Source organism: Gouania willdenowi, unplaced genomic scaffold (assembly GCF_900634775.1).
Source record: "Gouania willdenowi unplaced genomic scaffold, fGouWil2.1 scaffold_63_arrow_ctg1, whole genome shotgun sequence".
In the NCBI taxonomy this organism is placed as follows: Eukaryota; Metazoa; Chordata; class Actinopteri; order Blenniiformes; family Gobiesocidae; genus Gouania; species Gouania willdenowi.
The window spans coordinates 232,748-294,513 of record NW_021145228.1 but is presented as its reverse complement, the minus strand read 5'-3'; the positions used below and the strand labels follow the sequence as shown (position 1 = coordinate 294,513).

Below are 61,766 nucleotides of genomic sequence, written 5' to 3'. Positions count from 1 at the left end.
CTAACTTCGTGATCAAACAGTTTAACGTTGGTTAAAGGTGATATTTATGTTTTATTTGGATGATGAACGGATGGTTTTTGGGGCATTTCTGTGGATATTCAACATATTTCATGCGGGGAATCGTCGGTTGTATCTGGCAACCAGCTAGAGTCAGGAACAAAGCAGTGAAATGGAGGACGGACAGAGCTGGATGATGACTACCATTAAACTAGAAGAAGAAGAAGAAATATTATGGAGGGAAGTGAAGCTGAGTGAGACGGACAGTGATGATGATGATGATGATGATGATGATGATGATGAAGGCTGAGCTACGTCATCACAACCACCTGTGAGATGGAATGTTTGCTCCAAACTTGGAGAAAAGTGGAGAAGAAGAAACGGAGGCGTGTCCGTCCAACCCAAGTATATAAATCAGCGCCACCCAGCGGCAAAACCTGTTGTTTTTCAAAATAAGTTAAAATATCTGTCAATAAAAAATAAAATGTAAATAATTCCTCAGGTTCAACCAAACATCACTGGATTTATTTAAACAGTGTTATTTACTATTTTTCACAAAGTCAGCATGTTACTATTTTATTTTGAAAAAGTTTGTAGATAAAGAAAAAGGCTTGAAAAATCTCTTTAGTTTTATAACTTGTAAACACTGGATAATCTACGTCAGTGATTCTCAACTGGTGGGTCCGGAGCTCAAAGTGGGTCTTGAACCTGAACTTGTTGGGTCGCAGACAGCTAGTCATAAATGAATAAATACCTAATGTCTCTCATTTTGACTTGTCTCTTAATTTGAAAGAAACATTTTTTGACAGACCTTCTGTGAAATGTATGTTGTACATAATATATATTTATATTTTAAAAAATAAATAAAAAATTGTATATGTGTGTTTTCAGCAGCTATTTTTGAAAAACTAAATTTGTTTGGTTGAATTCTAAAAAAAAAGTGTGTCACGATTTAATGACTGTGGTAAAATGTGGGTCCCAGGGTGAGAACCAGTTGAGAACCCCTGATCCAGGGTTGGGGTCAATTACATTTTTCAGTTCCAATTACATTTTCAATCACAATTCATTTACGATTACAGAGACCAGCAGTTTTTGTGATATAAAATATATTTTAAAAATTGTTTATTACAGATGTGTAGAACTGTACATAGAACTATAACATGGTTCCCCAGTTTTGCATTCAATTGTAATTGACAATTATAGAATTTTCATGCCAATTACAATTACAATGTCAATTATCTGAACCCAATTACAATTTGATTAGAATTACAACAGCAACAGATTTTTTTAAATTACCATTATAATTACACCATAATTGTAATTAATTATCAATCACATTACTACTGAAACATTTATGAATGTGTTCTTTAAAAAAAAAAAAAAATCTGATCATAGAAATAACAAACATTGCCAGTTGAAGGAGTGTGTTAAATTTTTAAATCAAATATAAATAACTCATATAAATATATTATTATTATTATTATTATTATTATTATTATTATTATTATTATTATTATTATTATTATTATTATTATTATTATTAGTATAATCATATTATTTTAGTATCTATAAGTATTTTCTTAACGTGTTATTTGCTGCTGGTATATGGATGAATCCATCTTGACAAGCATGTTACGAGTGTGAACGTTTAAATCAGGGTTTTTCTATGTTTTTTTGTAAGTAACAATTAAACACACCATAAAACAGTAAAACATTCACACATATATTATAACAATATTTTTTAAATGTCTTACGGTCGTTTACATTTAAAATATCACGGCAGAATATTATTAGTTGTTTTTTTTTTTTTTACAAGTGTAGGAAGTGACGTAGTCTCCGCGCATGCGTTGAACCGATCGTGTTTCCTCCTCCTCCATCTTTTACTATCTGTGAACACGGAGACATCACTTTTTGAGCACCGAAGCTGATTAAAGTTCACCTTCCGTCAGGACTGAAGGTAAAAACACTACTTTAATGGTTTAACTGATGGTTTTAGAGTAAAAACACTATTTTAATGGTTTTACTGAAAGCCTCTGATGGTTTTAATGTGCATTTAGGCTGATGTGGAGGTTTCATGAACACAGACAGGATGCTAACGTTAGCATCCTGTCTGTGTTCATCATGTTATTGTTTATAGACTTAGTGATGATGAAGATACAGTCATTGCTAAAGTTCCTGTAGTTTATCATACACAGCTGGAGCAGATCATCTTATTATTCACTGTTAAATATGGGTTAGAAACAGCGAGGCTACGTGGTTAGCTTTTAGCCCGTTAGCTAGCCGGTGTTATAGTTTGAGTGGTGACTGTGTTTAACTGGTGACTGAATTCCGTTAGCGTGGTTTGATAGACACCAGCTTGTTCAGTCTGTTCTCGTCCCGTGATTATTAAACCTAAATATCCTGAATGATTAAATCATCAGCTTGATCTGGTTTATTAATAGTAATCAGAAATAATTATCAACCATAACTTTATGTAATTCATTAGATATAAACTAAACTAGATTCAGCAGCAGTGGTTTATATTAAACAGTAAAAACACTAATGTAGTTATTTTTGCTTTTCATGTGCTTTTTATGTATTTTTTAGAAAATAATTTCATTATTAATAACAAAAAATAATATACAATTAAATTAATGGAATGAATCATATGCACAAACTTTTTAATGTGTAAATGTTATTACTGAAGCATATGACATATTCAGTTTTTTTGGTGTGTGTTTGTGAGGAACCTGTTTACACTAAGTTGGGAATTGTTTTATTTATTGTTTTTATTTGTCGTAATTTATCCCAAGCTAAATTTAAAAGATTGTGGTGTTATAGAACAAATAAATGTATGATTTGTCATCTGATTAGTCGATTAATCGTTTCAATAATCAATAACTAGTCGACTATTAAAATAGTGGTTAGTTGCAGACTTAGTCTGAACCAGTGAGATATTTTATATCAGGATTATTATTGTTTTTACACAGCGTAGCTCCACTGTTTTTATATCTTTTTAACCAACATACATCTTTTCATTAAAAAATAATAAATCCTAAGGCTCATCACTAAATGGAAATGTAAATAAAAACATGACAACACACGACAAAACGATAAATAAATAAAACACTTCCTAACTTAGTGTAAATAGGTTCCTTACAAACACGTCAGCCATGGCGACAGCGTAGTAACGTCATCCAATTCAGACGTTGATTTAACACGACTGTCTCCTGTGGTAGGTTAGCAGTGGCACTATCCACTCTCCATACCAGCGGTAGCTTCACTTAAATGTGTCCCGCCCACTCTGTCATGGTTCAGTGAGGAACATGCTGAAGGCTCTGCTATGAACTTAGGTGCACCACCCTCTCTCCTCCTGTCCTGGCTGCATTAAACTCATCTTAAACCACCACAAACAACCTCTAAAACAACGTAAATCATCACTGACTACTAACTACAGAACCTCTAGTGCTCGTTTAACTTTGCTGTGCCTGTGAAGCTCTGCACGTGCTTCGTGTAGTGCAGCGGCGCTCCGTGAAAACATGATCAGCTTTAATCATCTTCACCTGCTCAGTGTTTGAACTGTTATGTCTGGTTAACTAAGAATAACTCAGTCTGTACTGTAATTTAGTTATTTTATTCCAGCTTTTTGTCCGTGTCTCGTAGTTACACATTCACAGTCAGCTAGCTACCTCAAGTACACCTGTTTCAGTGGGAACTTCCAGTTTACAAAATAAAAGTCCATTGGAGCAACATAATTAGAATGTTACATTCTAACATCATCTCATCAGAGCTACAGTAAAATTCATGTTGATATAATAAATTAATAAAAAATGAACTAATGAAAACAAAGTTCATACTTCATTTATATATATATTAAATGTAATGTTTTTTTTTTATTTAGAGAGTGCATGGCTTATTAGCCAGAACATTGTTGTTTTGTTGTTTTCCTAAAAAAGATGTTTTATTTTCTTTAGTTTTTTAACTTCAGTGTATTGCATGGTGTTACTTAGTCCTGACTATGAGGGACAAAAGTAACAAAGTGCAACATCTTGTCAACATCAAATTCCACATTACACAGAAGATAGGATCATTTAAATTAGGTTAATTTAAACTAAGTTGATCAGAACTGACACTGACACTACAACATATATCTACCTTTTAATTGTATGTACTTTATTTTTGACTTACATTTTTGTTTAATTATGAGTTTTTTTATTTATTATTATTTATTTTGTTTCCTCACAGGAGTTAAAAACTAATATTTTCCTTAAAAAATTATAAATAATTCTAAAAAACGGAATAAAAAAAAATAAAACTGATTTCATAGAGCCCTACATGTTGTTAGAATTTAGGGACCGTCAATGAAATACTGTCTCTGTGAAAAGCATGGGTTAAAAAATAAAAAGTTTAAATCGTTAATATAATGCAAAAACACTTCTAATAAATGGAGATAGACTGAAAAAAATGTGCAGGTATATTTTATATAACATTTGAGCTTTTATTGTATTTCATGACAATTGTTTTTTCATATTTTTCAACACAAGTTCTTCAATTCCAACAGCAAGTTTTAAACTTTCAAAGCATCTTTTAACTGTTGTTCCGTGGGTCCACGTGTTGTGTTCTTTCCCTCTTTCTCTGCTTCTCTCTCAGTGCTGCGCTGAGTAGTTTTTAACTTTGAGAAGCAGTTTATGACTTGTTTGAATATTTATTCCAAATGTTAATGTTGATGTAATTTAGAACAGAAACTTAGACAGTTTGTTGCTTAATGCACATCTGACATCATGTTATTTTCCTCTGTTAATTTATGTTGTGGGGTTGTGTTGGAATGGACTATTAGTCATGGTTTCTTTTGTGTTTAATACTATAATTATATCTTTATACTCAATAATCTTGTTAATAAAATACATCTTCAGTCAGGCCAACTTTTGTCAAAGCTATTTTCAGGACAAGGACAAACAGTTCTTTCATAATATTTCATGAGATAACTCACTCTATTTTTTATTTGTTCTTCTTCTACATCACCTGTTTTTATTATTTGTTAAATATCTTTTACTTGGTGTCGTTCTACCTCACCTTTGTTAATTTCAATGAATGTTCCTTTTTATTTAATTGAGACTTGTACCATTTGTTATCATCATTGTGTAATTTTTATGATGTAAATTTAGGGAGCAAAAGTAGTATCGGCTCAAGAAAATCGGCAGTCTGTATCAGTCATCGGGTAAGGCTGATGGGGAAAAATCAGTATCGGCCCTAAAAATCGGTCAATCCCTAGTTAACAGTAGCATTACCAACTTATCATCTGCATTGTTTCACCCATGAATTAAATTCAGAGGGTCCAGCTTTGATAGTGGGGTCTCCTAATGATGGGGTCCATCATTTCTGGTCCCTTTATGATGATTGTGATGAGTTTCTCCTTTTTGGTGTGGAATCGTGTCTGCGCTGCGTGTGTATGCTCTCTTCATGCTGCTCAGCGCGCCCCCCATGCGCTCTGTTGCTCTGCGTGCCTGGTGTTCTGGTGACGCAGCAGCTGTGTGTGTTTGTCCCAGTGTCCATGAACGCAGCACGGACCGTGTCTCTCCCAGTGTTGGTGCAGCAGCATGTGTTTGGGGACACGGCAGCGCGTGTAGTGTCCATGTCAGACCCTGATTCAAAGGAGGAAGACTCAGAGGATGAGGAAGTTTCCTCCTTTTGGATTTTCAAAATAAGGTCTTCATACACACTCGCACAGATGCGACCGGTAAAAATTTTCAGTCACACACACTGAAAAAAGAAGTCTCATATGTGACCAATTTAGTCGCAGTCTCGAGCCCTGTGTATTGTTTTTTAATTGTTGGCACTGGCACTTATAAACACTAAATGGTTAAATTGCAATAAATGGGCTTAGTTTTGGAGCCAAATGTTGGAGTCGGAATAAATACCTCTGTTTTTGTTTTTTTTTAGAAATAAAAGCCAAGTGCTTGATCATTTTACAGCCACATCATTTTTGTTGGTTGTTAGGTTGTTTAAAAACATATCCGATTAATCGATCGATAAAGTGCTAGATTAATCGATTTTAAAAAGAATCAATTGCTGCAGCTCTAAAGAACATACACTTGTTTATTTTGTGTTTATTGGGACTTTGACCTAAAAATAGTGCAAACACTGTTTATGTGTCTGTTGTTGGTAGGAGTTCTCTTCATTGAATAAGTGGAGCTTAGGCCTGGGCCAATAAACAACTTTGCTGGACGATATATTGTAACACACATTTTTGCCGATAAACAATATTTTGTTGACGTTTTTTTTTTAGACCAAATTAACCACTAATGTAAGACATATCATAATCACCCTTTCAAATGCAGTCAACTTGTATTTTTCAACATTGTAATTGGAATTTTAAGAACTTTTAAACAAATAAAATAAAATGGACTCAGTTTCTGTTAGCAAAAAAATGCACTTTATTAATATCACAAACAAAAACAATAAAATAGACCCTGACTCTGTTAAGAAAAAAACACCTCAAATGCAAAACCACACACAACCAAAGCAATAAATAAAATGGTTTATCAAGTCTCTCTTAAAAACAAAATTGCACTTGAAATAAATATTAAACATTGAGGCACAGAGGTATATAGATGTACATTCCTTAACAGGTAACACTTCCAATCCTGTTAGAACCTTTGTAAACAAAATAGCTCGCGGCCCCGCCTCCCCCTGTTTCATTTTGTTCCGTTTTCATTCAGTCTTAAACCAAACAGAATGGACCAAATAGTTTCTAGTTTACTCCGTTCATTCTGCTATAGAACAAACATGCAGGTGCTGAGAGTGAACCCTCTTGACATTTAGTCTGTTTGTAGGTGAAAGACGAGGAAAGCAAAATACTTAGACTTAGCTTGGTTGCTAGCCCTGCTCGGCATCCCCGCTTCTGCTTCCGATCACACCGCATATGTCTCCTCCACTGGCGGACACCACTGGTACAAGGCTCTGCTGCTTCACAGGCCGCTGGGTGTAGCCTGCGTAGCAATCTGAAGCTAAGTAGTAGGTCCAGAGTTGTCCCATCGATCGGACTATAACTGTTTGATTTACCTAAACCTAAGATTACCTGGCGACAGCATTGTAATGCGTTACTGCCCCAACGTCACTTTTGACAGTAACTAGTACTGTAACGCAATGTTTTTCTAAAGAAATAACGCCGTTACCGTTGCAATATGGTGCGTTTGTCCTGCAGTGTACTTCCTGTTTACAGTGGCGCTACATATTTTTGCGGGACGCCGTGCCAAACACGGTAAAACAGTAGAAGAAGAAGCATTGTCAGCGTGTTTCTGTTTACATCACGTGCGCCAATCATGGCGAGTCAATGCGAGAGGAGGACATGCTTCTCAGAGTGGAAATACGTGTATTATTTTTGTCACCAAAAGGTGAAGCTAAGCTAACGCTGTGGCTGGATTTTAACAGACTGTGACTGTTATCCAGGGACAGATCAGCCAAACAATTGCACGGTATGTTGTTGTAAATAAGCAGTCTGTCACTGCTGCTGAGTCACTGCTAACAGCAGCTCGTTAGCCTGATATGTTTAGCATTGTGTAGCTGAGAAAAATGCTGTGAATTTGTTTTTCCACATTTATTTTTATAAGCATTTTCAACAGCAGAATGTGCCTCTGGAATATGCACAGCTCACTTTATATTACTGTGCTAAGGCTGAAAAATTAGTTTTAATTTTGGAGCAGCTGTTTTGTGCTTTATATGCACATTTTTTATGGTAGTTTTGTAGCAGTTGATCAACAGTGGATTTTTATTTATTTTATTTATTTATTCAGTTTATTTCCGACATGGTTACATTCAGGAGACGAGAGAAGCAGTTTGCTTATCCGGGTCCCGTCCCCTGTTTTACCATCGCAAATTTACATGGGTTTACATGTCTCTCTGGTCAAACATTCTTGAGTTGATGAACAGTCCTTTTTTGTGTATTCTCATCTGTGTTGTCCTCCTCCTCTCTATCGTTGTTCGTGTTGGCCTTGTTCCCTGCCAGACGTTGTTAGCATTCCTCCAGTTCAAGAACAGTTCCTCTTTCGAAGGTGTTTGGAAGGTTTTTTCCCTTTTCATCCATAATGTCACCACTCGGGAATGTCTCTTTTGGACACAAGTTTGCAGCTTGTTTTGTCTCTACATCAAGGCTAATTCAGCTGTTGTCAGCTCTATTGGCAGTGTTGTATTCTCCACTGTCAGATCCAACTTGTATAAACACATTATTATATCCTAGTTCACAAGCAAGGTAGTATTTTAATGTACAAGAAAATGTGTTTCTAACTGCACATATGACAATAAACACTTTGAATTTAAATTTAATGTAATCCTTAATCACCCCACCACCTAGCAATTGAAATGAATAAATGACAGACCTTTTTTACTCCACATTGAATTCAGTATCACAGTCTGAGTTTTGTTTCCAGTGTTTATATAGAGCTGGGTCCATATCCATGATTACCATCAGTAGTGTTGTTGTTTAGGTGGATCCTTCGTATTTTCCCAAGTCTTCCATCGTTTTGATGAGAAATGGTTTTCCGTCCTCTTCTTCCAGAATATAAATCCTGCAGTTTTTTGACCACGTCTTCACAATTTTCCCTCCTTTTTTTATTTGGCGTGCCTTCCATGCAATGCTTGCATTTTGTTTCGTCAGGTTTTCATTGATGTACACCTTCGTTCCCTTCAGTTTATTTCCTTGCCTCAGGAGTTGTCCTTTGAATTTCATATTTGTGAAGGTTATTTTTACAGCTCTGTTATCATTTTTCTTTGGCAGGAGATGGCAGGAGTTGATGTTGTCAGGGTTCAGGACAATGTCCTTCGACTTCAGGTAGTCAATGACCTGTTGTTCAATCGATTTTGTTTCTTCATCGCTCGCATAGCTCCTGGGTTTTATCTTTAGGCCTGTGATGATGACATCTTTCTCTCTTTCCTTTTGTTCCAGCTGTTCAACCCTCGCGTTCAACAATTTTATCTCTTCAGCATTTCTTTCATTCTTTTCTTTCAGTACCTTTGCTTCGCTTTGTAGTTTTTCCAGTGAGTTTTCCAGCGTCTTTTCCAACGACTTTATCTCGGCAGATAGGTTTCATAGACCCTCGCATATCATCTCCTTGACCTCTTCCAAACCCGAATTGGGTTCTGAAGGGCCTCCCTGCGGTTTTTTCACCATTTTCCTTCAGTCTTGGGCCCAATGTTTCAGGCTGTTCAGCTGTTCAGCTGTAGCCAGCTGTAGCCAAGGTCGTGTTATCGGAGCAAACGAAAACACGTCTGCTCTCTCCAAAGACCAGAGAAGTTTTATTACAGCACTGATATGAAGCTGTATGGACACAAATGACCCAAAATAAATAATACATTCTTTAATTCTAAGTAACTCAAAAGTTACTTTTTCCAGTAACGCATTACTTTTTGGTGTAAGTAATCAAAATAGTAACTGAGTTACTTTGTGAATGAAGTAAGTAGTAACGGTAATTAGTTACTTTTTTCAGTAACTACCATAACACTACCTGGCGGTTGTATACTATTTTAAGAGTAATTACGCTGCAAGTTCACTGATATATTATTAGAACTGACTGCTGTTTTATATTTGTTGCTCATGCTAGTTTGTGCAGCCGCAACCGACAGGCGCTCCACCATGAATATGGCAATATACCGAGGCCAGAAACCTCACCGAGTTAATTTTATTTACCGTCCGGTTAATTGATTTATCGATTATCGGCCCAGGCCTTGTCCAAATCTGCCTGTTTTTCATGGACTGATCAGAGTTAAGTTACAGGAAGATGTTTATTTGTTTTTTTAGTTTTCTACATTATAAAATGTTTGTGCAGTAGACAGAGAAGTCCATCTGCCTCCAATTTAACTCAAATGTCATTGTGTGCTTCTTTGCACTCGCGTCTCCACATTGAACGAGCGAAACGCTAATTTGAATAGGGCGGTCTCCATCACTTCTGCATGTACACTAATCATTGCTGCATTCTTAGTGAATTCCTTGCAGCAGGTGAGGAAACTGCGTCACTAAAGGATTTAGGGACACAACTGGTTTACCACCCTACATACAGCCTTCTACCACCTAAAGAACATCTCCAGAGTGAAAGGTTTAATGACTCAGAAAGATCAGGAGAAACTGGTCCATGCTTTTATCTCCAGCAGACTGGACTTTTGTAATGGTCTTCTGACAGGAATCCCCCAAAAGAGCGTCAAACAGCTACAGCTGGTTCAGAAAGCTGCAGCTTGGATCTGAACCAGAACAAAGAGGTCAGAGCACATTACTCCAGTTTTAAAGTTTTTACACTGGCTTCCAGTCAGCCTCAGAATAGACTTTAAAGTTCTGCTGCTGGTTTATAAATCTGTGAATGGGTTTGGTCCAGAATACATCAGTGACATGTTAGTCAGGTATGAACCCAGCAGGTCTCTCAGATCTATGGACACAGGTCATAGTGGAGCCCAGAGCTCACAGTAAAATGGTGATGCTGTGTTTAGTTGTTATGCTGCAAAGAAGTGGAACAAACTGCCAGCAGAGCTAAAGTCAGCATCTAATGTGAACATTTTTAAATCAAAGTTAAAGGCAATTTTTTTCTTTACTGCGTATGATTGAGAGAGATTTTCATGTTTCATGGTCATGTTGTTGATGTAATGTGTTTGTTGATGATTTTAATTGATTTTACTGATGATTTTAATTGATTTTACTAGGGATGTAACGATTAATCGTAAGGCAGTTAAAAATCGATTCATAGGTATCACGATTGACTAGGGATGTAACGATTTACTCAACTCCCGATACGATTCGATTCACGATACTGGGTTCACGATACAATTTTCTCACGATTTATTTTACAAAATGGGAATATTGACAAATGACTGAAAAATATTCCTTTATTTTTTTGGGGAAAATACTGTACTATTTTCCTTTTATTTTTCATTGTCAAAAGAATCCCTTGAGAAACAATGCAAAATGATGCAATTTAACTAAAAATAAATCTTGAATGAAATACATAAAGGAATAATACAAATGAAGAAGAAACCTATTAATTTAAATTCTGGTTCTATAGTAAACAATTCAAAACTGCATAATAGTTGTTTTTCTTTTTAAAAGTGCCACTGAAAATGTATTTTGTGCCTTAACAATTGGACTTAAAAAAAAAAAGTCATTTTACTGTATTTACGTCATATATTTGTTTAGACCAGCAGAGGGCGCTGGTAACCCAGTGGTCGGTTGGCATGCAGTTATTCCACCAGTGAAGAAGAGAAGCTATGCTAGCAGACAGAGTTAATAGAAAAACCTGACTTTTACAGATATTCACGTAATATTACAGATATTCTTTCGGTGCTAAAGGTGTAAAGAATCATTTATGAGCACGTTTAACAGTAAATGGCGGCCAGAAAGAAAATAGTGGCAGATTCCGCCCGTCACGTCCGCTTCTGGAGGGATTAATATATAGCGCCCTCTGCTGGTTAAAAAAAGTACTGCGATTTAATTTTCAGAGCATCGATGTGAACCGTGGTATCTATGAATCGATTTTTAACTGCCTTACGATTAATCGATACATCCCTACGATTGACCGATACTTTGAAAATTGAATCGCAGTACTTTTTTAAACAGCAGAGGGCGCTATATATTTATCCCTTCTCTTGTCCAGCAGTGTACCGGCGGGCAGAATCTGCTACTATTTTCTTTCTGGCCGCCTTCTACTCTTACATGTTAATGTTACATGTTAATGAATGATTCCTTACCCCTTTAGCACCGAACGAATATCTGTAATATTACGTGAATATCTGTAAAAGTCACGTTTTTCTATTAGCTCTGTCTGCTAGCATAGCATCTCTTCTTCACTGTTAGATTAGCTGCATGCCAACCGACCACTGGGTTACCAGCGCCCTCTGCTGGTCCAAACAAATATCTGACGCAAATCAGTGCAATGACGGTTTTTTGTTTTTTTTAAAGTCCAATTGTTAAGGCACAAAATACATTTTCAGTTGCACTTTTAAAAAGAAAAATAACTATTATACAGTTTTGTATTGTTTACTATAGAACCAGAATTTAAATTAATAAGCTTCTTCTTCATTTGTATTATTCCTTTATTTATTTCAAGATTTTTTAGTTAAATTGCATTGATTTGAATAGTTTATCAAGGGATTGTTTTGACAATAAAAAATAAAAGGAAGATAATACAGTATTTTCTAAAAAAATATTTTTCAGTCATCATTTGACTACAGTCCCATTTTGTAAAATAAATCGTGAGAGAATCGTATCGTGAACCCAGTATCGTGAATCGTATCGGGAGTTGAGTGAATCGTTACATCCCTAGATTTTACTGATGATTTTAAATGTTCTTATTGATTTTAAACAATTGAATATTTTATCATGTAAAGCACATTGAGTTGCCTTGTGTATGAAATGCGCTATACAAATAAAATTTGCCTCACCTTGCCATAGCCGCATAGGGCACCAAGGGGACGCTACAAGTCGCCCAGGCGCACCGATCAAGCGCGCCAGACAGCCCTAGTTATAGGTCTGTTTATTATTATTTAAAGGTCCAGTATCATATTATTTTTCTCACATCTCCATTTGTTCTAAGAACCTCAACAACATCGTTTATTTTCCCAAACTCACCTGTTTTCAAGAGTTTTGGCCCTCTGAAAAGAGTGTTAAACTGCTAAGTCACTTTCTTGTCATCCTCTCCTCTTCCAACTACACGAATAGTCCATTTAAAGTGATACTCATTTGTTTTGTCCAACCGCTGCGTCGCTTTGGGTCACAAACACGTCAGATCATGTCTCTGGTGATACAAGACAGTTTAACGGGTACTAAAAAATGAAACTAATTGTGAGCTCTCACACTGTGTTTTACATTAGCAATGTACTGGATAATGTATATACTGAACATAAATATATTATCTGTGGATAAAGGGACTAGTGGTTAAGGGAGAAGGCTTGTAATGGTAGTCTCAATGGTTCTAATCTCCCTGGTCCATCACTGTGGGATGTTGATCAGTCCCTTATATTAACCCTAACAGCTCCCTGGGTGCTACAGCGTGGCTGCCCACTGCTCCTCAAATACAGAGAACACATTTAGTGTCTGTAGCTTTACATACAGTATATGACAAAGTATAATGTATGTTCTGTTAAACCGCTGTGTTTGTTTTACCTGTGAGATAGTTTGAAAGGGAGGAGCTCCCATTTTTATAGGGTAGGAGGAGCCAGGATTGTCAGGAGGAGGAGTTTCCACCCATTTGGAACTGACTTTTTTTTTTTTTTGATAAAATGTAGAATAACAAGGGAGAGAGGGAACAGAACTTTTTCAACCTCTGAATGAAGCTACTGTATAGGAATATATATCACTCTAGAAAAATCATTAAGTGATTTATTTTTATAATACTGCCCCTTTATTGTATGAGTAGGGTCACCTTAAACATTTCATTTTTATTTTATATTTTGCATTGTTGGAATGCCAATGCTAACTGAAAAAGTTAATATTTTTTATTATTTTATTCTTTGAAGCATTGATATTAATTTATACAATTGCAATGTTTAAATCTGTTTGAGGTTAGTACACATTCAGGGCCATAAATGCAATGGGACTAATAATCAACATAATAGTTTATTTTGGTGTCTTGGTTACTGCCCAGAATTGTCCTTTTGGTACATTCATAATTCATTCCTGTTGTTTTTGAGAGGACCTGGGGTTCTACAGGTGGATGGTGTCGTACAAAATGGTCTACGGTCTGGTATTGATCCAGGATCTGTGGTGGGGAACCCTGACCTGACTTGTCTTTTGTTTTATTCACACAAATGATTCAGCAGAAACACATTTTATATAAAGGGGAGAACTATTATTCATAGTTTGTTGTTCAAAGATAGAAAAAACCTCTTCACAAGACATGAAAAAGGTGATTATAACAAATTGTTAAAAATTGCTTTACACTTTAAAATCAGGAATAAATGTATCAGTTTTTATTAGTTTTTTAAGGGGACATTTTTTGTGTATCATGTATTTATTTTGTATTCTCATGATAAATATAGTAATCCAGTAATTTTGTATTGTTTTATTTAATTTTTGATCACTCCATTATGCTTTATTTTTATCCAAATTGTCATAAAAACACTAATAAATGGACATGTTATAAACTGATTAATAACTGAATGATGAACCATTTCCATCTAAAACTGAAGAGGAACTAAGGTCATTAGCTACTGTAAAATCTTTTTTTTCCAAATTCCGTGTTTTTCACATTTTTTAAAAATTTCGTTTATTTAGAAATACATTACAAATATATTTAAACAAAAACTGTTTCTTTTTAATTATATGTCATTAATATCACCATATTTCCCCTCAGTGATCAATGGTTTACTGAATCTGATCAAGTTTATTGATTAAGTTTTGATCAACTTCATTTAAACTAATTAAAATCATCCTGATGACATCATTCCAGACTATAATGATTAAACAAACAAATGCATCAGTTATTTCACCACTAGAGGGCAGAATATTGTACAGTATTAGAAGCTATCACGTTATCATGAACCTATGATGTTTCAGACTCTACAATCCCTGTCATCGTTGGTCACGTCCACAACAACAGAACAACTGCAGCTCTTCACCAGAAATGGCCGTAGCTTCACAGACACATAAACGTTACGTGGGAACTGGTCTGCTCAGTATTTTGGTAGTTTAGACGTGTTTCAGGTGGACGCTTCAACATGTTGTTTAGCTCAGGACCAGGAGGGGTGCTGGGGTGCACCAAATGAACGGTCCCCTTTAACATTTCCCTTTACCTCACGATGACAGCGTTTCATTCACATTATGTCACTTTCTGCATTTAACAGTGGATTTTATTTTTATCGGTTTTTATTCCGTCTCTTCCATCCTTCAGGTGGAGCTGATTCCATGCTGATGGCGAATGGAGGTGTCTGAAGGAGGATTGTGGAACCACTCAGCTGTGACAGCAAACATGGACTCCTAAGAAAAGGTGAGAAATGAGTGGATTAAAGTCTTTCAGCAAATGTGAACAAAACCAGTGAATGTGGAACCAGTGAAGGATACCTTTTTTTTTTTTTTTTTTCACCTTGTTTGCACATGCTGTTGAAGGTTAACACTACAAGAAGTGCAATCTTTTAACAGCAATGCATATTTTATTATTGCAATTAAATAAATGAATTTATTTCATTGCATAATTGTGACCATCACCAGCCCTCCCTAGGGAAGGGTAAATACTTTATTAAAGGGAGGATGTAAAAGAGAGAGGGCAGTGTTACACCAGGGTGAGGGGGGTGGGGGGGGGAGTTAACAGGGAGGAGGGATACAAGATAGGAAAACGAATGGGTGGGGAATAATCAATAAGTTTCAAGTGATGTGATGTGAAATTGTGGTTGTGTATATTGTCTGGTGACCAGTGTGCGGCTTAGGAATAATGATGGTGGCTGTGAGCAGAGGAGGAAGTGAGTGGAAGTTACATAAAACAGGTATTTGGGAACAACGTGTCTATGGTTGAGCCCAGTATGAGTGTTATCCCACAGCCCGAGGCCAGTGCGTCCATGACAAATGTGATTCCAAGAGCCGCTACTGCAAAACCCATAAGCCGCCCCCGGGCCCGAAGAAGCAGTCGGGCCAGCAGAAAGAGCGAGAGATCTAGGGGCCCCCGGCGACCACCCCACGGCCAAGCAGCCCCCCGAACGCCCCCAAGGTCCCAAGCCGAGAGGCTGCCATTGCCCCCCCCATACACACCCGAAAAGCCCCCAAGGAGCCAAGGACCCAGCGCACCACACCACCGACTCCAACCCCCAACCCCCAGGCCCCCCAGCCCCCCCACCACCACCCACACCCCCGCGCCCAGCCCCCCGAGGGGAGGGCCCAGAGAGCCCCCCGCCCGAGACCCCAGCGGAGGAGCCAAAGCCCACGCCCAGCAGACGACCAGAGCCACGCCGAACGGGCAGCCGGCGGGCCCCCGCCGGTGAGCCCAGAGCCAGCAAGGACCCGACCCCAGGCCAGGAGGACCCGGAATGGATGCAGCACCAGGAGCAGCCCGCCCAGGGCGAACGACCACACCCCAAGCCGCATAAGGCACCAGGGGGCCGCTGGGAGTCCCCCCGCCGGTCCCCAGGCACCCCAACCTAGCCCCCCCGGGCGCCCCAGATGCTGATGCCGCCCGCGCCACGAGCTTCAGTTCTTTAAAGCCAGGGCCCCCTCCAGAGGCCAAGCCAGACCGCCCCGCCGGGATGTGGCCCCCTAATTTAACCCCGACATTCTGCCTCACGGGGGACTGCCCAAGCAGGGGCCGCACCAGAAGGTATGCAAGGGCGCGGCACGCGCCACCCGCCCCAGAAGACCCCCGCCAGGACCGGCCCGGCCAAGCACCCCGGGCCCCAGGAGCACCCCCAGGGACCAGGACCCCCCAAGGGCAAGCCCCCGGGCCAAGCCCCCCGGGACGCGCCCCCCACCCCAGCCCAGGTCCCGGCCACAGCCCAGCAGGACCGCACAGCCCCAGACGGCACAAGGCCAGCAGCCCAGGGCCCGACGCCCCCCGGACAGCGCAAGCCACAGGGCAGCGCCCCCCGCCGGCCCGCGAGCAACCGGCGACCCCCACCGCGGGGACGGAGGCACCCCAACGGCACACATCCAGCGCGGGACAGCAGCCCCCAGCCAAAGATGCCCCGGACCCACCCACCAGTCCGCAGATGGCAGGACATACCCACCAGGCGGCCGAAAGCAACCTCAACCATCGGAACAGCTAACGCCGCCCCCCCAGTAAACAGCATCATCCCGAGGCGCCAAACAACCCTGCCCCAACCCCGGTGAGGACACCAGCACCCCCCCAGCACCCTTACCCCCCAAACCGGCGAGGCAGGCCGCCCCGGGCCCGCACACCGCGGGGCCCGCCCCCAAGGCCACCAGGAGACAAAGCAAGCACCAAGCCACACCCAAGGGGGAGAGGCACCCCCGCGCCCCACCCGGCCGACACAGCCCGGAAAGACCCCGCAAGGAGAGACCCCGGCAAAGCCCCCCCGAGACCCACCGCCACGCCCGACCGCACCATCTTGATGTGCTTTTACTCTATGCAGTGGCCCAGCCACCAACAGAGGGGCCAGGCCCCCACCGGAGAGGCCCAAATATGTGTACCAACCCACCACCCTGTTATGGTGCCTCTCCATTCCCCAATGGAGAGGCACTTCCCGATCCCCTGTGTGAATGTGTGTGTTTGGTGAATGTATGGGGTGTAATTAAAAGAAGGGGGATGGAGGGGAGCGGTGCTCCCCCTCCAGCCTCTGTGGATTTATGTGTATGTGGTGTAATAGGCCGGAGGGTGTAAATGATGATACACCCTCCGGGGGGTGACATGTTGAGATGCGATTAAAATTGGAGGGATTAGTAGGGCAACTAGAGGTGGGAGGGCCGCCCCCATGTCACTACATAGTAACACAGGTGGCGGCCCCCTCCACCCCCAGCCCCACCATCCAGCCCCCCAAGGGTTGGGTATTGGTGTGTGGTGCATTTTCTGAGTGAGCCAGACCAGCTGGGAGTGGGGTGAAGTGAACATTTAGGAGGCCTGTCCAGTGTGAGCCGGGCCCGTCCGCGTGGCGGGCCACGCGAGAGGGTAGATGGCGCAGACGGGCAAGTGGCACTGCGGGCCCCGGAACAGCACAGCTGGAGACCCCCCCCCACGGCACCCCCCCAGACCGCGCCGGCCCCGCGGAGCACGGCGACACCCCCCACCCCCGGGCACAGCCAGGCACCAACAACATCCCCCGGCGCCCCACGGAGGCAATCCCCGACGACCCACGCACCGGCACGAGACACCCCCCCGACGCCAGCACACCCCGAACAACAGCGGGCCCAAGGCCACCAGCCCCGCCCCGCCCAAGGCTGCGCAGCGCCGCCACGAGCCACGGCCGGTCCCCGGGCAGATTGCCGGAGAGCACCTCCCCGGACACGTAGCCCAAGGATCCGCCCCCGGGGCACCCCCGCCCCGGAATCGCGCCCACGGCGCCCGGTGCACCCAGCCAGCAGACCAGCCAATCCCAACGCGGATCCACCGGGCGAGGAACCACGCGCCGCGCCCCCGCACACCCGCCCAATACGACCCCTGGGGAGGCCCCATAGTACCCCTCACCCCACCCCCTAGCCATAACGTCCACACCCCGGCCATTGCGGTCGTACAAAAAGCCCCCGAGGGGGCCCCGCCTGGCTCGTCGCGCAAGCGACATCCCTAGCAAAGGTGCGCCCCAGGGAGCCAAGCCAAGGACCCGCAAGGGCCGACGGAGCAACCCACAGCCACACCCCGCCACCCAGCAACCCAGGAGGCAATCGCCAACCCCGGGCAGCAGCCACCCCCAAAGCTACCCCCACCCCGGATCCCCCCGGACCGGAGCCAAGGACCCCACCACCCCAGGCCCCCCAACGAGACCACCCCCCAGCCAACCCACCCGGCACGGCACCGCCCGTCCCCCAGGCGGGAACCACAGCCCCCCCCACCAGTGCCCCAGGCCAACGGGAGCCCCCCAAACCCAACCCCACAGGATGGCGGGCGCAAGAGCAAAGGAGGAGGAGGGGGGGAGGACGAGACAGGGGGACAGGGAGCAAGGGGAAGGAGCGGCAGGGGAGCACGCAGGGCCCCAGCCCCAGAGACCAACCAGATGCGCATGCAAGGGGCAACGGCGCCAAATCAAACAGCCCCTGGACCCCGTGAACACCCAGAAGGAATGCACACCCGTGCTGAGGCAACAAGGCACCCCGGCAACCCACCCCAGCCATCCTGACCAAGACCACCCCAGAGGCCCAAGGCGGCCCCGGCCTACAGTTGGGCTAGTGCGTTAGTAAAGAGTGGTGCTGGCAGTCGCTTGCAGGCTAGATCATCAGGCTTTTAAAAATTTAGATTTAATGCAATTAAAAAAGGAGTCCAACGCTCCTCAAAGCACGTTATTTTTTTTTGTTTTCTGAGAGCAGACATCTTTTCCATGGAAATAAATTCTGTGAGGAGATTTTGCCATTGGTTTATGTTTAAGGATTTTTTGTCTTTCCAATTTAGTAATATTGTTTTTTTTGCTATGGCTAGTACCGCAAGGATTGATTGTGATTGGTTTGCTGGAGGTTGAAGCATTGTCAGGTCTCCAATCAAACAAAGATTTGGAGATAAAGGAATTCTGTAGTCCAAAATGGAGGACAGTTTTTCAGTGATTAGAATCCAAAAGTGTTGAACTGGGGAGCAAAGCCATAAGGCATGTAAATAGGAATCCGCTGTATTCTGGGTGCACTGAGAGCAGATGTCTGTTGCTGAGAAGCCCATTTTATGCATTTTCTGTTGGGTAATGTGGGATCTGTGGAGGACCTTGTATTGAATTAGCTGAAGGTTTGTGTTTTTTGTCATCTTAAAAGTATTACAACAAATTTCTGCCCAGAAATCAGTGCTCGGGGTGATTGAGAGTTCGGCCTCCCACTTCGCGATTGGTAAGTAATTACAGTTAGTGTTCGAAAGCGCTCTGTATATTTTTGAGAGTTTTTTTGATTTTGTTGAGATTTTTTTCATATATATAGCCAGTTCTGGAGGTTGTAACGTAGTTAAGTCTAGTGGAGTGGTTTTCTTTATTGTCTCTGTTACTTGTAAGTACTGTAGAAAGTTACTTTTATTTATATCGAATGCTTGGGTTAGATTGTTATATGACCTGATCTTGTCATTTTCAAAAAGGTCTTGGAGATGAGTGATTCCACTCTCTTCCCATGTCTTCAGATAGAGTGGTGTTTTTTTATTTTTAAAGTCGGGGTTGTGCCAGATTGGAGAGAGTATACTAGTTTTTAATTGGCCATTTGTGATGTCCAGGGCTTTCCACCATGCAGTCAGTGTGGAGGCAATTAGTGGGTTTTTAAAGCAGTTGTGATGTTTGAGGGTCGCAGTGATAAAAGGGAGATCAGAGAGTTTAATGTGTTTGCAGTCTAACTGTTCTATTTCTAGCCAGGTGTTGTAGTATTCTTTTGGATTTAGCCATTCTGTTAAATATAGTATTTGGTTTGCTAAGTAATAATGCATGAAATTAGGGGCTTCTAAACCACCCTCGTCTTTGTTTTTTTGAAGGGTAGAAAGGCTTATTTTAGGTTTTTTATTTCTAGTATAGAATTTTGTAGTTGTAAAATCTAATCTTTGAAACCATTGTTTTGGTGGTTTCAGTGGTATCATTGAGAACAAGTAGTTTATTTTTGGTAAGATTTTCATTTTAACTGAGGCTATCCTGCCAAGTAGTGAGATGGGGAGATTGTTCCATCTCCGCAGATCTTCTGTGACTTTGTCCAACATCGGATCATGATTTAGTTTAATTAATTCATTTAAGTTTGGTGATATATTTAAGCCTAGATATTTAATTGTATTTGTGGTGGAGGGGTGTTGTGGATTTTGGTGTGCAGGATTCCAAGAGTTTTTTGTCAAAGGGAGGATTGATGATTTTGTCCAGTTAATGGAATAGTCTGATAATTTAGAGAAGCTGTTTATTAGATTAAATACTTCCTCTAAAGAGGATTGCGGTTCTTCCAAATAGAGTAAAATGTCATCCGCGTAGAGATTAATTTTGTGTTCTGAGATGGATGAGTGGATTCCTTTAATAACAGAGTTCTGACGTACAGCTGCTGCGAGAGGTTCAACGAATATTGCAAAAAGCAAAGGTGAGAGTGGACAGCCTTGTCTGGTTCCCCTCTGCAGTGTGAAGCTTTGGGATGTTATTTTGTTTGTGGTTACTGAGGCCTTAGGTTTATTGTACAGGGTGGAGATCCATTGTATGAATGATTCTCCGAAGCCAAATTTGCCAAGGACAGTTAGGAGGAATGACCAGTTTACTCTATCAAATGCTTTTTCTGCATCGAGTGACAAGATTATTGTTTTCTTTTTAGAGTTCTGTGCCATGTTGATCACATTAAACAGTCTTCTCACATTGTCTGTGGAGTGTCTATTTTTAATAAAACCTGTCTGGTCTTGGTGTATAATTGACTGTACTACTTTCTCTAACCTAGATGTGAGTGCTTTGGAAATAATTTTTAAGTCTGTGTTAATAAGTGAGATGGGACGATAGCTTGAGGGTAATATGGGGTTTTTGTCTGGTTTAAGTAACAATTTAATGTTCGCTGTATTCATGTGACCTCCTACATGCCCTTTATTTTTGATCTCTGTTACTACTCTGAAAAATAGTGGAGCCAGCATTGACCAGAAATGTTTAAGGAATTCAGCAGGGAACCCATCTGGACCTGGTGCTTTGCCTGTTGACATGCTATCTAAAGCATTTTGTAATTCTTGTAAGGTTAATGGTGAGTCTAAGGTGGTTTTCTGATCTATAGTGAGCTGTGGTAGGTTTAGTTTATTAAGAAAGGTTTTAATATCTTCAGGGTCAGGGTTTAAATTTGATGAGTATAAGTTTTGATAATAATCATGAAAGATGTTATTAATGTCCTGAGGTAAGTTTAAAGTTTGACCTGCGTTATCAGAAATTGCTGCTATAAAGGAATTTTCTTTATTATGTTTGAGCTGATTTGCTAAATATTTGCCTGATTTATTATTGTAGTCAAAGTTTTTGTATCGTAATTGTTGCAAAATGAAGTCGGTTTTTTTAGATAAGATGATATTCAGATTAAGTTTTGTATTTTGGAGTTTTTCCCATAAAAGTTCAGAAGGGTTAGCTGCGTATTCTTCCGTAAGTTTTTTGATCTTTTCTTCAAGTGTTTTTTCTGCTATCTGTTCCTGTTTTTTCTTAAAAGAAGAGTATGATATAATCTTCCCTCTAATGACAGCCTTGCCAGTTTCCCAGAGTAAGGACGGTGATATTTCCGGGGAGTCGTTTGTCAATAGAAAGTCCTCCCATTCTTTTCTTATAATTTTTTCAAATTTACTGTCATTAAGTAATGAAGTGTTAAAGCGCCATAGAGAGGATACTTTCTGATTATAGTCACACTGCAGGGTGAGGGATATTGGGGCATGATCGCTAATAATTATAGGATGTATTTTAGAGGACATCTTATGTACGATGGAATTATTTGAAAGAAAAAAGTCAATTCGGGAGAAGGAATTATGCACAGGGGAGAAGAAGGTATATTCTTTTTTAGTTGGGTTATTCAGTCTCCATACATCTCCTATTCCAAGATCTTCCATGTAATCCATTAATACTTTAGCAGATCGAGATGGTTTTGTATTTGAGCACTTACTAGATCTGTCCAATGATGTGTTGAGCGCCAGATTGAAGTCACCTCCGATGATTAGAGACGAGTCTGCAGAAAGGTCTGAAGGATACCTTTAAAGCTGAACATCAGCTGGACTTCTGGTGGAACATGTGACCTCCAACTGCTCAATGACACAGACAGGAAGTACAACAACAGATCAGCCATAACATGATGAGCCCTGATAAGAAATGTCATCTTTTACACATATTCTTTAATAATGCAGTGTGTGAATAAGAAGATCCTCCAAGAATCACATGTTGTTGTTAGACTTTATTGTTTCCATTTGTGGCTCTAGAACCAGTTCAGATCAACTTGTTCTCACTGTGTGTGACATCACTGATCTGACTTTTTAGCAGCGTTAGCCTCTGTTACTGCCTTTAACTGAGCTTATCTCATACACAACACTAGTCTGACTCTTATTGTGAAAAGACTTATTTCTGAGCTCATAGTGCAGAGTTTATTTAGACATCAAATGAACAGCTACAGTTACAAGCAGCAACTAGCAACACAATCAGAAGGAGGTCATCAGTTAGACAGGTTACCATTTAAAGCACAACTTGTCTGTTTGCTCCTTTTCAACAAACCAATCTGAGCTTCTCATATTTTCTCCTCATTATTTAATAAGATGTAAATAAGCTTAATTTGATAAGAGACAAGTGCTAATGTCCATCCTGCCACTGAGCTGTGGAGGCAGTGATGCTTTGTTCAATGTTCTGCTGGTAAACTTTGGTTCCTGACGTCCATGTGGATGTTCTATTGAAGTTGATCTCCTACTGAAGCCTAATGCTATGTCTGATCCATCTTTAACAGCCACTGTTCTTTCTAGGAACACATTTAGAAACAAATGTTTGTTTGGTTCCTTCTCTGTGTTTAATCTCTAACTATTCTACAGGACTCTGGAAGCCAGAACAAAGTGACACCTCAACGCTCTCAGGACAACAAAGCTCAGCCACAACAAAGAAACAAATCTAAGAGAAAAACTTCAGAGCAAAGAGTTCAACAGCAGAGCCAAGCTGGAGTTAAAGCTAAACATACATGTGACCAGTGTGGGAAGGCCTTTAGCGTTAAATCATCCCTCACTAGACATCAAAGAATACATTCTGAATCAAAGCCATTCAGCTGTGATGAGTGTGGAAAGACTTTTACCAACAGTTTTACCTTAACAAGTCACCGAGTCGTTCATACTGGAGTTAAGAAGTTTGAATGTGACCAGTGTGGAAAAGATTTTGCTTTAAAGTGGAGCCTCAAACTCCATCAGGTAGTTCACAGTAGAGAGAAACCGCACCCGTGTGATGAATGTGGGAAGACTTTTAGTAAATTTGGAAATCTCAGTCGACATGTCCTCATTCATCGTGGAATCAAAGCTCACAGATGTGAACAGTGTGACAAGACTTTTGCACAAAAATCACATTTAACGCTGCACATGAAGACTCACTCCAGAGCAGAGTTGTATCGCTGTGACCACTGTGGGAAAATATATAAACACAAACAAACCCTCACTGAACACCTGAGATCTCACACTGGACATGAAGTGTGTCCCTGTGACCAGTGTGACAAAGTTTTTACAACATATCAACAGTTAAAATGTCACCAAATCAGCCACTCATCAGAAAGACCTCATAAATGTGACGCATGTGGAAAATCTTACAAGAGCAAATCTCACCTCAATCGACACCAACGAGTTCATGAGAAGAATGTTTTCAGATGTGATGAGTGTGGGAAGACCTTCAGCACTTCATCTGTTCTCCAATCTCATTACTGTGTGGATGGAGACATGGAGCAGGAATCATCTTCAGATCCCAGCGACACACGGATGGTGACGACACCTTCTGGTTCCAGTGTTGGACTGAAGAACCCAGAGATCAGGCTGCACAGGATTCCAACATAAACCTGCTGTCAGCTGGAAAATGGACACCAACAGTTCAGGAAATTGTTATTGTTTAGTTGTCTTTTCTATTGTGACCATAGTTTAATGTTTGATTTATGTTGCTGCTGCCTGTTGGTATGTTAGACTGTTTATTGTTACCAAAGTTTGTTGTTCAGTGTTTTAAATGAAATAAATGTGACACATTGATTCCAGTGCTCATTGTTTTTTTACACTGTGATTTTCTTCATTTTAATCATCACTGAAAGAGTACAAATATCAGGTAATTTAAAACGTTTATTTAATCAAAATCATAAAGATGAGACAATTAATTTATTAACAGCAGCAATGGTCTGATGACAGGATGCTGAAAATGTATTATTTGCTACTGTAATGTAGAAAAAGGGGTGAGGCTAATACATTTACACTTCCTACTCTCTTTCAAACACAAAAAGTATTAAAAAAGTGTATGCAGTAATATGTCTAATGGTTTGTTTTTCTGGAGGGAAGCTATCTGCACCAAATCTTTAGTTTATTGTAATATTGTTTCTTGTATTAATGCTTATTTTTTGTGTTTACTTTCTACAGGAGGAATAAACTGTAAGTTTTAAGAATTAAAAGGGTACAGGAAGAGAGAGAGGCCGAAATGAGTTTCCTTCGTAGGGCGGCTGGGCGCACCCTTCGAGATAGGATGAGGAGCTCGGAGTAGAGTAGCTGCTCCTTCATGTCGAACAGAGCCAGCTGAGTGGCTCGGGCATCTGTTGCGGATGCCTCCTGGTCGCCTCCCTCGGGAGGTGTTTCAGGCATGTCCTATTGGGAAGAGGCCTCGTGGAAGACCCCGGGCACGCTGGAGGGACCTATGTCTCTGAGCTGGCCTGGTGTCGCCTCGGGGTTCCACCAGAATGGCTGGATGAGGTGTGCGTGGATCGGAAGGTCTGGGCATCTCTGCTGAGACTGCTGCCTCCGCGACCCGGCCCCTGATTAAGCGGAAGAAAGTTGATGGATGGATGATCACAAAGGTCAGAGGTCATGATAACCACAAAGAACACAAACATCTTTTAGAAAGAAAAACACAGTAAAAAGGTTTTTCTAATAGATTATAAACAGTTCTTAGAATGTTCTGTAAGAAGATGATTTGACGATTAGAAGAAGAAGAATTCTCTTCAGAATCCACCAACATGTAGGAAAAGCTTGTCCATCAGGAAGAACAGTTTCACTGTGTTGACCAGCGTTCCTGGTTTACTCCTTCAAAGTAACTAAATACTCTTGTTCTGTTGAGCAGCTACACTCACCTACTTCATCAACTCCCAATCCTCTCAGTGAGAGGGGAATTAGCTCAAATGGTAGAGCGCTAGCTGCACAAAGGCAGGGGACAATTTTTACACTCCCTCACACAAAGGAAAAGATGCAAAAAGCAATAGTGAAATATCATAGACAGTGTCACCTGTACCTCTATATAGATATTTATGGTGTATTTTAACAGAGTCACCAGACGTGCTCCTTGCTGTGAGCTGGACTCAAACTCACAACCTGCTGCCAACACAAAGTCTGGGTCACACACACTCACACAGCAGGATAATAATAAGATTATTATACCTGTGTAAGTGAGAGGTGTCCACATCCTCTAACTGTGTTTTTCTCACTGTAACATATCAGAAAAATGTGTTTTTAATTTTACATTATAAACTACATTATAATTGTTATGTATTTGTTTAAGATGTGCTCTTGTATTAATTTGTATTTTAAGATTAAAAGTGACAGTTAATGTAGTCTACCATCAAGTATCTTTATTTGTTCTGTTTGCAAACTGGACATTTCAAAAGGGCAGAAAAAAATACAAATAAAAATAATAACAGAAGATACTTATGTAAGAACTTTTAGAAAATAAAAAACAGTAATATTGATTGAAATATGTTGATCAAAGTGTAATAAATGCAGCTTTTTTAAAAAGGGAAATAATTCACTATAATGTACATTATAGTGTTGTCATGTTTGTACTCACCTTCAAAAATTAGAAATAAAAAAACTAAACTTAGACTTTAGATAAACATATTAGAAAAAGACAATTTAAGAATTACATATTTTATTGTGTAATGTTTCTTCATGCACCATTATCTTTCGTCTTTCTCACTGTAGTGTGTACAGGACCATGTGTGTGTAAATATCTCCTATTGTTTATTACCCTGTTTATTTATCTACTGCTGCTGAAACACTGTTAATTTCCTTTTTGTGGAACAAATAAAGGTTATATTGTTTTATCTTAAATGTAACGCTTAATGATTCATGAAAAATAAACATGTACACAAATATAACAATTTACTTGTGCAAACAATGCAAAAAAATAATTTAAAAAAAAAACTGAATTTACACATCTTAACTAAAACTGTTAAATAGTTGTACAACTTCCAACTAAAGTTATATCTCTAAATCTCACCAGTAGATGTCCCCAGTGAGCTTGTGTTTATGTCTTGTTTTGTGCAGTAGTTGATGTTAGTTTGTCTTAAAACACTTAAAATCTATTGTTCTTATCTTTAATGAACTGAAAACAGTGTTTACCATGTAAATCATCTTTTTCTGTATTCAGTAGACATTATAAATGTATCAAACACTAGCCTACGAATTAATATTGTTGTCTTTATTATAATAAATAACTAGTTATTTTAACATAAGCACCACTGTTTGGCTCAGTGTAACACCCAATGTAATTTAGTTTTGCCTTAATTTATTCATCTTTAGCAATTGATTTGCTAATTGATTTACATATATATCTGACATATAATAAATATTAGAATAAAATAGTCTTCCAGAAATTTTAACATATAAGTAAAAAGTTTAAAATTTAGTTCTGACTAGTTTTAACAGGATTGTAAATATCTCAAATAACATCGTCACAGGTAATAATATTAACCAGAATCAGAAGTCCTTTATTTATCCCAGGGGGAAATTACTTACGTTACAGCCGCTCAACAAATATTACAAATAAAAAGGATAAATGTTGAACAAGAAGAAAGAAAGAATAAATGTTTTAAAAGTACATAATGAAGTAAAAGGCTGTTAAAAATAAGGATTAGATACAGACACATTACAGTAATAAAAAATAAATAAGATAAATAATGTGACAGTGAGGTATCAGCTACCCTGATAGCAGTGTGTAATCCCCACTAGTTCTATTTACTTGTAATATTACCAGTGAAAACACCACCCAATAGTGGAGAATAGGGACTTAAGGACACAACAACTCTGTGTTCCACAAAGAGGAAGACACTGTTCTACATTTACACATTTATTAGAGGAGTAATTACTAATGGTACAACTTCTGTTTTATTGATGGACAATGATATAATATGATGGAGAATTGTAGTCAGTAAAAAAAATAAAAAATAAATATGTTTTCCTTCATTTGTTCACTAAATTCCTGTAAACAATTGTTCTAATGCAGTGGTTCCTAAACTTTTCACAGTCCGTACCCCTTCAAACATTTAACCTGAGGCCATGTACCCCCTTCTCCTGTACACTATAATGTAATGCAGTGTTTTTTAACCTTGGGGTCGTGACCCCATGTGGGGTCACCTGGAATTAAAATGGAGTCCTCTGAAATGTCTAATAATTTATGATAAAAAAAGATTAAAATGTATTTTTAAAATGTTGTAATTAATATTTTTCAAATCATAACACCACACACAAAACAAACTTAAATAACTGTATTCTATGTTTTCACTTTCACAAATTTAATCTACATAAAATAAAACGCATTATAAAAATATCTGAGCTGACACATCTTGTCACATTGTGTCCTAATCCTCACAACAACAAACATTATCAAAAGATAATTCTAGAAATAAAATAAAATAAATGTGTGTCTTTGTAGTTTTTTCATTTCAGATGTGATTGATCCACTGAAGCAGAGGATGAATGCTGTAACCATCACTGCTGTGTTACACATGGACCAAAGTTTCCTCTCAGCCTGTTGTTAATAGAAATAAAACACTTTCTCATCTGCTTTGCTTCACTTCATTTGGGGCCAACATTGTTGAATTGATTGATCAGCACATTTGACTCTACACAGATATACAGTATGTATGAATAACGTGCTTCATTAGAGAAAATAACACACAGAGTATTAAGGAAATGAGTGTTTTTCTTCTTTTTTAATGTAATATCTTTATGTAGGTCAAACAGTCAAACATTGTTTTGGGTAGTACATGTGAGTGACATATATAACATTCTGTCAACTGGACCTTCCATGCTGTGGTTGTTGGGTGGGTGGGTGGGTGGTTGGGATCAATGTGTGACAGAGGGACATGATCACATTCACTATTCACTGTACAGTCTTATCTTAGTGCTGTATGTAACATTACTGGTGGTGTTACTTTGAGGGTCAGTAACTATCAAGGCTATTGTCTGCATCTGTAGGGACGAGGAAACGCTGATTCAAAGAAAGACTGATACGTCCCAGAATTAACATCCTTCCCTCAGCTGCTCTTAAACGGTAAATCTCATGGTGCTACCATCTTTTGGCACAGGACAATCTAACAAGTGCATTATGATTACAATGACCAGCATTTTTTCCAATTACAATTGAATCACAATTATTTATTTATTTTTTGCCTCAAAAATTCAGTTACACTTACAGTACGTTAACATTTACTTTACAATTAATCAGAAATACTGAACCTGAAATAGATAACCTAATAAAAGTTAACCTTTCTCTTGTGTTAGCTTTCTGTTAGCATCTCATATGATAACGGGTCTTAAGTCAGCTGTAAAATACACTTTTAAAATGGTAAAATGTGGGAAAGCTTGATATAAACATTTTAATAATATTTTAACTACATATGTGGAGAACATGTTCACCAGTTTAGCATTAAATGATTGACTTTTTTATAGAATTTTAAAGGCAATTACAATTACAAAGTAAATTATCTGAACTCAACTAGAATTTAATGAGATTATGACAGCAACAGGTTTTTAAAATTACAATTACATTTACAACTACACCATCTTTGTAATTAATTATCAATTGCATGATTACAAGTATTACTGACTCCAACCCTGCTCAGAAGCTGCAGCTAATAATGGTAATCTACTTATAATATGTTTTCTTGTGTTTCAGGTTGTTTACCAAAGCAGTGACAGTGCATCAGTCATGGAGAGTGGGAATATGATTGACATGGATGAGTTCATGAGGAGAGAAACTCTTGGGTGGTTAGATATCCTTGGAAATGGTGAGATAATGAAAAAGGTGCTGCAGGCTGGAGGAGGAAGAGACAGTAGGCTGCAACTTGGACAGATTGTGAAGATTCATCTAATAACACGTCTGAGGAATGAGGTGTTTAAGAAGCTGGTCAGCGAGGAGGAGTTGTCGTTCACTGTGGGAGACGGGGAAGTGTTCCAGGCACTGGATGTGGCGGTGCGACTCATGGGAATGGGAGAGAAGGCGCTCTTCCAGGTTCTGTCAGTGGTTGAGTTGGAAATTATGCTCCTGGAAGCTACTGATGCTCCAGGCCTGAAGCTGCTGCCCCCCACTGAGAAGATTGATCTGGCCACCTGCAAGAGGGAGCAAGGCAATGTTCTTGATCAGCACAGAGACCTGAAGCCACGCAACAACACGATCCGCGATGAGGTCTCCACGATGATGAAGAAGCACAGTGAGGATGATGAGAAGATGTTGGAGAACCCGTCCAGCACCCACAAACATCAGGCCATGGATGAGAAGATGTTGGAGAACCCGTCCAGCACCCACAAACATCAGGCCATGGATGAGAAGATGTTGGAGAACCCGTCCAGCACCCACAAACATCAGGCCAAGTCAGCATGGGGTTTGAGCTGGAAGTGGCTGCTTGGTGCCACTGCAGTAGCCATTGGTGGCATCGCTCTGTCTGTGGCCATCTATGCTAGAAAGTGATTCAAGAACTGTAGTAACGACACGACTTAAACACTGGAGCACATCTGGCAGAGCATTCTGACCATGTGGTCCATGAGGGTGAAAATATTAATCAGTTTATGACCTCCTCACTGTCACTCTCTGTTCTCTGCTATGTATGTGTGACAAATGATGTCATCATCCTCTACAGTTACAAGATGCATTTTGTAGAGGAACAAATGAGAATTAATATTCAAAAATAAAGAAAAATGAAAATAATCAGTTGTTTAAGAACATTATCCAAATGTGTTTATTAATGTGGAAAGAAAACAAAAATATCAACATTGTCTAAAATGATATTTATTGTAACACAATTCTTACAACATTTAATACCAGTGAACAATAACCAGAAATCAAAACTGACTGGAACCTGTGAGCAAACCAAACACCAAAGTGCTTTTATCAGATCCTTCACTGTGTAATGCCATTTGTGGAGCTTTGATCTAAAATTAATACTTCTAAGAAAATGTCAATAACTTGACTAAAACTGACTTTTGAAGGAAAAAATAAATGATCAATCAATACAAATATTTCCATCAAAGAAGCCACTATACCGTACTATTTGCTTATATGAATTGTCACTGACCAACCCCTATTAACAGCTTCATTTCTGTCCTGGCTAATGAAACCTTATATTTCTATTATGGGCCCACCTTAGACATAACAATGTGAACACACACTTTTCATATGAAATGTTGTGAAAACAGAAATACTGATGCACTTTTTTTCACTGTAAATAAATACACTTGACTGCATTTTTGGAACCTTGGACTACTTTTTAAGGCTACCCATGAGGCCATTCTTACAATAATGTTATGTTATGGCTAAAGGACACATATGAGGACAGGAGTGGATTGTTCTGTTAAATAACATTGTATTTATTATAAAATGTGCTACTCTATAGAAGGTTCAATATTAGCTTTTTGCTGCCAGCTCTGCTGGAACTTCTGTTTGTCTGTGTCCTGATCGCTCTTTTGTGCCAAAACATCGATGCAACAGTATTGACATACGATCGTCAGGCACTAATGGACCTAAATCATACACATGAGGTACGTCTGAGCTGCCCTGAGGATCAAACCTCCAGACTTCCTCCACACTTGGCCTCGGTGCCTGCTTACCTGCTGCGTGCACCTGTCCCGCGTAGGAAGCGTGCCAAGAGGCGGGGCAGACGCGCTGGACTCCTGGTGAAGGTGAAGGCGTACAGGAGGTCTTGTCCTGGGACTGCTCCGGGACACCCGCTGTCAAATGGATTACGGTGGATTCAGCCTGTGGCTCCCGTGCGTCCGATCACCGGCCTGCGTCATCTGCCGATCGTAGCGCCGCTTCACCGGCGCCTTCCCAGACACCGTGCCGTGGATTATGGTTGCCTTCGCCCGCTGCAGCGCGACTCTCCACGGGCCAACACGGAAGTGTCGCTGCGCCTTGGATTACAAAACGCCAGATCGCTGGCAAATAAAGCGCACATCCTGAAAGATCTTTTCATGTCCCGCGGGTTGGACCTGATGTTCATCACAGAGACATGGCAACGGGAGAACGAGTACGTTCACTTAAATGAGCTGCGCCCTGCAGACTGTTCTGTGTTTGGAACCCCACGGATCACGCGTCGCGGAGGAGGATTGGCGCTCGTTTTCCGGGACACATTCAGCTGCAGACTGTTGGACACGAACGCGTTCAATTCCTTCGAGCTCCAGATGTGCAAGGTTGGAAACGAACACGCTTTTCACTGTGTTTTACTGTACCGACCGCCTGGTCCTGCTCGTATATTTTTAGATGAGTTCTCTGAGTTCATGTCATCTATTATAACACTTGAGAGTGTTTTAATCCTTGGAGATTTTAACCTCCATGTTGATAACTCCACATGTCCTATGGCCACTGAGTTGATGACTCTTATGGACTCTTTTAACTTTGTACAACATGTGTCAGGTCCAACACACACCAAAGGTCATACTTTAGATTTAGTTTTTTCTTTTGGTTTAAAAATAGACAAATTAAGCATAAATGATTTACAGTTAAGTGACCACTGCTGTATTTTGTTTAACCTGTCACTCACTCTGACTAAAATCCCTTCCAATGTGAAAAAACAGCGACGCATCCTAAATGAAGCAGCTTTCAGTGGGTTTTCTGCCTCCTTTGACCCAACTTCCTTCGCTAGCTGTGATGATGTTGACTCTTTTATGGCTAACTTTAATAATCACTGTCTGACTCTGTTAGACACAGTAGCACCAGCTAAAAACGTTGTTAGCACTCATAAAAAACCTTGTCCATGGATGAATGAAACCATTTTTAACTTCAAAAGAAGCTGTCGGAAAGTGGAACGGTTGTGGAAAACAACTAAACTGGAAGTGCATCGACTCCATCTTAAGGAAAAGATAATGGAGCTAAATGAAATAATAAAGCGCGCCCGCTCTACTTATTTCACTAACCTTGTTCTACAAAATAAGAGAAACCCCAGAGTCTTGTTCAACACTATTGAACATCTTGTTACACCCCCACCGTCCCATGTCCCTGTACACACAAGGGATGATTGTAACATGTTTTTAAACTTCTTTGTAAATAAAGTAGAAGATATTAGGGCCAGTATCACGACTCCTTTGGTCAGCTTGTGCACTTCTGTAGCTCCCGTCAGCACATGGTCCTCCTTCTCTCCTGTCAGCCTACAGGATATTCAGGATCTAGTGAGAAAAATGAAACCCACATCGAGCCCTGTGGATACTATTCCAACCTCACTGCTTTTAAATGTTTTTGATGAAGTCGGTCCATGGTTGGTGAAACTGATCAACCTCTCACTTAAATCCGGCACAGTCCCCAGCTACTTTAAACACGCCCTAGTAAATCCCATTCTCAAAAAGCCTAATCTTGATCCAGGTCAGCCTATAAACTACCGGCCCATATCTAAGCTTCCCTTCATGTCAAAAATGATGGAAAAAGTGGTAGCCAAGCAGCTAACATCAATCATGGAAGATAATGATCTTTATGATAAATATCAATCTGGTTTTAGGTCGATCCACTCCACTGAAACTGCCCTTGTGAAGGTTTCCAGTGACGTGATGATGGCTGCTGATTCTGGTCGCTACACAGTTTTAACTTTATTGGATTTAACATCTGCTTTCGACACCGTAGATCACAACACACTGATCCATCGTCTCAAATCAGAAATGGGGTTTTCCGGTGCTGTACTACAGTGGTTTGCCTCGTATATAAATGGTAGAACTTTTAATGTGGCTTTTAATGATGTAATGTCCAATGTGTCCACCCTGTCATGTGGAGTACCCCAGGGCTCTGTTCTGGGGCCTGTTCTATTTTTATTGTACCTGATGCCTCTTGGTCGGTTGATCCGTGGTTTTAAAAATGTTTCTTATCATTTCTATGCTGATGATATCCAGTTATACTGCTCTTTTAATGACTCAGAGTTTCACTTTTTACCTGAGTTCTTGGACTGTATCTCATGCATCAAAAACTGGTTTTCATCAAACTACCTCCAGATAAACCCCAACAAAACTGAAACTCTGATCATCGCCCCTGATAAAAAGATCCCACTTATTAAGAACTCTCTCGGTGATTTGGGTTCATCAGTGAAATCCAGCATCAGAAATCTTGGGGTTGTGTTTAACCAATCGATGTCTTTGGAGGGCCACTGTCGTCAACTGACTAAAAACTGTTTTTACCATCTGAGAAATATCTCAAAAGTGAGGCATCTACTGTCCAAACCTGATCTGGAACTGGTCATCCATGCTTTTATTTCGTCCCGCATTGACTACTGTAACTCAGTTTTTACCTGTTTTAATAAGTCGACCCTGTGTAAACTCCAAATGGTTCAAAATGCTGCTGCCAGACTTTTGACCGGTACGTCCAGAACATCACACATTACCCCGATACTTTCCTCCCTACACTGGCTCCCTGTCAAGTTCCGGATTGAATATAAAATACTGGTTCTAACATTCCGGGCTTTGCATGGCCAGGCTCCTCTATACATTTCAGACATGTTGTGTCCCTACACTTCAGGACGCAGCCTTCGATCCTCAGGTCAGGGTCTACTAAGGTTCCCAAAAACCAAATTTAAAACCAGAGGAGACCTGGCGTTCCAGGCTGCAGCCCCCAGACTCTGGAATGGTCTGCCCCAGTCTCTCCGGGAGATGAACTGCGTGGACACTTTTAAAAAACATTTGAAGACTTCGCTTTTCAAAAAAGCTTTTAGTTAACAAGATTTTATTTTCAATTTTTACTGCCCTTTTATGATGCTACACATGTGATGTAAATGTATGTTTATTGTTTCTGTGTACAGCACTTTGTGATTTTATCTGCGAAAAGCGCTTTATAAATAAATACTTACTTACTTACTTACTGATATCCGATATTGTCCAACACTAAATTTCCAATTTCTTCAGTAATGGAAAAAGTCATGTTTGTTTTTGAATATTTTTTTCTTATTAATTAATCAATTATTTGTTTATTTATTTATTTTAGATTTTGAAAAATTAATATTATTTATATATTTTTCATTTTCATTTTTATTATGTTGTCTTAAACAACAGCACATACAGTAATTTTTCAATATCTGTGGAAAAACCAATATAACATTTGATAATATAGCCCATCACTAATAGAAACCATATATTCTATGAACAGGTCTGATCTCCTGTTAGATTCATTAGCACAATGATTCTCAACTGGTGGGTCGGGACCCAAAAGTGGGTCACAGACCTATACTGGGTGGGTCATGGACAGCTGGTCAAAAATAAATGAATGCTTAATATTTCTCATGTTGGACTTGTCTTTTATTTTGAAAGAAATTTTATTTTACATTTCATGCTGTGAAATGCATGTTACACAGGAAAATATAGAGATTTATGTTTTAAAAAAGATTGTTTTCAACAGATAATTGAGAAAAAATTAATTTGTGGTTAAATTCTAAAAAAAAAAAATTGGGTCACAATTGAATGACCATGGTAAAATGTGGGTCCCAGGGTGAGACCAGATGAGAACTCCTACCTTAGCAGAAACCTCTCATGTTGCCAATGATGTAAACCATCACAGGAGGAAGGTAAACAACGACGGTCACTATCATGTTGTTGGTGATGATCTACAGAGCCTTCTTCTTCATTGGGTGGAGACCCGTCCTTCCACTGTGAGACTTCCTCAGCGTCCACAGTACTGAGGAGTTACAGATGATGATGACAGGGAGAGCTATGACATACATAAACATGGTCCAGGGACTGTGGTTCAGCTCATCTATGACTGTGTTAATGGTTCCTTTAGCTAAAGTGATGGCCCACAATGCAGCAGCCACGAGGATGCCAACAGTTGGACTCCTGTGGGTGTGATAAAAGACTGGGTGGACCACTGCCAGGTAGGAGTCAAAACACATGCAGGCCGTGAGGAGAGGTCGTCCAGTCAGGTTTAAATCATACAGAAAGTCACTCCACATCTGGACAGGCTGGAAAAGCCAGAAAAGGATGTTAAACAACCCAAGAGGGATGAACAACAAGAAGAGCAGGTCCATGATGGTGATGTTGAGCATGAAGACATCATTAGGGGTGACATAGTTTCCTCTTTTGTGTCTTTTGAACAACTCCCAGAGAACAGCAGCACAAGCAGGACATCCAACCACAGAGAAGAGAGCGCTGAAGGTCGTCCAGACTGTAATGTCTGCTATCATGTCCCCACAATGTCCACTTTCCTCTGGTCCTTCACTGCAGCTGAGAGTCAGGATAGGGAAACATTTCAAACCTTTTGTTCTCTGATAAAATATAACTGAAATAAGCCAGTTACCATGACAACAGAAAATATCCTTCTTTCTTTGATGATTTTCCTCATTTGCACCTGATCACAAGGATCTGATTTTCCCTTTGATTCAGATACTGTAAATATTTGGTTCAGATGTATTGTATGGAAATGTATATTTAATTATGTGTAACCAAGGATTACTTTTCATTTGCTGTGAGTTGAAATTTACATGTTTGGTCCAGATGTTTTTGGTTCAAATATCATCAGCTTGGGATCCAGTAAAACCAGGTGGAGGAAAAAAGTAGCTCAACATGGAGGAAATAACTTTTTATTCAAATAAATCTGAAACAAAACCTACATTAATAATAAATAGTCTGTTTATGATCATAACTACTCCATCTGCAGGTGGATCACAGACTTCCTGTCTGACAGGAAGCAGCACGTGAAGCTGGGAAAAACCATCTCTGCTTCCTGGACCATCAGCACTGGATCTCCTCAGGGCTGTGGTCTTTCTCCTCTGATCTTCTCCCTGTTCACCAACATCTGCTCCTCCTCTCACCAGGTGGTCAAACTCCTGAAGTTTGTGGACGACACGACCATCATGGACTCATCTCTGATGGAGACGAGTCCACCTACAGGTGGAGACAGACCGGCTGGTGTCCTGGTGCAGCCAGAACAACCTGCAGCTTTAAATCAACCCAGTCTCACAGATATTCATGCATTAGCACCACAACAGTATATCTATTATTTCATGCTATTAGAGCATGAATAAAGTGTTGTCTTTGTGCAATAACAGCACGATGTATTGTCGTGTATTAACTGCACAAATATCAACGGGCTGAAGTCAGGTCACGTCACTGCTGACTCATCAAAAACAACGGCAAATTGCTTTATTTGAAGATAGATTGTGGCTTAAGGCGGTGTTTAGCTCAGTGGGTTGAGCGCCCGCCCCATGTACAGAGGCTATAGTTCCTCACCTGCAGCGGGTCCAGGTTCGATTCCCGGCCTGGGACCCTTTCCTGCGTGTCATTCCCTGCTCTCTCTGACCCCTTTCCTGTCAAGCAACTGTCATATAAAGGCCACTAGAGCCAAAAAAAAAAAGAATTGTTTTGATGACATTTCTAGTGAGAAATGTACCTTTAACTTTCATAATATCCATTTGGTTTATGTAAACTATCTGTATTTTTTCCGGTACATTCTGTGGTTGCTATGACAACCTATATAGAGGCAAAAAATGTCAAACCAAAAGCAGATAAATATCCATGCACGGGGCGATTGGATGTTGTTTTTTCATTATCAATATTTTTATTTATATTCCTTCACATTTAAATGTGTTCCTACACGTCACGTCAGGTCACATGACCACCTGTCAACCCTTTGTAAACAGCAATATTAAGGGAGATTGTAGCTTTAGCTTTGTTTTGATGACATTTCTACTGAGAAATGTATCCATAACTTATATAATATCTATTCAGTTTATGAATAGGATCCATAGTTTGTTTGTTTTGGCAACATTAATCATGCTTTATGCTGTTGCTATGGTGCTAGCATGCTAAGAACGTACCGGAAGTGCCGTTTTGTTTTTTTTTTTTGTTTTTTTTTTTAAAGGAAGAGATTTTGAATTAGGTTTTCACTTTTTAAAACCCTGAATTATTTACTTTTTACCATTATTATTATTATTATTATTATTATTATTATTATTATTATTATTATTATTATTATTATTATTATTATTAATAGTCATTCACATTTTAATATATTTCCACACCTCGAGGCTAAAGTTTAATTTAAAACTGTTTGAAACCTTGTAATAATGGAACAATGTGAATAAAGTTTTTTTTCTTTAAAAAAACGTGTGCCTTCACTTAAACTATATTAATAAAGTAAGAAAAAAACTATTAAACATGCACTAAACAATATATATTTTAATCTGTTTAAACAAACATTTTAAAAGATATTTCACTTATTTCTGTAAAAAATAATGTTTTATTTCTGTTAAAAAATCATTCCTTCATGCAGAGTTCAGCGTGTGTTTCATCGTCACATGATCTTCAGGAAATTATTATTTTTGTTTTTTTTCTAGTTTAGTGTAATCTCTGTAGTTGTGTTAGTCATAATTACTAATACTTTTGGGGGGTCAATATTTTTAGCACGGCAGATTATATATATACTGTATAAATATATATATATATATATCTGTATATTGTTTTCTGAGTGAATCCATCTGTTGTGTAACGTTACAAAAACTATTCCAATATGACAACAAAAGGAAAGCATGGTGATCAAAGTCATTTATTTGTTAATGTGAGAGTTCTAAGATCTTTGTTACATCAACAATAAAATGGTTCAGAAACTGACACATTTCAGAATAATTGTCTTTTTTACATCATCCACTTTAATTAAAACTAAAAATCATCTCCCTCACTTTTTACAGAGGAATTGATTGTTGAGAACATATTGATCCAGTTAGATTGATTGAATGGTGATCAGCCAATCACAGCCAGGCATTTGACTAAGGTTAACAAAGAGTTAACAGTGATGAGTAAAGTGATGAAAAATGAATAACAAGTGGTAAAAAATGGTCCAAAAGTGGCAAAACCATGGCAATAAAAGAGTGAAAAGTGACTAAAATGGGTCTAAAACAGTCAAGAGTGGCAAAAAAGAGGAAACAGGTGGTATGAAATGGCTAAAAGTAGCTTAAATGAGCAAAAAGTGGCAAACAATAGTGAAAAAGGGCAAAAATGTGGAACAGAAAGAGGAAAAATGTAGGAAAAAAGGAAACAAGTGTTATTTATTGATTGATTCCCTTTATTTGATATGGATATCACAATTACATTCAGAGCCGGATTAAATAAATAGACTACACTAGGCAGGCTGTATTTTTTGGGCCCCCCTCCATCAATGTTATTTAGGAATTGAAATCTGAAACTTACCAAAGTTATTAATAAACGTTAATTCACATTTTACATAGCCTAGTCTTTGGTTACAAGTTGGTTGTTTGTATCCCATAATAAGTCATGTGTTGTATATTAAACAGTCTATCAGACTATTTTTTGATATTCATTATTTATACGTCGTTACACAGCTCTATTAAATGCTATTAAATTATTTTTTTCTTATCCATTGGGAGTGTCATTGTTAAGGCAGTAGTACCAGTAAATAACCAATCGGTGTCAGTAAACTATCTAAACAGAGCAAATAAGATTGATCTTATTTGCTGTTTACATTTAATCAACACATTTAATGAAGATTTTCTGCAAAATGCAATAGCTTACAACATTATAAATGTTGTAAGCTATTGCATTTTGTAGAAAATCTTCATTAAATGTGTTGATTAAATTGAATTATTAGATAAGTAGTCAAATATACAAAGACCAACAAAATTTGAAGTAAGAGAAAACGTGCTGTAGTAGTAAAGATATTTATTTTCATGGACAAGCATCACCTCATTTCCATTTTGCATTCAACATTCAGCAGCTCAGCTGCTGGTCTGGACTGTTCAGCAGTTCTTTCCACTGGTTTGGATGTTTCAATGGATGGTGTGCTTTAGTATACTGCATTCTAAAAGAAGATTTCATCACAGAGACATTGTAGAAAAATAAGAAATCATTAAATAAATTGATCCTTATGTTTGAACCAGGAACACATTCTTTCACTTTACTAACCTGCTCAGACAGCCAAGGGAAACGAGCTTGAATTGGGTGAGCAAAAATTCTTGTCCCTTCTCCTGGAGCCCATATTCACACCTGTGATTTTTAATAGGAACAAGAAGACAAACATGAACCCTTCACATTCATCAAGACCATTTAGAAACTGTACAACAATAAATAACAATAAATAAAACCAGCAGCACTTACTAAGGAAACCATTTAGCACGCTCCACTCTGGGCTACTCTTCAGCTTTCCAGCATCACAGGCCTCCATCCATCACAGCAGAAATACGTCTGGATGGCATCATCACAATCTTGTGGAGAAATAAAAAATGTATACATAAGATGAAAGACAGCTGTTTGAGATTTGAATATACTTGGGTTGTTTCTCATATTTCATTTTATTATAGTAGAAAGTATAGCCCTATATTATACATTTAATTTATATGCATCTTACATTTGATTTAAATATTCACTTTACTTATTCAGATTTAGATTTTTAAATGTAAAACTTACATTTACAGATGCTTTCTCCTGAGTTTTGATGCGGTGAAGTCCTCGATAATGTCTTCAAAATCCAGGGAAGTTGTAAATCCATTCTCAATTGCCAACAGGGCAAAGGCATTCAGTTTTTTTTCTGTTACCGTTGCTCTCCGGTATGTTTTTACTCGTTTCAACAAAGAAAATGATCTTTCTCCATTAAGCTTTTTTCTAAAGAAATGTTCCTTAGTAAAGCTTCGGTTAATGTCTCCATATTTCATCTGTGATGCAGAGAAATCTCCAATATTTTGACAGGGATTGTGTCTAGGGTCTAGAGGCTCCTGCTTCAAAACGATATTGGGCTCACTTCTGGCACATCTGGCTGGCTGCTGTTCTTCCATCACTTTGTCCGTCTGTGACGGCACTGATGTTGACGGCGCCACTGCGTCTTCCACCGCATTTCCCGCCCCGTCTTCGGGCCGTGTCTCCGGGCTTGTCTCGGCCTCTGGCTCTGCTGACTACAGCAGGTTCACACCTGTCGGACGGCTTCTCGACAGAAACTTCTGTAAAGCCCCCCGCTGTCTTTTCTTTTGTTCCTCTTCAATTTTTTTCTTTTTACGTTTTGCCGCACCTGAAAGCATCTTGAATGTTAGCCTACTCAAAAAACGACCTGCCTGCTAGCTTTGTTGTCCCGCTCTGACCGCTGACCGCGCTGCTGACGTCCCCTCTGATTTAACTGACTGGCGTTAATGTGACGTAATGTAACAGTCAATGGTTAAGATAGACATCGTGACTATTTTTAGTTAATTAAGAAATATTGAAATAAATTGTAGATAGGACATTTGCACATTTTTATTTATTTTTTTTTTTAATCTTTTTTTTTTTTTTTTTTGTCTTGTCCCTCTGTCTGGGCCCCATTCCGTGAATCGGGCCCTAGGCACGTGTCTAGTTTGCCTTTGCGTTAATCCGGCTCTGATTACATTGGTAACCCAGTATTGTTTTGAGTGTGTTAGCACGTGTGCTAATTGACAACATTGGGCTAAAGGTGGCTCATTTGAATGAAAAGCGATTAAAAATGGTCAAAGAATCGACAAATTTTAGATAGAAGTGTCAAAAAGAACTTAAAAAAACGGACAAAAATGAGGAAAAAGGGATATCTATTGGCAAAAAGGGTCAATGTTTTTGGAAAAAGGGCAAAAAAAGAGAAACAAAAAGAGGCAAAATGCAGGAATAAAGGAAACAAGTGTTATTTATTGGGCCAAATGAGCATATTTGGATGAAAAGTGGCAAAAAAAAATTTTAAAAATCAACAAAAATTGTCAAAAAGGGATATTAATTGGCAAAAGGAGCTAAAATCTTAAAAATATATATTTTTGAAAATAGACAAAAATTTGACAAAGAAAGTTGTAAAACAGCCAAAGAAAAAGATTAAAAAAAGGGTTTAAAAAGTTTCCCTTTTTAAGGTTTTCTGGGGGAATAATAATTAAAATGAAGACATAAAGAGCCACATGTTGAGAATCACTGACTTAATAACAGCTTTATCATGGTTTTAGTGAATTAATTTAATAAACTTTATAAATGGCTGCTCCACCCCTGGTCTTCATCATGATGATGATGATGTACAGGTTTGTACAGGGTCTCTTCAGTCCAGATGTTGATGAGCTCTAGGGGGCGCTGCTGCTCCTGACGTTGAGCTCAGCAGCCAATCCTCTGGCCCTCTGGTAAAAGAAGAGGGAGAGTTGTGGATCCAGCAGAAAGTTGTGGTAGATGGTATCCAGACGTGTTCACAGCTACAGCTGGGATCTCCTGTTGGTCAGATCCATGGCTGCAGCCAAAGCCAGGTGGTAGTATCCGACAGCATCCAACGGCTCCTGGACAGGTGAGTATGGGCTCAGATTAGGCTCACACACATTGTGTGTGCACAAAAAACTGTGTGTGTGTTACGCTAGGGCTGTTACTTTAACGCATTAATGATTATCAGATCCGTATTCAGATCTGTGTGTATACATGTAGAATGATCCTTTGTGAGTTATAAACATGACAAACAGCTTCATGTGTTGCTACATGCTACGTCCTGGTTGAAGCTACACTGTTTAAGGCTCAAACATACTCAGACAGACACCAGCGAAGCACCAAATAAATGTAAAACTCAGATTTTACCCAGATATACATGGACAGTTATTACATACACACAGGCAGCATCAGGGGCAGCTAAAGGGCTGCAGGGGTCCTCAGGTAAAGACTGGAGCATCCGTCCAGATCGCCTGTATTAAATAGATGGTGAGGCTGATGTATGTCTTTCTGGATTATTCAGATTAAAAAATGAGTTTAAACAAACCGCGAACATCTGGAAGTCCCTTTGTATCCAAGTGTGCAACATTGTTTATGATCGTGTCTGTTAAGAATTATTTGTGTAAATATTTATGTTGTACTTTTAATATGTAAATCAAATGTCACCCCATGCTTGGTACAGGCTAATTAAGGATGCACCTGTATATAGGGACCTCCATTCTGGTCAGTAATGGGGTTGAGTGGAGATTGAAATGCACTGTGCTTGTGGTGCCAATTGAAAATAAAAAGACAAAAACCTGATGCATCAAAACTCTGGAGCCTGGTTGCCTCATTGATTGCCTCCACTGCTACGGTTGCTCTTTGACAAGAGTGCCAGAGAAAGAACTTTCCATCTGGGGCAAAAGGTATTGCTGCTGCTCCCATCCAATGACAGTAAGCTGCTGGCAAGATGGCAGGGACCGTATGAGATTACGAAATGTCTGGGTAAGGTCACCTATGAACTGTACATGCATGATAAAAAGAAAAAACATCAGGTATTTCATGTTAACCTGTTGAAAGCATTTAAGGAGCCTTCCTTTGAGCAGTCTATCCAGAACCTTCTCATCTGTCCTGCAATGGAAGAGGATGAAAAGGAGCCATTACTTCTTCCCGACATCGCTGAGCATGCTGCAGTGGATGTATCGCATCTGACCGTGGTCCAGCAGGAGGAGGTGAGAGTACTTTTGGATCCGGAGCTTTTCCAACACAAGCCGGGTTTTACAGACCTGGTCCAGCATAAAGTCCACCTTAAGCAGGATGCTCTTCCCAAGTGCAAGAGCTACAGGATCCCGGAGAGGTTGGTGCCACGGCTTAAGAAGGAGATCGACTCTATGTTGCAGATGGGCATCATTGAGACGTCAACCAGCGAATGGTGCAGCCCGGTGGTATTGGTTCCGAAAAAGGACAGTTCATTAAGGTTCTGCATTGACTTCAGGTACCTGAATTCTGTATCAAAGCTTGAATCCTACCCAATGCCTTGTATTGATGAACTGCTGGAAAGAGTGGGAAGGGCAGAGTTCATTACAACGCTTGACCTAAGTAAAGGGTATTGGCAGCTGGCCCTTGCGCCAGAGACAAAAGAGCTCACAGCTTTTGTAACACCCTATGGAAAATTCCAGTTTCAGGTGAAGCCATTTGGTCTCCAGGGGGCACCGTCAACTTTTCAGCGACTTATGGACCAAGTGCTGAGAGATGTGTCACAGTTTGCAGCAGCTTATCTGGATGATGTGATTATCTACCGTCGCTCCTGGACGGACCATATTTCTCACCTTCGCCAGGTGCTACACCGGATTAAGGATGCTGGTCTAACCATTAACCTGGGCAAGTGTGCACTTGCACGCCACCAGGTAGAGTACCTAGGCCATGTTGTTGGACAGGGGGTTGTCAAGCCTCGTGTGGGGAAGGTGGATGCTATCATTCTTATCCTGTGCCGACCACAAAGAAAAAGGTGCGCTCTTTTCTTGGATTGGTGGGTCGGTACAGTAAATTTGTTCCTCATTTTGCTTCTCGAGCAGCCGTATTGATTAAACTCACCAGAGCCTCAGCACCGAACAAAGTAAAGTGGACTGACGAATGTGACAGAGTGTTCAGCGACCTCAAGGCAGCTATCACAAGTGAGTCTGTTCTCCACAGTCCGGATTTTTCTCGCCCGTTTACACTACAGACGGATGCTTCTGGTGTTTGCCTGGGTGCAGTGCTTCTGCAGGACATTGAGGAGGTGCGGCGCCCTGTTCTTTTTCTGAGTCGGAAACTACAGGACAGAGAGACAAGGTACTCAACAGTGGAGAAGGAGTGCCTAGCAATGAAGTGGGCAATTAGTGCTCTATGGTATTATCTGCTGGGACGTCACTTCCTTCTTGAGATGGATCATCGATCGCTACAATGGCTAAACAGGATGAAAGACTCCAATATGCGTCTTACCGGTTGGTATATCTCTTTGCAGCCTTACAACTTTACAGTACAGTACATTGCTGGAAAGGACAACCTGGTAGCAGACTGTCTTTCCAGAGTACATGAGAATGGAGGTACTGTACTGCCGGAGAAGGGGGAGGAAATGTAACGACAAAGTGACGTTACACATGGACTGTTATAATGTATACATGGTAAATTGTGTGAACAGACTGGCAGTGCTTAATGAAATTAAGAAGACTCATTCTGTTGTATTGATTTAATGAATTTGCTTAAATTGACATCATGAGGACAGGTGATGAAGCACATGGTTCAGGCCACAGGGTTTCAGCATTCATCTAGTGATAAAAACAGAAAATACATTTTAAGATAATTGATAAATAACTTAGCAGTGACATGATAGATAAAACCATTAAATATGTTCTCTTATTCTGGGTGTGATTGAAATGCAAGATACAGCAATGCTTACCTGTGCATGGCCTCTTCCTCTTTCCTGTGGTGTCCTGGTGAAAGAATTCCCCTGGGGCTGTGGACACCTTTTTATAGTTCCAGGTGGGAGAGACCAAGAGGGACTAAGGAACAGGGGAGCTTGATGTTTAGAAATCAATGTAAATAATTAGTTTAATCATTTAGGGGATCTGAATAAGGGTAATTATATTAATAAAGGGTTATTGTTTATGATGGTGTCTGTTAAGAATTATTTGTGTAAATATTTATGTTGTACTTTTAATATGTAAATCAAATGTCACCCCATGCTTGGTACAGGCTAATTAAGGATGCACCTGTATATAGGGACCTCCATTCTGGTCAGTAGTGGGTTGAGTGGAGATTGAAATGCACTGTGCTTGTGGTGCCAATTGAAAATAAAAAGACAAAAACCTGATGCATCAAAACTCTGGAGCCTGGTTGCCTCATTGATTGCCTCCACTGCTACGGTTGCTCTTTGACACACAGTTACATCATGTCTACATGCAGGTGAGCAGCAGCTGCTAAAGAAGCAAATAATCCATTTGTGTGTAAGAGTAGATGTTGCTCTTTACCTTTGACACTTTCTGTGATGTCTCTCTCCTTCCTCAGAAGTGTCTCACTGACAGCGTGTGACGTGTAAGCCAGCTTACACTTAATGTCTGAAAAAAAAAAAAACATCTAATGATTAGTGCACGTGCAGAAGTGGTGGAGACCGCCCCTATTTAAATGATTCTGATTCCTGATTCCCTGGGTTTTTTACGCCTTATTAGCTCATGGAGTGACATTTCCACACGTTTTAACACCTCTAAACCTTTAGTGAATCCACCCCTAAGTTTCTCAGCTGCAGAGATAATTTGGAACAACTTTTGGAATCATTGGCAGATAAATTAAAGGAACTGAAGAGTTGGTTTGACTCAAATAAACAAAACAAAATGTATAATATTTGGAAATCGAACAAAAAACTGACTAATGAAATGAATAATAAAGAGCATGAAAATAGAGAAAGTGAATGAAATAAAATTTCTGGGAGTCATAATAGACAATAAACTATCTTGGAAGTCACATATACAGTACATTGCAGCCAAAATAACGTCAATTGCAATATTACAAAAAGTCTTTTTAAATCAGTCATCACTATACACCTGTTCTGTTCCTTTATTCTCCCATATATAACCTACTGTGTCAACATGTGGGGGAACACATATAAAACAAATACAGACTTAATATTCAAATGTCAGAAAAGAGCAATAAAAACAGTAAAAAAAAAAAAAAAGCACATGGAGAGAACCATCAAACCCACTTTTCATCAAACTGAAGGCACTGAAATTCTAGAAATTGATCGACCACAAAACAATTCACATCGTGCACAAAGCAAATCAATTACAAAGCCTAATTTCTGAACTCAGTTACAATCAATTATCATTACGACAGCAACATAATTTTTTCAGTTATAATTCTGATTGTAATTGCATTGTAACTGTAATGAATAATGAATTGTAATTGTAATTGAGGTTCCAACCGTGGCAGCAGCAGATGTTTGACAGCAGTGGATCCACATGGTTGAGTCAGTGTGTGATCAGAGTGAAGCTGCTCATCAGACACTCACTGATTCCTCACCTCACATCAGCCTTTTCAGCTGCTGCTGTAGAGAAGAAGCTGCGTCTGTGTGCATCTGTCACCAGCTCACAGTGTGAAAACATCAGAGTGACATTAGAGCGTCCAACCTGCTCACTAACACTGCTCTAGTCTCATGTTGAAAAGGGGAAGATCACTTCTGCATTTCCTGGAACTCGTGAGCGTCTGCACGTCTTTATAAAAGTGTCATTCACCCTAGTTGCCATGTTTTGCAACTGCTGCAGATAAACCACAAAAAACAAGGAAGTGCAGACTGTGTTAAAACTCAAGCAAAGGGGAAATACACTGAGAGATCAACTATAGACAACCTTTTATAAGATTAAGTTGAACAATAGTACAAGAAATACAAATCTTAAGGCAGTTAAAGGTTGCATCAGAAATAAAACCATCAAATCTCAACAAACGCAGAAAATATTGCATTGAATCTCTGGAACTGGAAATTTCAGCACTTGAACAAGAAATATTAAAAGCAGAATTTGTCATACACCGTACAAGGCAAAATCTTTATATGAACAGTGCCCAACCCAGCCGTTTGCTGGCTCATAAACTACATGAAAATGATAATCTATCAAACATATCAGTGATCAGGACAAAAGAGGAAGATATAACATTAGATTCCATGAAGATCAACTGTACATTCCAACAATTTTACCAAAACCTGGACAAATCAGAAGTGTCCCATAATGAAAAAATCTGTTCTGGATTATTTAAGCCATTAAAACTACCTAAACTGCACCAGGAGGCCAGATGTCAGTTAGAAGCACCTATTACTTTAGATGAACTGAAGAACGCTATTAAATCAATGAACAGAGGGAGATCTCCAGGCTTGGATGGTTTACCTCCAGAATTATATGAGGCTTTTTGGCCTCAGCTGGGTCCTCTGTTGATAAATATGTTTAATTTCTCTATGAACAGGTTCCTTCTCAACTAGTTCCAATGTTGAAATCATTTCTGTTTTATTGAAGAAGGACAAACCAACTGATGATTGCTCCTCCTATAGACCTTTAAGTTTCTTGAACTGTGAAGACTTATTAGACGTATATGAGGTGTTACATACATGATTCATTATAAACACTATGTATATTTATAATAGTATTATTAAGAAAAGCACATTGACAGCTTTGTGATACATAACACTAATGTTTTAATGAAAACAAACCAATTGTCTCATTCTTCTCTATCAAGTATTAATTTTACATTAAATGTATAGTAGCATCATAATGAATTTAGGATGTAAAAATAAAACATGTTTCATTTACTATAAATATCTACTTTTTATAAACACGTGTTATCTCGTTCAAATCATATAAAATGACAAACTTTTCTAACTTTTCTGTTGTGGTAAATATGTTGTGTGAGAACAAAACTATTTTCATATTAAACTTGATGTAATTGATCCTAAAACATGAAATTAAATAATGTCATAATTTATTGTAAAATTAATAGAACCTGTTCATAGAAAAATTAAACATAATTATCAACAGAGGACCCAGCCTCTAACTATGCTACAATAGTTAGAGGAAACCCCAATTAGGTCACAGAGAAAACATTAAAATATATATATATATTGTATTAACATTCTGGTTCCAATTTATACATGAAAGCATCATTCTAAGGCAAGGGCAAAATATCCAGATCTCACACACACACACACACACACACACACACACACACACTAAATGATAATTTATTTTCATGCACTACAGTTACAGGATCCTAGAAACTGATAAAGATACACAGCACACATGAACAGAGGCACACTTTCCTGTGTAAGACTGACAGTTTATTACAGCCTAGATAGAGCAGAAACAGGAAGCACCAAACCACAGGCTGCAAATGTCCCTGAGACAACACCAGGCAAACACAACCCAGTACAAGTGATCAACACAACATCCAGCAATGCATCAGTGAATAATGTTCTATAGAATATCTAACATGTCATAAAATAATGATGTCTTACTGTCCAAACTACGTCTAAGGAGCCGTAGAGGCCTGAAATGTTGTCCTGCAGGGCTGTCAGCTTCTTCTTCTTCTCTCTCTCCTCTCTCCACAGGGCTTCCTGATTCACACAATAAACAAACATTTACAGAAATATATCACTGATGTATGGGTGCCAATTGTAAAGTCGTGCATGCTAAATGAAACAGCAACTTTTTGTAACATTTAGCAAAAATAAAATGTTTTAACTAGATTTACAGCAATATTTGTGAAATTTGAGAGAATTCTTTTCTTGTAAAAAGCTAATGTCAATCTAAATGTAAATGTTAAATATTGAATTAAAATCTAAATGTTAAGTTTAGATATTACATTTAAATAAACAGACCCATGACATTTAGGTTTAACATTTAGATTAGGATAGAACATTTTAAATTTAGATTTAACATTTAATATATAGATTCAACATTTAGCTTTAGATGTACATTTACATTCAACATTAAACATTTAGATTGATATTTATGTTTAACATTTAGATTTAACATTGACATTATATTTTTAAAAGAAAAAACTATTACAAAGTCTTGACAAATACTTGACTTTTTGGAATATTGCAATTGACGTTATTTTGGCTGCAATGTACTTTATATGTGACTTCCAAGATAGTTTGTCTATTATGACTCCCAGAAATTTTATTTCATTCACTTTCTCTATTTTCATGCTCTTTATTATTCATTTCATTAGTCAGTTTTTTGTTCGATTTCCAAATATTATACATTTTGTTTTGTTTATTTGAGTCAAACCAACTCTTCAGTTCCTTTAATTTATCTGCCAATGATTCCAAAAGTTGTTCCAAATTATCTCTGCAGCTGAGAAACTTAGGGGTGGATTCACTAAAGGTTTAGAGGTGTTAAAACGTGTGGAAATGTCACTCCATGAGCTAATAAGGCGTAAAAAACCCAGGGAATCAGGAATCAGAATCATTTAAATAGGGGCGGTCTCCACCACTTCTGCACGTGCACTAATCATTAGATGTTTTTTTTTTTTTCAGACATTAAGTGTAAGCTGGCTTACACGTCACACGCTGTCAGTGAGACACTTCTGAGGAAGGAGAGAGACATCACAGAAAGTGTCAAAGGTAAAGAGCAACATCTACTCTTACACACAAATGGATTATTTGCTTCTTTAGCAGCTGCTGCTCACCTGCATGTAGACATGATGTAACTGTGTGTCAAAGAGCAACCGTAGCAGTGGAGGCAATCAATGAGGCAACCAGGCTCCAGAGTTTTGATGCATCAGGTTTTTGTCTTTTTATTTTCAATTGGCACCACAAGCACAGTGCATTTCAATCTCCACTCAACCCACTACTGACCAGAATGGAGGTCCCTATATACAGGTGCATCCTTAATTAGCCTGTACCAAGCATGGGGTGACATTTGATTTACATATTAAAAGTACAACATAAATATTTACACAAATAATTCTTAACAGACACCATCATAAACAATAACCCTTTATTAATATAATTACCCTTATTCAGATCCCCTAAATGATTAAACTAATTATTTACATTGATTTCTAAACATCAAGCTCCCCTGTTCCTTAGTCCCTCTTGGTCTCTCCCACCTGGAACTATAAAAAGGTGTCCACAGCCCCAGGGGAATTCTTTCACCAGGACACCACAGGAAAGAGGAAGAGGCCATGCACAGGTAAGCATTGCTGTATCTTGCATTTCAATCACACCCAGAATAAGAGAACATATTTAATGGTTTTATCTATCATGTCACTGCTAAGTTATTTATCAATTATCTTAAAATGTATTTTCTGTTTTTATCACTAGATGAATGCTGAAACCCTGTGGCCTGAACCATGTGCTTCATCACCTGTCCTCATGATGTCAATTTAAGCAAATTCATTAAATCAATACAACAGAATGAGTCTTCTTAATTTCATTAAGCACTGCCAGTCTGTTCACACAATTTACCATGTATACATTATAACAGTCCATGTGTAACGTCACTTTGTCGTTACATTTCCTCCCCCTTCTCCGGCAGTACAGTACCTCCATTCTCATGTACTCTGGAAAGACAGTCTGCTACCAGGTTGTCCTTTCCAGCAATGTACTGTACTGTAAAGTTGTAAGGCTGCAAAGAGATATACCAACCGGTAAGACGCATATTGGAGTCTTTCATCCTGTTTAGCCATTGTAGCGATCGATGATCCATCTCAAGAAGGAAGTGACGTCCCAGCAGATAATACCATAGAGCACTAATTGCCCACTTCATTGCTAGGCACTCCTTCTCCACTGTTGAGTACCTTGTCTCTCTGTCCTGTAGTTTCCGACTCAGAAAAAGAACAGGGCGCCGCACCTCCTCAATGTCCTGCAGAAGCACTGCACCCAGGCAAACACCAGAAGCATCCGTCTGTAGTGTAAACGGGCGAGAAAAATCCGGACTGTGGAGAACAGACTCACTTGTGATAGCTGCCTTGAGGTCGCTGAACGCTCTGTCACATTCGTCAGTCCACTTTACTTTGTTCGGTGCTGAGGCTCTGGTGAGTTTAATCAATACGGCTGCTCGAGAAGCAAAATGAGGAACAAATTTACTGTACCGACCCACCAATCCAAGAAAAGAGCGCACCTTTTTCTTTGTGGTCGGCACAGGATAAGAATGATAGCATCCACCTTCCCCACACGAGGCTTGACAACCCCCTGTCCAACAACATGGCCTAGGTACTCTACCTGGTGGCGTGCAAGTGCACACTTGCCCAGGTTAATGGTTAGACCAGCATCCTTAATCCGGTGTAGCACCTGGCGAAGGTGAGAAATATGGTCCGTCCAGGAGCGACGGTAGATAATCACATCATCCAGATAAGCTGCTGCAAACTGTGACACATCTCTCAGCACTTGGTCCATAAGTCGCTGAAAAGTTGACGGTGCCCCCTGGAGACCAAATGGCTTCACCTGAAACTGGAATTTTCCATAGGGTGTTACAAAAGCTGTGAGCTCTTTTGTCTCTGGCGCAAGGGCCAGCTGCCAATACCCTTTACTTAGGTCAAGCGTTGTAATGAACTCTGCCCTTCCCACTCTTTCCAGCAGTTCATCAATACGAGGCATTGGGTAGGATTCAAGCTTTGATACAGAATTCAGGTACCTGAAGTCAATGCAGAACCTTAATGAACTGTCCTTTTTCGGAACCAATACCACCGGGCTGCACCATTCGCTGGTTGACGTCTCAATGATGCCCATCTGCAACATAGAGTCGATCTCCTTCTTAAGCCGTGGCACCAACCTCTCCGGGATCCTGTAGCTCTTGCGCTTGGGAAGAGCATCCTGCTTAAGGTGGACTTTATGCTGGACCAGGTCTGTAAAACCCGGCTTGTGTTGGAAAAGCTCCGGATCCAAAAGTACTCTCACCTCCTCCTGCTGGACCACGGTCAGATGCGATACATCCACTGCAGCATGCTCAGCGATGTCGGGAAGAAGTAATGGCTCCTTTTCATCCTCTTCCATTGCAGGACAGATGAGAAGGTTCTGGATAGACTGCTCAAAGGAAGGCTCCTTAAATGCTTTCAACAGGTTAACATGAAATACCTGATGTTTTTTCTTTTTATCATGCATGTACAGTTCATAGGTGACCTTACCCAGACATTTCGTAATCTCATACGGTCCCTGCCATCTTGCCAGCAGCTTACTGTCATTGGATGGGAGCAGCAGCAATACCTTTTGCCCCAGATGGAAAGTTCTTTCTCTGGCACTCTTGTCAAAGAGCAACCGTAGCAGTGGAGGCAATCAATGAGGCAACCAGGCTCCAGAGTTTTGATGCATCAGGTTTTTGTCTTTTTATTTTCAATTGGCACCACAAGCACAGTGCATTTCAATCTCCACTCAACCCCATTACTGACCAGAATGGAGGTCCCTATATACAGGTGCATCCTTAATTAGCCTGTACCAAGCATGGGGTGACATTTGATTTACATATTAAAAGTACAACATAAATATTTACACAAATAATTCTTAACAGACACGATCATAAACAATGTTGCACACTTGGACACTTTCTCTATTTTTATGGTCTTTATTATTCATTTCTTTAGTCAGTTTTATGTCCGATTTCCAAATATTATACGTTTAGTTTATTTGAGTCAAACCAACTCTTCAGTTCCTTTAATTTATCTGCCAATGATTCCAAAAGTTGTTCCAAATTATCTCTGCAGCTGAGAAACTTAGGGGTGGATTCACTAAAGGTTTAGAGGTGTTAAAACGTGTGGAAATGTCACTCCATGAGCTAATAAGGCGTAAAAACCCAAGGGAATCAGGAATCAGAATCATTTAAATAGGGTGGAGAAGTGGTCTCCACCACTTCTGCACGTGCACTAATCATTAGATGTTTTTTTTTCAGACATTAAGTGTAAGCTGGCTTACACGTCACACGCTGTCAGTGAGACACTTCTGAGGAAGGAGAGAGACATCACAGAAAGTGTCAAACAAAGGTAAAGAGCAACATCTACTCTTACACTTACACACAAATGGATTCTTTGCTTCTTTAGCAGCTGCTGCTCACCTGCATGTAGACATGATGTAACTGTGACTCCAGAGTCTTGATTTGACTTTTCAGCAAATCTTCTCTGCAGTGAGACTGTGGAGGTTAGAAAGGAAAAGAATGGTTGTTGTAATGTAGCAGACTGTTGGAAAATGCATGGGACAGAACTAAGGCTGGGTGATATATCAAGTTTTTAATAAATATTGATATATTTATTTAGGAGATATAGCATAGGACTATATTGTAATATTGATATAATTCACGTAACTTTAAAAGTTTCTTCCGTAGAGCCACCAGTATGCTTTATTCTGCTCTTACTATCTATCTTACTGTGGTGCTGTGCCTTATGAAAGTGGGGTGAGATTACCAAAGCAGTAACCTAACATATTACTAAGGACATGGTCCCCATAATGAGAAAGTCTTTGATGCTCAGTAAAACACTGTGTGTGCTGTATAGATCCAGATGTGTCTGTGGGTCAATATTGTTATAAACAGAACTCAAAACAACTGGTGACCATCACACTGTACGTTTACTGTATACAGGGGAACCTCAAACACTGCTTATTAGTCGTTACACAGGGGATGGTAACAGAAACGTAACATTGAACTACGTCCATGTGCTCAGTACAAATCAGGAAGTAGGCAAGTCTGACTCACCTCTGACCTTACGTTACCATGGTTATCATAGGGACCTTAAAGGGAAAGTCATCAGAAGGCCATCATTACAGCGCACGTGTGTGTGTGTGTGTGTGTGTGTGTGTAAATAAATAATTGATCATTAATTGTAATAATAAAAAACTGTACAGCACTTTGGTCAGCTGAATTTTTTTTTTTAAATGTGTACAAATACACATCATTTTTTATATAACTTATAACATTATTCTCTACACTTATATTAATAAGGTCCCTGTGTGACATTAGACATGTAGCTTTAACTGACTGACCTTATTTTAAGGGTTTGTCTCTGAAAAACAGGTATGTTATGCTATAATAGTTAGAGGAAACCCCAATTACATCACAGAGAAAACATTAACATATATATTAAGTATTGACATTCTGGTTCAATTTATACATGAAAGCATCATCTTAAGGCAAGGGCAAAATATCCAGATATATTGTATATCGTGATATAGCTTGAAAGTATCGAGATATTTAAAAACAAAAAAAAGAACCTATCACTGCATGTTTCACTGTCTACTCTGAGCGCACGCACACACACACACACACACACACACAGAACATTTGCTGTATCAAATAGAAGCAACATAAAATCAAACAGCTTTAACACATTAACAATACAAACACAAAAGTAAATTATAATTTATTTTCATGCACTACAGTTACAGGATCCTGGAAACTGATAAAGATACACAGCACACATGAACAGAGGCACACTTTCCTGTGTAAGACTGACAGTTTATTACAGCCTAGATAGAACAGAAACAGGAAACACCAAACCACAGGCTGCAAATGTCCCTGAGACAACACCAGGCAAACACAACCCAGTACACGTGATCAACACAACATCCAGCAATGCATCAGTGAATAATGTTCTATAGAATATCTAAAATGTCATAAAATAATGGCGTCTTACTGTCCAAACTACGTCTAAGGAGCCGTAGAGTCCTGAAATGTTGTCCTGCAGGGCTGTCAGCTTCTTCTTCTTCTCTCTCTCCTCTCTCCACAGGGCTTCCTGATTCACACAATAAACAAACATTTACATAAATATATCACTGATGTATGGGTGCCAATTGTAAGGTCGTGCATGCTAAATGAATCAGCAACTTTTTGTAACATTTAACAAAAAAAAAACAAAAACATTTTAACCAGATTTACAGCAATATTTGTGAAATTTGTGAGAATTGCCTTCTCGTAAAAAGATAATGTCAATGATAAATCTAAATCTAAATGTTAACTATTAAATCTAAATCTAAATGTTAATTCTAGATATTACATTTAAATTTCCTTTTATTTTGGTTCTTTTGGTGAATTTGCATTTTAGCTATATATTTAGTTTCACCCATGACATTTAGGTTTCACATTTATATTTAGGATTTAGATTTAACATTTAGATTTAACATTTAGAATAGGATTAAACATTTGAAATTTAGATTTAGATTTAACATTTAATGTTTAGATTCAACATTTAGCTATAGATGTACATTTAGATTTAAGATTAAAAGTTTATAATTGATATTTATATTTAACATTTAGATTGAACATTGACATTATACTTTTAAGAGAAGAAACTCTATCACAAATTATAAAAATATTGCTGTAATTCTAGTCAAAAGTATGTTTTTTAAATGTGGTTTGTTGCTAAATGTTGCGAAAAGTTGGTGGGTGACATAACAGGGATTTTTGGTAAATTGTCATCAATAACAGCATTGATTTACAATATGTATACAGTACACCCTCATATGTATGTGTATTTACAATATATGTTTATGTATTGCCATGAATATTTTTTTTTTCCTCATGTAAATTCATTTTAAAGATTAGTGTAAACAACTAGTTTATCTGCTTTTTGATGCAGTTCAGGCCACTAATAATTTGGTTAAAAATGTGTTGATATGTATTGTTTACTATACAGGATGTATTACTTTAAATTTTCTTTAATGTTCTTAAACTTGCATTAAGATCAATCACATCCCAATGTTTATTGAGATAATAATAGTCATACAACTTATATGCATACAATCAACTTCTATTTAGAAGGACACATCCAGACAGAACACATTGAAAACATATTTATTATGTTCATACATATATACAAATACGTGTTAGATTTTTACTATGCACTTATACCAAGATTAATTCAATAATTAAATGGTTCGTCAAAGTCAGCAGGAGTGAACTAAATAAATCAGGATTATAACTTTAACAAAATCTGTGAGGTAATTATATTCAAATACTTCATTTGCACTTTTTCACAAATAACAGAACTGAAAAGCTACTGTTGGATAAAAAAAAAAAAAAAAAATGAAGATATGTAACCTATGTGGGTAGATAAAACTGAGTTGTGTGTGAAGTATACTCAAGTTATTCTGCAGGCACATTTTCAGGCATTAATTAATCATTATTATTATCATTATTATTATTAATTAATTTATTAATTTAATTTAATTTACTACAGCAAAATAAATCACGTTTAAAAATATTTTCACTAACTGTGCTTTGCTGCTCTGCATGGCTCTGACGCCTGTCCCCAGTGTTGGTGACGCAGCAGCTGTGTGTGTTTGTCCCAGTATCTGTGAACGCAGCATGGACCATGTCTCTCCTGAGGGTTGGTGACGCAGCAGCTGTGTGTTTGGGGACATGGTGGCATGTGTAGTGTTTGTGTCTGACCCTGATTCACAGGAGGAGGACTTAGAGAGGACGAGGAAGTTTCATCCTTTTGGATTTTCAAAATAAGGTCATCCTAAGCCCTCGCACAGATGCGACCAAATGAAATTTTCACTCGCACACACTGAACAAAATACTTGCATATGAGACCAATTTGGTCGCAGTCTCAAGCCCTTATAGACAATATTTTCACTGATGGAATTAATAAAAAATACTGTCCAAAACTTTATAGGATCAAACAAAGAAAATATAAGATAATTAAACAAAAAAAAAAAGTTAAATCTATTGGATCTTTTAAATTTGACTTGATGAAACAGGATTGGAAAACGATGTGGAAAAAAGCCTACGAAACATTCATATCAATAAAAACTCTTTACAAAAAAAATGTCCTCTATAAACATGCAAAAAAAGTCATGGTTAAATAAAGGAATGAATGAAAGTAAAATGGATTATACGAAGACCTACAAAACTACAAAGCTTCTCAGAGTCTCTCAGAGAACTCGTAATTTAGCCTAAACATTCCTAGCAAGGAATCTTAGCTTAAAAGGGATTCAGGAAGTGTCCAATCCGTAACTGGTGTCAATGCCGGTCGCACTCTCTTAATTTCACGAATCACCATCTGACAACATCTTTCCATTCATCTTGCAATGGAAACATTTTCCAGTGAGACCCTGCTTTGCCATGACTGTGATTAAGTCACAGGGTCAATCTTTACAACGCATTGGTGTTTTCTGCACAAGAGATTTCTACAGTGATGGACAATTTTACGTTGCTGCCAGCAGAGTTGGCAGATCAAACACTTTGCATACTTGCTCTAGACAAAGAAACAAAGAAAAAGTGTCGCTTTTTGAGCAATGTCATTTCTACAGAAGTGCTGACACAATAAACACACTGACAACAAACCATGTAACACAGTTCTCTGGAACTATAAATACAGTTTGATTGCTTAGTGAACTTATTGATTGATTAGTTATAACTCTCTCTCTCTCTTTCTCTGAGTGGGTGGGGCGAGTGGTGGTGTGTGGGAGCGTGTGTAGCTTTGAGTGGAAGCGTCCTATCTTTCTACTTTCTTTCTATACTGTGTAAATTTATGTTTTAGGTATTAACGGATTGTTTGTAAAGTTAAGGGTCCGTGTTTTTTAGTTGTTTTTTTTTTTTTTTTTTTTTTTTTCTTTGTCTGCACATGCTGTCGAAGGTTAACACTACAAGAAGTGCAATCTTTTAACAGCAATGCATATTTTATTATTGCAATTAAATAAATTTATTTATTTCATTGCATAATTGTGACCATCACCAGCTCTCCCTAGGGAAGGGTAAGAAATACTTTATTAAAGGGAGGATGTAAAAGAGAGAGGGCAGTGTTACACCAAGGTGAGGGGGTGGAGGGGTGTGGGAAAGTTAACAGGGAAGAGGGATACAAGATAGGAAATGGAATGGGTGGGGAATAGTTGTTAGGTTTTAAGTGATGCGATGTGAAATTGTGGTTGTGTATATTGTGCTTATTGTTGTGTTATCAAGCCAGTTTGGTGACCAGTGTGCGGCTTAGGAATAATGGTGGTGGCTGTGAACAGAGGAAGAAGTGAGTGGAAATTACATAAAACAGGTATTTGGGAACAACGTGTCTATGGTTGAGCCCAGTATGAGTGTTATCCCACAGCCCAAGGCCAGTGCATCCATGACAAATGTATTTTCAAGAACCGCCACTGCAAAACCCATGAGCCGCCCCCGGGCCCGAAGAAGCAGTCAGGCCAGCAGCAAGAGCGGGCAATCTAGGGGCCCCCGGCGACCACCCCACGGCCAAGCAGCCCCCCGAACGCCCCCAAGATCTGAAGCCGAGAGGCAGCCATCGCCCCCCATACACACCCGAGAAAGCCCCAAGGAGCCAAGGACCCAGCGCACCACGCCACCGATCCAACCCCCAAACCCCAGACCCCCCACCCCCCCCCACACCCCCGCGCCCAACCCCCCGAGGGGAGGGCCCAGAGAACTCCCTGCCTGAGACCCCAGCGGAGGAGCCAAAGCCCACGCCCAGCAGACGACCAGAGCCATGCTGAATGGGCCGCCGGCGAGCCCAGAGCCAGCAGGGACCCGACCCCAGGCCAGAGGGACCCGGAACGGACGCAGCACCAGGAGCAGCCCGCCCAGGGAGGACGACCACACCCCAAGCCGCATAAAGCACCAGGGGGCCGCCGGGAGTCTCCCCGCCAGCCCGCAGGCACCCCAACCTAGCCCCCCATGGCGCCCCAGATCACCTTTTGTTGATGTCGCCCACCAGGGCCCCCTCCAAGGGCCAAGCCAGACCGCCTCGCCGGGATGTGGCCCCCTATTCCGGCCCCGACACCCTGCCTCTCGGGGCACTGCCCAAGCAGGGGCCGTACCAGTAGGTATGCAAGGGCGCGGCACGCGCCACCCGCCCCGAAAGACCCCCGCCAGGACCGGCCCGGCCAGCCAGCCAAGCACCCCGGGCCCCAGGAGCACCCCCCGGGACCAGGACCCCCCAAGGCCAAGCCCCCCGGGACGCACCCCCCACCCACGCCCAGGAGCCGGCCACAGTCCAGCACAGCCCAAGGCCAGCAGCCCAGGGCCCGCCGCCCCCCGGACAGCGCCAGCCACGGAGCAGCGCCCCCCCCCCCCCCCCCCCCCCCCCGACCCCGGCCCGTGAGCAACTGGCGATCCCCACCGCGAGGACGGAGGCACCCCAACGGCACACATCGAGTGCGGAACAGCAGCCCCCAGCCAAAGATGCCCCGGACCCACCCACCAGTCCGCAGATGGCAGGACAGACCCACCAGGCGGCCGACAGCAACCTCCACCACCGGAACAGCTAGCGCCGCCCCCCAGTAAACAGCATCATTCCGAGGCGCCAAGCAACCCCGCCCCAACCCCGGCGAGGACACTAGCACACCCCCAGCACACCCACCCCCCAAACCGGCAAGGCAGGCCGCCCCTGGTCCGCACACCGCGGGGCCCGCCACCAGGAGACAAAACAAGCACCAAGCAACACCCAAGGGGAGGAAACACCCCCGCGCCCCACCAGGCCGACACCGCCCGTAAAGACCCCGCAAGGAGAAACCCCAGCAAAGCCCCCCCGAGACCCACCGCCACGCCCGACCGCACCGACCTGATGTATTTTTACTCTATGCAGTGGCCCAGCCACCAACAGAGGGGCCAGGCCCCCACTGGAGAGGCCCAAATATGTGAACCAACCCACCACCCTGTTATGGTGCCTCTCCATTCCCCAATGGAGAGGCACTTCCCTATCCCCTGTGTGAGTGTGTGTGTTTAGTGAATGTATGGGGTGTAATTAAAAGAAGGGGGATGGAGGTCCCAACTGTAATGGCAAAACTGAAAGTTGCTGAAACAACACTACAAACAAGTTGTCATCAGTCTAAAAAACATAGAGCTACAGGTAGATGTAAAACTAAATAAAATAAACTCAAACCCTGTAGCAGTCATGTGACAAATCAATCAACAGTTCTTGTTGAGAAAGATTATTATTATTCTGGAAACAGTGGAAACTATAAAAAATATAGTATATTGTGAGCCAGTTTATATTGCAAGGAAGATATTATATACATAAATGTAATTGGAGTCTAAATTCACGCACTGGTGACGACATATGCTAAGATGGTGGCGGCCCGAACCCCAGGCTAGACTATTTAATAAGAGCCTTAAAAGACATGGATATAATAAAAAGAGTGGATGGACGGAGGCATAAACATGCTGACTTTCACACACGGACCTCGGTAAACACGGTAAACGGAACAGGCTTCCCTGGAGGCTGGCACTAGGACCCAGAGACGGAGTAAATGCATCCCCATACTGCATGTACAGGCTGTGATTTCACCAGTTAATCATTTTATCACAAAACTTTCAACATTAAAATAAAAAAAAAAAATATCCAACCAATTTCTCCTCCTGTGTCCTGTCTGTTGGAGGCAGGTTTTCCTGCATTAGCATCATCGCTACACGTGCTGCTTCTAGCTACGCTTACTGCTACTACTAGCTACGCTAACTGATGTTACTAGCTATGCTAACTGCTTCTACTAGCTATGCTAACTGCTGCTACTGGCTATGCTAACTGCTACTACTAGCTACGCTAACTGATGTTACTAGCTATGCTAACTGCTGCTACTGGCTATGCTAACTGCTGCTACTGGCTATGCAAACTGCTGCTACTGGCTATGCAAACTGCTGCTACTAGCTATGCTAACTGCTGCTACTAGATATGCTAACTGCTGCTACTGGCTATGCTAACTGCTGCTACTAGCTATGCTAACTGCTGCTAGGTACGCTATTTCCACAGATACAACCTTGAGCTTTTCTGGTCTCTTCATCTATAAACTGGTCCTCCCTGATCCTTCCAACTCCCAGAATGAGGAAAACAAGTGATTCCTGAATGGTCTCTGCAGCCCCACCCACTGGTAAAACAGTGTTCCTACGGGCTGTTCAGATTAAGCTCCTGTCGTGACGTCACCAAAGGAGTCATTTTCATAGGCCGACATCCTCTGAGCACTGATAGGGGACATTCGAGAGGGGGGTGTTCATCCCCAAGGTGGAGTTTGGTGTGTCCCGCAGTGAGATAGCAGTAGTGTTTTTCAATGTTGTCGCTCAGAGCTAAACACATGCAAATGGCTTTGTTGTTGGTTGTACAAATCAACATAAGTGCCTATATTCTGTCCCAGCTACAGAAGAACAGACAACGTGCTAGCTACGGTTCATGTTAGCTTGTATGTGTGTGCTAACCACTTTAAATCAGACTGCTTCAGTAACGAGGGTCAGTACAAAGCTGGCTTTGACTCAACATTGAACCTCGTGAAAGGATCTGAACCAACTAAGCATGTGGAGATGAATCGATACTAATCAAAGATGCGCAATGCAAGTGTATCGATCCATTCAGTGTGCATCGGTACAATTGACGGGTGAAATCGAGATGCATCAGTCACTGCGTGCCTGCATCAGTAAAATCCATGGTTGCATCCATTTTTTCATCCATCCATTTTCTGACCCACTTGTTCCTGTTTTCAGGGTCACGGGGCATTTATTTATGTTGTATTTCAATCTATCCTGTTTTTCAAAGGCACATTGAATGCACCACAAGTAGTTGTAAAGACCAAATAGTGAAAGGTTATAACTATTATTCATATTATATATGTTAATGCTACTGTATTAGCCTAATGCCTGCTGAACAGTTCACATTACTATCTGTGGCAGACAGAAATATGTACTATTATTATAAGTGTGACTTTAAGTCACTCATTGAGAATGTCACTGTTTACTGTTTAAGTTGTGACAGTGTGATAAACTGGTTCTAAACGTGAGGAACCAGTTCCTGTTCCTTATGTTGAATCTGGTTCTAAATCCAAACCCTACTGGTAAAAAAGAACTGTTCATATATATGAATTCATGCTGTTTTAAGCAATTTCTAACTTTTCAACTTTTTCAACCTATTATCCAATGCTAACGCTTGGATAATGTTTATACTATGTTTTTGCTAATGCTAAGCTAATGTTAGGTTAGTGCTAATGCTAGGCTATTGCTAATTGTAGCCTACTGCTAATGCTAGGCTAATAGTAATGCTAAGTTAACGCTAATGCTAAGCTAATGCAGTGCCAGCACCTGCATCCTCACTTGCATTTTCTTCAAGAAATGCAAATATTCTAGTTTTTATTTTTTAGTTGTGAATAGAGTTGCCACCCATCCCTTAAAATACGGAATCGTACCTTATTTGACCATTAAATGGTGCGTCCCGTACTGAGCCAAAACAGAATTCTGTTTGTTCCGTATTTGCATAAATCACCAGAACACT

At 40.0% G+C, this 61,766-nt stretch overlaps 1 protein-coding gene and 2 long non-coding RNA genes across 7 annotated transcripts; 2 read left to right on the top strand and 1 right to left on the bottom strand.

Annotated features, from left to right (window-relative positions):
* Positions 1-1,822: 1,822 nt before the first annotated feature.
* On the top strand, positions 1,823-30,171 carry LOC114460784 (peptidyl-prolyl cis-trans isomerase FKBP8-like). 5 transcript variants are annotated; one of them, XM_028442671.1, is made up of 4 exons: positions 1,823-1,954; positions 14,841-14,936; positions 28,431-28,506; positions 29,131-30,171. In XM_028442671.1, exon 4 carries the CDS (start codon positions 29,164-29,166, stop codon positions 29,920-29,922), a length of 759 nt encoding a protein of 252 aa, XP_028298472.1. In that variant the 5' UTR covers positions 1,823-1,954; positions 14,841-14,936; positions 28,431-28,506; positions 29,131-29,163; the 3' UTR covers positions 29,923-30,171. The 5 variants fall into 5 exon arrangements, 4 of the variants coding, with proteins under 4 accessions (XP_028298472.1, XP_028298473.1, XP_028298471.1 ...); XR_003673736.1 differs by lacking the exons at positions 28,431-28,506; positions 29,131-30,171 and adding an exon at positions 23,046-23,642; XM_028442672.1 differs by lacking the exon at positions 28,431-28,506.
* An 8,898-nt stretch (positions 30,172-39,069) lies between these two features.
* Positions 39,070-41,088, bottom strand: LOC114460785 (uncharacterized). The gene is made up of 4 exons (XR_003673737.1): positions 39,831-41,088; positions 39,522-39,628; positions 39,330-39,410; positions 39,070-39,225 (listed from the first exon to the last, which is right to left on the bottom strand). It is a non-coding gene; the product is annotated as an uncharacterized LOC114460785 (long non-coding RNA).
* Positions 41,089-49,127: 8,039 nt separating this feature from the next.
* Positions 49,128-52,113, top strand: LOC114460780 (uncharacterized). The gene is made up of 3 exons (XR_003673732.1): positions 49,128-49,780; positions 49,912-51,648; positions 51,760-52,113. It is a non-coding gene; the product is annotated as an uncharacterized LOC114460780 (long non-coding RNA).
* The last annotated feature ends 9,653 nt before the right edge of the window (positions 52,114-61,766 follow it).